At 43.9% G+C, this 72,089-nt stretch overlaps 1 protein-coding gene across 2 annotated transcripts; it reads right to left on the reverse strand.

Moving 5' to 3' along the window:
* Window positions 1–9,091: 9,091 nt before the first annotated feature.
* On the reverse strand, window positions 9,092–13,484 carry LOC125520298 (large ribosomal subunit protein eL28z). 2 transcript variants are annotated; one of them, XM_048685187.1, is made up of 7 exons: window positions 12,729–12,790; window positions 11,853–11,978; window positions 11,664–11,768; window positions 11,044–11,104; window positions 10,383–10,540; window positions 10,067–10,293; window positions 9,092–9,392 (listed from the first exon to the last, which is right to left on the reverse strand). In XM_048685187.1, the coding sequence occupies exons 2-6, from the start codon at window positions 11,863–11,865 to the stop codon at window positions 10,100–10,102; spliced, it is 531 nt and encodes a 176-aa protein (XP_048541144.1). In that variant the 5' UTR covers window positions 11,866–11,978; window positions 12,729–12,790; the 3' UTR covers window positions 9,092–9,392; window positions 10,067–10,099. The 2 variants fall into 2 exon arrangements, 1 of the variants encoding a protein (XP_048541144.1); XR_007288607.2 differs by lacking the exon at window positions 9,092–9,392 and adding an exon at window positions 12,915–13,484 and having other exon boundaries at window positions 10,070–10,293; window positions 12,729–12,785.
* Window positions 13,485–72,089: the final 58,605 nt, after the last annotated feature.

A 72,089-nucleotide genomic window follows, 5' to 3' on the forward strand; every position in this document is an offset into this window, starting at 1 on the left:
TTTATTGTATGAGATGATCATGTTTTGTAACCGAGTTATCGGCAACTGGCAGGAGCCATATGGTTGTCGCTTTATTGTATGCAATGCAATCGCGTTGTAATGCTTTACTTTATCACTAAGCGGTAGTGATAGTCGTGGAAGCATAAGATTGGCGAGATGACAACGATGCTATGATGGAGATCAAGGTGTCGCGCTGGTAACGATGGTGATCACGACGGTGCTTCGAAGATGGAGATCACAAGCACAAGATGATGATGGCCATATCATATCACTTATATTGATTGCATGTGATGTTTATCTTTTATGCATCTTATCTTGCTTTGATTGACGGTAGCATTATAAGATGATCTCTCACTAATTATCAAGAAGTGTTCTCCCTGAGTATGCACCGTTGCGAAAGTTCTTCGTGCTGAGACACCACGTGATGATCGGGTGTGATAGGCTCTACGTTCAAATACAACGGGTGCAAAACAGTTGCACACGCGGAATACTCAGGTTATACTTGACGAGCCAAGCATATACAGATATGGCCTCGGAACACGGAGACTGAAAGGTCGAGCATGAATCATATAGTAGATATGATCAACATAGTGATGTTCACCAATGAAACTACTCCATCTCACGTGATGATCGGACATGGTTTAGTTGATTTGGATCATGTAATCACTTAGAGGATTAGAGGGATGTCTATCTAAGTGGGAGTTCTTTAAGTAAATTAATTGAACCTAAATTTATCATGAAACTTAGTACCTGATAGTATCTTGCTTGTTTATGCTTGATTGTAGATAGATGGCTCGTGCTGTTGTTCCGTTGAATTTTAATGCATTCCTTGAGAAAGCAAAGTTGAAAGATGATGGTAGCAATTACACGGACTGGGTCCGTAACTTGAGGATTATCCTCATTGCTGCATAGAAGAATTACGTCCTGGAAGCACCGCTGGGTGCCAGGCCTTCTGTTGGAGCAACACCAGATGTTATGAACGTCTGGCAGAGCAAAGCTGATGACTACTCGATAGTTCAGTGTGCCATGCTTTACGGCTTAGAATCGGGACTTCAACGACGTTTTGAACGTCATGGAGCATATGAGATGTTCCAGGAGTTGAAGTTAATATTTCAAGCAAATGCCCGGATTGAGAGATATGAAGTCTCCAATAAATTCTATAGCTGCAAGATGGAGGAGAACAGTTCTGTCAGTGAGCATATACTCAAAATGTCTGGGTATAATAATCACTTGATTCAATTAGGAGTTAATCTTCCAGATGATTGCGTCATTGACAGAATTCTCCAATCACTGCCACCAAGCTACAAGAGCTTCGTGATGAACTATAATATGCAAGGGATGAATAAGACTATTCCCGAGCTCTTCGCAATGCTGAAAGCTGCGGAGGTAGAAATCAAAAAGGAGCATCAAGTGTTGATGGTCAACAAGACCACTAGTTCAAGAAAAAGGGCAAAGGGAAGAAGAAGGGGAACTTCAAAAAGAACGGCAAGCAAGTTGCTACTCAAGAGAAGAAACCCAAACCTGGACCTAAGCCTGAAACTGAGTGCTTCTACTGCAAGCAGACTGGTCACTGGAAGCGGAACTGCCCCAAGTATTTGGCGGATAAGAAGGATGGCAAGGTGAACAAAGGTATATGTGATATACATGTTATTGATGTGTACCTTACTAATGCTCGTAGTAGCACCTGGGTATTTGATACTGGTTCTGTTGCTAATATTTGCAACTTGAAACAGGGACTACGGATTAAGCGAAGATTGGCTAAGGACGAGGTGACGATGCGCGTGGGAAACGGTTCCAAAGTCGATGTGATCACAGTCGGCACGCTACCTCTACATCTACCCTCGGGATTAATATTAGACCTAAATAATTGTTATTTGGTGCCAGCGTTAAGCATGAACATTATATCTGGATCTTGTTTGATGCGAGACGGTTATTCATTTAAATCTGAGAATAATGGTTGTTCTATTTATATGAGTAATATCTTTTATGGTCATGCACCCTTAAAGAGTGGTCTATTTTTGTTGAATCTCGATAGTAGTGACACACATATTCATAGTGTTGAAGCCAAAAGATGCAGAGTTGATAATGATAGTGCAACTTATTTGTGGCACTGCCGTTTAGGTCATATCGGTGTAAAGCGCATGAAGAAACTCCATACTGATGGACTTTTGGAACCACTTGATTATGAATCACTTGGTACTTGCGAACCGTGCCTCATGGGCAAGATGACTAAAACACCGTTCTCCGGTACAATGGAGAGAGCAACAGATTTGTTGGAAATCATACATACAGATGTATGTGGTCCGATGAATATTGAGGCTCGTGGCGGATATCGTTATTTTCTCACCTTCACAGATGACTTAAGCAGATATGGGTATATCTACTTAATGAAACATAAGTCTGAAACATTTGAAAAGTTCAAAGAATTTCAGAGTGAAGTTGAAAATCATCGTAACAAGAAAATAAAGTTTCTATGATCTGATCGTGGAGGAGAATATTTGACTTACGAGTTTGGTGTACATTTGAAACAATGCGGAATAGTTTCGCAACTCACGCCACCCGGAACACCACAGCGTAATGGTGTGTCCGAACGTCGTAATCGTACTTTACTAGATATGGTGCGATCTATGATGTCTCTTACTGATTTACCGCTATCGTTTTGGGGATACGCTCTAGAGACGGCCGCATTCACGTTAAATAGGGCACCATCAAAATCCGTTGAGACGACGCCTTATGAACTGTGGTTTGGCAAGAAACCAAAGTTGTCGTTTCTGAAAGTTTGGGGCTGCGATGCTTATGTGAAAAAGCTTCAACCTGATAAGATCGAACCCAAATCGGAGAAGTGTGTCTTCATAGGATATCCAAAGGAGACTATTGGATACACCTTCTATCACAGATCCGAAGGCAAGACTTTTGTTGCTAAGTTCGGAAACTTTCTAGAGAAGGAGTTTCTCTCGAAAGAAGTGAGTGGGAGGAAAGTAGAACTTGACGAGGTAACTGTACCTGCTCCCTTATTGGAAAGTAGTGCATCACAGAAAACTGTTTCAGTGACACCTACACCAGTCAGTGAGGAAGCTAATGATGATGATCATGAAACTTCAGAACAAGATACTACTGAACCTCGTAGATTAACTAGAATGAGATCCGCGCCAGAGTGGTACGGTAATCCTGTTCTGGAAGTCATGCTACTAGATCATGATGAACCTACAAACTATGAAGAAGCGATGGTGAGCCCTGATTCCGCAAAATGGCTTGAAGCCATGAAATCTGAGATGGGATCCATGTATGAGAACAAAGTATGGACTTTGGTTGACTTGCCCGATGATCGGCAAGCAATTGAGAATAAATGGATCTTCAAGAAGAAGACTGAGTCTGACGGTAATATTACTATCTACAAAGCTCGACTTGTCGCAAAAGGTTTTCGACAAGTTCAAGGGATTGACTACGACGAGACCTTCTCACCCGTAGCGATGCTTAAGTCTGTCCGAATCATGTTAGCGATTGCCGCATTTTATGATTATGAAATTTGGCAGATGGATGTCAAAACTGCATTCCTGAATGGATTTCTGGAAGAAGAGTTGTATATGATGCAATCGGAAGGTTTTGTCGATCCAAAGGGAGCTAACAAAGTGTGCAAGCTCCAGCGATCCATTTATGGACTGGTGCAAGCCTCTCGGAGTTGGAATAAACGCTTTGATAGTGTGATCAAAGCATTTGGTTTTATACAGACTTTTGGAGAAGCCTGTATTTACAAGAAAGTGAGTGGGAGCTCTGTAGCATTTCTGATATTATATGTGGATGACATATTACTAATTGGAAATGATATAGAATTTCTGGATAGCATAAAGGGATACTTGAATAAGAGTTTTTCAATGAAAGACCTCGATGAAGCTGCTTACATATTAGGCATTAAGATCTATAGAGATAGATCAAGATGCTTAATTGGACTTTCACAGAGCACATACCTTGACAAAGTTTTGAAGAAGTTCAAAATGGATCAAGCAAAGAAAGGGTTCTTGCCTGTGTTGCAAGGTGTGAAGTTGAGTAAGACTCAATGCCCGACCACTGCAGAAGATAGAGAGAAAATGAAAGATGTTCCCTATGCTTCAGCCATAGGCTCTATCATGTATGCAATGCTGTGTACCAGACCTGATGTGTGCCTTTCTATAAGTCTAGCAGGGAGGTACCAAAGTGATCCAGGAGTGGATCACTGGACAGCGGTCAAGAACATCCTGAAATACCTGAAAAGGACTAGTCAAGAACATCCTGAAATACCTGAAAAGGACTAAGGATATGTTTCTCATATATGGAGGTGACAAAGAGCTCATTGTAAAAGGTTACGTTGATGCAAGCTTTGACACTGATCCGGACGATTCTAAATCGCAAACCGGATACGTGTTTACATTAAACGGTGGAGCTGTCAGTTGGTGCAGTTCTAAACAAAGCGTTGTAGCGGGATCTACATGTGAAGCGGAGTACATAGCTGCTTCGGAAGCAGCAAATGAAGGAGTCTGGATGAAGGAGTTCATATTCGATCTAGGTGTCATACCTAGTGCATCGGGTCCAATGAAAATCTTTTGTGACAATACTGGTGCAATTGCCTTGGCAAAGGAATCCAGATTTCACAAGAGAACCAAGCACATCAAGAGACGCTTCAATTCCATCCGGGATCTAGTCCAGGTGGGAGACATAGAGATTTGCAAGATACATACGGATCTGAATGTTGCAGACCCGTTGACTAAGCCTCTTCCACGAGCAAAACATGATCAGCACCAAGGCTCCATGGGTGTTAGAATCATTACTGTGTAATCTAGATTATTGACTCTAGTGCAAGTGGGAGACTGAAGGAAATATGCCCTAGAGGCAATAATAAAGTTATTATTTATTTCCTTATATCATGATAAATGTTTATTATTCATGCTAGAATTGTATTAACCGGAAACATAATACATGTGTGAATACATAGACAAACAGAGTGTCACTAGTATGCCTCTACTTGACTAGCTCGTTAATCAAAGATGGTTATGTTTCCTAACCATGAACAAAGAGTTGTTATTTGATTAACAGGATCACATCATTAGGTGAATGATCTGATTGACATGACCCATTCCATTAGCTTAGCACCCGATCGTTTAGTATGTTGCTATTGCTTTCTTCATGACTTATACATGTTCCTATGACTATGAGATTATGCAACTCCCGTTTGCCGGAGGAACACTTTGTGTGCTACCAAACGTCACAACGTAAATGGGTGATTATAAAGGTGCTCCACAGGTGTCTCCAAAGGTACATGTTGGGTTGGCGTATTTCGAGATTAGGATTTGTCACTCCGATTGTCGGAGAGGTATCTCTGGGCCCTCTCGGTAATGCACATCACATAAGCCTTGCAAGCATTGCAACTAATGAGTTAGTTGCGAGATGATGTATTACGGAACGAGTAAAGAGACTTGCCGGTAACGAGATTGAACTAGGTATTGAGATACTGACGATCGAATCTCGGGCAAGTAACATACCAATGACAAAGGGAACAACGTATGTTGTTATGCGGTCTGACCGATAAAGATCTTCGTAGAATATGTAGGAGCCAATATGAGCATCCAAGTTCCGCTATTGGTTATTGACCGAAGACGTGTCTCGGTCATGTCTACATTGTTCTCGAACCCGTAGGGTCCGCACGCTTAAGGTTTCGATGACAGTTATATTATGAGTTTATGAGTTTTGATGTACCGAAGTTAGTTCGGAGTCCCGGATGTGATCACGGACATGACGAGGAGTCTCGAAATGGTCGAGACATAAAGATTGATATATTGGACGGCTATATTCGGACACCGGAAGTGTTCCGGGTGATTTCGGAGAAAATCGGAGAGCCGGAGGGTTACCGGAACCCCCCGGGAGAAGTAATGGGCCATATGGGCCTTAGTGGAGAGAGAGAGGGGCAGCCAAAGGTGGGCCGCGCGCCTCCTCCCCCCCTGGTCCGAATTGGACTAGGAGAGGGGGGGCGGCGCCCCCCTTTCCCTCTCCCTCCCCACTTCTTTCCCCCTCCTAGTAGGAGTCCTACTCCTACTAGGAGGAGGACTCCTCCTTGGCGCGCCATAGAGGGCCGGCCGGCCTGCTCCCCTTGATCCTTTATATACGGGGGCAGGGGGCACCCCTTGACACACAAGTTGATCCACGTGATCATATTCTTAGCCGTGTGCGGTGCCCCCTTCCACCATATTCCTCGATAATATTGTAGCGGTGCTTAGGCGAAGCCCTGCGACGGTAGTGCATCAAGATCGTCACCACGCCGTCGTGCTGACGGAACTCTTCCCCGACACTTTGCTGGATCGGAGTCCGGGGATCGTCATCGAGCTGAACGTGTGCTAGAACTCGGAGGTGCCGTAGTTTCGGTGCTTGATCGGTCGGGCCGTGGAGACGTACGACTACATCAACCAAACGCTTCCGTTGTCGATCTACAAGGGTACGTAGATCACACTCTCCCCTCTCGTTGCTATGCATCACCATGATCTTGCGTGTGCGTAGGAAATTTTTTGAAATTACTACGTTCCCCAATAGTTTTGGTAATAGTTGACCATGCTATCTAAGGCTTCCTACAGTCAGGATGGCTCTGATACCAGCTCTGTGGGGACCCCGACTCATAAGTCATGATCACCGAATGCACGTGTACAGTGATCCAAGAGATCAATGCTCACTGAACACACAGAAGCTGAATAACAAGAGTCTTACATCCATACATATCGTCTTACACAAATTATGACCATTATGGTCAAGTCTTACATAGATAAATCCACAAGGGCTGAATACCAAATAAACTTTAGCAGCGGAAATCTTCGTCGATAAGTAGAACCCATGCCATCTGCCTTAACCCTACAGGCATTCTGACTGGGAAACGTCCTAGTTCGCATGTTCGTCTCCAAAGAACTCTTCTTCGAACTCCTGTTCTTCCATGCCTGGCCAATTAAATAACCAGTGGCCAGTCAATGAGTACTTTGAATGTACTCGCAAGCAACCCATGTTTTGGCTCAAGATACAGCAATGCATGACATAGGTAAAAAAATCGGAAAGCTAATTTTGTTGTGTTATGACATGTTCAACAACTGGGAAAACATGCATCATATGAATTCAAGTAACCTTAGGAACTGGTTACAGATATCAACATAAAGGGAGTGGGTTCCAACCCAACTCATCCATGTCAAGTCCTTTCACTTGACCCAAGTAGTTCTTCCCACACACACTGGTTTGTAAACAAGTGGACGTAGCCCAAGAGCGGTTACCCAACTGTCCTTGACCGTGGACACGGCTATTCGAATAGTTTTACACTCTGCAGAGGTTGCACACTTTACCCACAAGATCTGGGGAACTTCCGTGTCATCCACGACCCGCGGTACCTCAAGTACCCGGGGTAAGCAACCTTTCCCTAGACAACACTAACATAGAGTCCACTCGATTGTTAGCAACCCCCGTGCCCAACATTTCTCATCTTAAGAATTTGGAGCCACGCTCCCATATTCATCTCATACCACAAGCACGGGGTACCAACGGTGTGTCCGGTGCCCTGTAAAAACAGTCATGGCCGCCCTACCTGGCACGACCCTGTCCCGAGAGAGCGCAACAACAACTCTCTCGTCACTAGTAATGCGGGCTCCAAGCTAGTATCGGCCTAAGTAATCAATAATGCCCTTTTCCATATAAGGGTAGAGTGGTTGCGCATGTATGGTTGGAATAACGGTCGCAACTTAAACCAATCCGTTTTGAAAACAACACACACACTTGCCTCGGTACACCACTTCGTTATCAAGTGGTTACCCAACTCATTATCTCCCTCGGGCATAAGTGGCACCCAACGGGTTTTCGAAAAGTTTTTGAAAACAATCTTGCTTCCATCACCATGCATATACCCAACCCATTTGCGTAGCAGCTACTTAGCATCCTAACTACACCCACTCGCATAACCCTCATAGAAAGGTAGGGTCATGCATCATGCAAGTGTCAATGAGGAAAAGCCGCGGAGGCAAACCACCTCAAGTGGTCACCACATTATCATGACTTCGATGCAAACAATAAAAGTGCCATATGACATGCATAAAAAGGGTTTCTTGGATATGGTCAAAGGGCTGCTTGCCTGGTTCAGCAAAGTCTTCTGGGTCTTCAAAGTCTTCTGGTCCAACTCCTTTGTCAGCAACGCAATCTATCATCGCAAAATAATAACGAGAAAAATAAGGCAATAATAAAACAGGAAAACCAAAGTGCTCAGAAAAATGTCAACTCATTTTTGTTAAATACTAGGGTGAAAACTAAGAAGGGAAAAATTCCTAGTTTTGGTTTTGGAGTGGCAGAATAGGAGAAATGGATTTTCAGAGGGGTTTAAACATATTCAAATTTGAATTTGAATATGAATAGTACATAAAAGTTGTTTGGGCATGAGTAAAAATTATACCATTAAATAGGTGGGATTTTTAGAAAAATATGGGAGTTGGATGAATATTTAATCTTGTGGGTTTTTTGCAAAAGTGACAGAAGAGGAAAAGGAAAATGGCCGCTCACTACAAGAAATATGTCAACTTGTGACCCTCACTATTGGCCGTTGAAAGGTCATAGTTTTTCATTTGCGACCTTTTTGTGACCAAAAACAGAAGGTCAAAAGTTGGCGGTCGTAAACTGAAATTAACACCCTTCTCTCAGAAGGTCGTTGAACCCATGACCTTTTGTTTTGGTCACTGGTTGTCTGCCCAGGCCACGTCGGATCCGACGTGTCAATCTGACGTGGCAAAATTACGACCAATTGAAAAGGTCAAAAATTAGAATCGGCCATGTCCAATTGGGTGTTTATATGGGCCGAGCCTATTAATTCAGCCCATTTGTTGTTTTTTTCTTTCAATTTGGGTAAGCTACACGGGCCAGGCCCTATAATTCGGTCTTTTTATTTTTGGGTTGTGTCCCTTCTTTTTCCTTTTTCAAATGGGTTCCAATTGTCAGATTCTGACAAGCGGGTCCCAAATGTCCGTTTCTGGTTAGTGGGTCCTTGTTGTCATGGTCATGTTCCTTAGATTTCAATATGCCAATAATTAAACAACCAATATTTAAATCAAAATAGACAGAAAACAGGTGTAATACTTCAAATAACAAGAAGCAACAATCTGTTACATCAACACATACAAATGTTATCATAGTATAACAAGCTCAATAGGTGCACAATATGTCACATGAGCCGATGAGCATCAAGCTCTACAGTATAACAAGCCCTATATGTCACAGTTCATGCTTCAATTTGTTCCAATAGGGATCAGCATCAAGGGCTTCATTACTCCTTGAACTAGCTCCGATGAGCTTGAACTATGCTTCTTCCGACTTCTTCGTCTTGATGCTCGCGACGAAACATGAAACGCCAGCATCTGCACGTTATAGAACAAAATGGTTAGGTACAAAATGAAAGCAAATCTAACAGCATATATCTAACAGTAGATACAAAATAATGAAGGCCAATCCGTGTGCATATATACTAGCGTGCATATATACCAGCAGAACACATAAACCCATCCATCCATCCATCAAATATACCAGCAGAACACATAAAACTCATGCAGTACCAAATTCAAAGATTTTGTTGTAGCTAACAGAAGTATGGAACAATAGTTAACAACTCAAGTCAGAAAAGGTAGGAGTGTCTCTCTAAGAGACACAACTGATACTGATCAAAGATAATAACAGAGCACAAAATAAGGTAGGTACATTGACTTCTTTAAAGACAATAAGCAGGACCAACAGATTCACATGTTACATCAGCATGAAGTTACAATGGCAGATGCCAGGCTGTAGGAGGAATCAACAGCGGCAAGTAGCAGCATCTACGAGCAGTGCTTAGGAGCAGCAGCAGTGACTAACTAGCAGGAGTAGTAGCAAAACAACGAGCGGCGGCAGCGGAGTAGCAAGCAGGAGCAGCTACTGCATCTGATGGTTGGTAGTGCAACAACGGTGCATCATCAAGGACACAAGTCCACCAAAAAATCAAGCATGCCATGCCACAACTCTGAACTCAAGGAGGAAGTAGAGACAAGCCATGACTTACAGTTGTAGCTTAGAAGCCAAGCATAAGGGCAATTCAAGTACAAAACTCTGGAGTTAATACTTGGTTCTTGACAGACTTGGTCATCTTGCGGAACTCCTTGCGCATCAGAGTCTTGTGCTGGAGCTTGGCAGGGGTGTTCTGCTTCTTGGTCTTGGTCGTGGATAGGACAACAGCCTTGTCCTCTCCCGCTGATGGCTGGACCGCCACGGTCTTGCTGTTCGCCAAGCCTGAAACCACATCAGCCCCACAGCAAGTTAGCTCCTTGCAGAGACACTTGCAATCAAAAGGGTTAAAAACAGTGCAAACAGCTACGGACCCGAGAACTTGTAGGAGTGGACATTGTAGAGGTTGTTGGGCTCCTTGCTGAACTGCACCTTGGTGTTGCTGTTGCCGAACTGCTTGATCAAGAAGTAGTTGTTCTTCTTCACGAGCTCCCAGACCGGAGACCCTGGAATGGTAGTCATTTCCCCTGGCCTACATCTCCAAAACAACAACCAAAAGTCAGATCCTACAGCTAGCAACAAGCAACAGGATGCACTAATCCTACAGAATGTGGAAACATTTAACCATTTGACACAAAATTGTATGCTGATTGCAAGTAGAAACATGGGTTACAAAAAATATACAGCAGAAGCAGCAGTGAAGCTTGAGCGTCCCATCGACTACTGACAAGTACGAACAGATCTCACTGGCAAGAGGAAATCATAGTATGCAGCTCTAACGCGGGTTGGGATCTAGCCTAGGCCGAACCGCATACGTTTTACATGGGCACACAAATATCATAAACAAGTATGCACAGATTATGATTGAAATCTTGCTAGCGAGCAGTCAAGTATTACATCTTTGCATGGTAGAATACAAATATTATAAACCTTGCTTCACGGCCACTGATTACTTGCTCGTTGCGCGGAGATTTTAATCAGTGTGACAACTAGTCGCTAGATACAAAACAATTCATATAAACAGGGCATGTTGACCTGTGTGTAGAACCGGCACCGGCGACGCAGCTGATCTGGATATGGATCGGCGGTGGGATGCCTACATCAAGATTCAACAATTAAGGTTTCATCAGTAAATCATAAGAAAGAAAATCTCAAGTCAAGTTTTCCTGAATCAACTAGACTTCACTGTGTAGGTACTACCAAGTACAATCAACTTAAATAGCTAAGTACCACGCTTTAGTTCTACATCTCTACAGTTCTATATTTACCAACCCAATATGCCCAATTTCCCACAGACCGATTAAAAGTTATTATAGCTTATTACAGGTTAAGCCTAGGGAATCAAAGGAAATACACATCAGAAATGTTAGGTACATGTTGGGTCAGCACTACAATTTTCACACTTATTTTGAGGTTAATTTCATCTGTGCATATACAAGGATGACATTGTGAGGTACTAGCACACACAAAGCACTAGTTTACCAATCAGGCTATCGCTGCTCGAAATGAAGAGGCTTCGCTGCTAGAATTCACTGCCAAGGTACTAACAAAATAATAAATACCTAAGTGTCAAGCTACAACTCTACATTTCTACATGTTCTCAAGCAGAAAAAATGCTTTGTGTGTGCACTGCGTGCCTACTCCAGCTTCCTTACATTGCAGATCTGCTCCCCATGGAAACCACCAGCCGCCAGGAGGTTGTCTTTCACCGTCATGGTGCTGATCTTCACCCTGCACAAGGGCCGACCTCCCTGCATATCCTGCACAGTGTGGTCGCATAGTGGATTAGAGATTGACCGGCATTCCGATGAATTGGACTATCACATCGCTCTGTGGTAGATCACCTGATTTGGGCATGCCACGTTGAGCAATTCTTTTCCTCTCTGGAGTAAGGACCACCAGTGCCTCACAGAATAGTTCTGCATCACGTACACATCATGCTTGGAAGTAGCCCACAGGAGGTTCCTCGGCTGCACATGTAAAAGTATAGGTCAGTGCGTTCGTACCAGAATTCTTCTTAAAACTCTTCAGAAATACAATGATGCAAATGAGCGCCATTTTATTCAAGCACACCTCGGGTAATTACAACTATGTGATTCTACTGAGAATCTAGATCTCCTTCAGGTTTTTATTCATTTAATCAAACGATAGAATTCCAAGCCTGCATCCTTCTGTACTAAATGGAAATTATACATGATAAGAATAGACACCAGTAAAATAGAAGACAACAAATTTTTTTGCACAATTCATTTACACTTCAACGGTGTAGCATTCTAGAGTGCAGACTATGCCCATCAAGCCGAAAACAAATCCTATCACCATCATTTCACCACCACCGAGTTTTTGACAGCAAGGGATACTACAACATGTTCTAGTTTTTATGCAATTTTAGTTTAGATCTCATTTAAATTTATGTAGTAATATAGTTTATGCTACTAGTCTGAATCGAGTTCAAATCATGTTTGATGGACTAGTTTGAATCAAATTAGCATGAATTTGTGTTTAATTTTTTAAGGAGTTAAGTTTAAGGATTCAGCTAGGAACCACTAATTTGTAGAGGAGCAAATTTGAGGAGTTAAAGATAAGAGGCCATATAGGGATCGGTTAGAGATGCTTGAGCACGCGCGCAGCCATTTCAATAGTTGAGGATGCAGGTAGGGGCAAACGCGTGCTGACACAGACAAGGACCAAATAGAAGAGGTGAAGGGAGGAGGCCGTACCTTGGACGAGGAGGTTGGCCATGGACTCGACACGGCATCCGTCGGCAGCACCCCGGCCTAGGGTTTCGGATCGGAGAAACGACGACGCGGGAGAGGGGCCAGTCAAGTCAGTATCCACCACCATTTTTAGGAAGGAATCCACGCTGAGATGAGAGCACGAGGGGGGGGGGGGGGGGGGGGGGGTACCTTTGACCAGCGCTTCCTCGAATGAAGCGGCGGCTGTCCCCGCGGCGCGCCCCGGTGGAGGAAGAGGCGGGGCGGCGGCGGGGGCGGCGCGTCGGGGTCGGGGGCGGGGACCCAGACTTGGCTACCGTCAGGCCGGCCCCAGACCTGCCACCTTCTCGGCATCGCGGCGGGGGTCTCTCCCGGAATCTCGGCGGTGCTTGATGGGGAGGTGCCTGATGGGGAGGTGGGCGGTGCTGGATGGCGAGGGCTCGGCGCTCGGTGGGGTGGGAGACTGGCGTTGGAGGCATGGTGGCTGCACTGGACGGCCAATGAGGCGCTGGTCGATGGGGAGGGAGGCGGCGCTAGAGTGGCTGGACGATGAGGTATCGGCCCTCGATGAGGAGGGAGATGGCACTAGAGGAGTGGGGGCAGCAGCGGGTGTGGGGTGCGGCGGCGCCGGACGGGATTGGGAGGAGGGGCGGCGCGATGCAGATGTGAGATGGGGAGGACGATGACAGAAGACTGAAGCTGAGCGAGGGGATGGAAGGGGATCGATGGATGGATGTGGGAAAGAAAGGAGGCAGGGGGGTGGATGAAAAATGACCTGTTAGGGTTTCAGGGTTGGTGTGGAAGGGTTGAGGATGGCTGTTGGATCCGCGACGGTGTAGGATGCATGATCCGTGTGAGATGTCCACTGACCAATCAGGATGCAGTATGATGTTATTGATCATCTAAATAGGTCATAGTTGCCTAAAATTAACATGCTAAAATCAAGTCAACTATTTTATGACCTGAAAAATTCAAAAAGAAAATGCAAAACCTTCTCATTATGTCACCAAATGTGAACAAGTTTTCAGGAAAAATAACAAACAAAAAATAAGATAAATAACTTTTAAAAGGTGTCGTGAGAAATGAGTTTTTGAAAAAAAAAAATATTCCATTTTTTTGAGTGCCCAAAATGAGTTTTTTCGTGAAGGACCTACCATATATTTGTTGTAAAATTGGACCAAATCAATTTTCTAAAATATTAGGCCATGTTTAATACACAATTGATCAAATGGTTGGCTGTCAAAAGTTTCGATAAACCTCTGGTGAAAAAGACAAATTTCCGCCAATCCAGCTGGAAACGGGTCAAATTTGAACTGCAGCTGCCTTATAGTTTGCTATTTATTTTTTCCAAAAATCATTTCTAGGTACATAAGTATCTATTTAATCATAGAAACACCGAAAAAATTCCAAGATTCAACCACTAGCTAGGAACGGTCATTCCCGCCGTTTTGACCGCATTTTGAAACGGGCATAAAAAATTCAAAAAAAATCAAAAAAATGGGAAACCTTTGCATTGTGTCATTATATGTGGCCAAGTTCTCAGGAAAAATAACAAACTTGTAATACGGCAATTATTTTAAAAAAGTGTTCTCAGAAACGAGCTATCACGTGTGGAGATCAATGGCTTTCAAGCCAAATGATCAATCTTATGGCCACATTCATGGCATAGTTTGTTCAAATGATCTCATATTATGCACAATGGTGCATATTGGAATGGCAAACAATGTTGCCTAAGGAAGTTTTCATTTTCTTTGGATGAAAAAACCATTTTCCATTTTTCGAGTGCCCAAAAGAAGGTTTTTTGTGAAAGACCTCCCAAATAATTGTTGCAAAATTGGACCAAATCAATTTTCTAAAATACTAGGTCATATTTAATGCACAATTGACAAAATGGTTGTGTGTAAAAAGTTTTGATCCACCTCTCGTGAAAAAGACAAATTTCCGCCAATTTAGTTGGAAACGGGTGAAATTTGAACAGCAGCTGCCTCATAGTTTGCTATTTATTTTATCCAAAAATCATTTCTAGGTACATAAGTACCTATTTAATCAGAGAAACACCAAAAAATTTCAAGATTCAACCACTAGCTAGGAATGGGCATTCCCGCCGTTTTGACCGCATTTTGAAATGGGCATAAAAAATTCAAAAAAATCAAAAATTGGGAAACCTTTGCATTGTGTCATTATATGTGGCCAAGTTCCCAGGAAAAATAAAAAACTTGTAATACGGCAATTATTTTAAAAAAGTGTTCTAAAAAATGAGCTATCACCTGTGGAGATCAATGCCTTTCAAGCCAAATGATCAATCTTATGGCCACATTCATGGCATAGTTTGTTCAAATGATCTCATATTGTGCACAAGGGTCCATATTGGAATGGCAAACAATGTTGCCTAAGGAAGTTTTCATTTTCTTTGGACAAAAAAACCATTTTCTATTTTTCAAGTGCCCAAAAGGAGGGTTTTTTTGTGAAGGACCTCCCAAATAATTGTTGCAAAATTGGACCAAATCAATCTTCTAAAATATTAGGTCATATTTAATGCACAATTGACAAAATGGTTGGGTGTAGAAAGTTTTGATCCACCTCTCGTGAAAAAGACAAATTTCCGTCGATTCAGCTGGAAGCGGGTCAAATTTGAGCTGCAGCTGCATCATAGTTTGCTATTTATTTTTTCCAAAAATCATTTCTAGGTACATAAGTACCTATTTAATCATAAATACATGGTTTCGTGGCGATACGTCGAGGTTTGGGCGGTGGCCGAGGGCCCCAACTCTAGAGCGCGTAAACTCGCATGCCCGCCGCGTGGTCACCGCGTGACCGTGGCGTTGCCATGTGTTCTGGGCGGCCTAGGAATGTCTAGTGGGTTGGGCACTCCCCAGGTAGGTGCTAGGAAGAAAATTACAACATAAGATTCTCACGAGGAGACCGATCGATACTCAAACATGAATTAGCAGCCAAGTGTTTGATTAGCGGTACGGGAAATGTAGATGGCTAATGGGCGTGAGTTTTGGCTGAGGATGATCAGTTACTTAGAAGACCGTGTTCACAAATTTTCAGATCAAAAGGAGGAGCCTAGGTGGTACTTGCTTTGCAAAGTACAACACTGGACATAAATACGAATGTTGAAGCTGGGCTCAAAACAATGAATGGATTGAGCTGGCATTTGGTGGAGGATGGTTATTTGAGCATAGGAAAGCACTGTAGAAAATGGTTACTATTTGGACATGCCAAAGTGGTACTTCCTTCACAAAGTGCTGCTCTGAACAGAATAGGATAATGAATATTGTTGAATTATTTTTGAACTAGGCAAGGAAGGTTTTTGACATATTTGATGAAGATATGATCCAAACAATTTATGTGAATTTTTTGGGAATTTTTGGAATAACAGAAATATAGGTTGCTTCACACCCTAGGGCAAAAATTGACACATGGACATGACACATAGGCAAAACTGATGAGATGGCGCCTAGTCATCGCAACCCACCATAATTTACAAGGCTATGACCATCTATATTGGTCGTTAACAACAAGAAATAAGGCAGCGGACTAGCACTGTTTGCTTTATGACCATTTCATGTAAGGAAATTACGACTTTTCTGACCAAAATGGTCGCAATGGTTTAGGGTTTGGAGCCCCCCGAACATCTTTTGACCAATTGGTCTCAAATGGTCATAGATCTATGACCAATTCTTCAAGGGTCACTGCCAGAAGGTCACTAGTTGACATATTTCTTGTAGTGACTGTGCAACTGGGCCAGAACAGCCGTAGTGCACAGGCCCAGAGGTGATTCGGCCCAGGCGAGCCGAGCGGCACGTGCGCGCCAGGTTTGAACTTGACGGGCGGGGCCCAGGCGCCAGTGCGAGAGAGGGAGGCGAGGGAGAGGAGAGGCTGACAGGCGAGGCCCGCCTGTCATCCCTAACCCTGCGACAGAGGGCCGGCGAGCTCACCGGCGACGTTTTCGGGCACGGCGGGGTGAGCTGATGGCACCATTGGACTTCTCGTCGTGTCGCCGTTCGGGTGGTGCCCTAGTTGGCTGGAGGGGACCGGTGGTTCGCCGGTGACGAGGTTCGCGGCGGAGGAGCGTCGGGTGTCGATGGCTCCGGCCATTTATGACTGCAAAACGAGCGGAAAAGAGGGGGGAAACGGTCAGTGGGGTGCGGGGGTTCCAGATCGGGGCTTAGGAGCAGCGGGGAGAGCTTCTACCGTGCGGACGACGGCGAGCCGCCGTGGCGGAGCTCGAGCTCGATCTCGAGCTCGAGAGCTTCTGGAGAGGAGCGGGTGGTGTAGGCGGTGATTAGGGGAGTGAGAGAGCTAGTGGTGAGGAGAGTAGGGCACGGGGAGGCACTTAAATAGGCTAATGGCGGGGTGCCGTGGACCCATGCGCCGGCGGGCTCCCGCTCATCGCCACAGGGCTCGAGAGGAGCTGGCACCGTGTCTGGGGTGTTGCTGGGCGTGGACTACGCCGAGGGGAGCTAAGGGAAAGAGCGGGGTAAGGCCAGAGATGCCGCGCATGTGAGGCCGCTCATTGGAGCTCTCGAGCGGCCGGCGCACGTGTGAGCAGGGGCAGCAGGAGGGAGAAGGAGGAGAGGGACCAGGGCGTAGCGTGTTGCGGACGCCGAGGAGCATCGTCGGGCGCGCTGGGGAGGCCCGAGGTGGCCGGAGGTGCTTGGCAGGGGGCGGCTACAGTGCGGGAGCGCATTGTAGTGCACTCCGGAGCGCCCAAATGGCCGGCATGGCCATTTTCTATGCAATGTGGGCGCGGCCAAAGGAGTCTGGTAGCTCTAGGGGGAAGGAAAGAAGTGGGCTATGGCCTTGGATGCTTTGGGTGGCCAGTGGGTGAAGAGAGAGGAAGGAGAAGAGTGGAAATGGGGCTGTCCAGAATAGAAAATTGGTGGTTTCATCCCCTTGATCAATGGGCATTGACTTGTGCTAAATGCCAGAGGTAGAGGAAGGTTAGGAGGAGGTGTGGTAAACGGGAGAACTCATTTGGATTAGTGGAAGAGGCCCAAATAAGGTTTTTAGTTAAAATGCAGAAGGTGTTTGATATGGTTTTGGGGTACTTGCACTGATTTCCTTCTTGTGAAACGTGGAAGGGGTGTTTGTCATGACAAAATGACAGGGTAGAAGGAAGATGAGCTCATTTGGAAGAGTTTGCTAATGTAACCTTGGCAAACCCTAGAAATTAGCAGAAATGAACTTGTGTAGATCTAGTTGAGAAAATCACTTCCCCTTGATGCACCACTTGGTGTAGTAGCCTCATTTGGTCATGTGAATATTCTCACAAAAGTTGGGATCAAGGAGAGAAAGTTCGTAGTACAAAGTTGTTCAAATTTGATTCTGGTCAGAGAGGGTTTTGTGGCATTTTGGTGAGCCAAAATGACCTTAATTGATATGAGGCTTTGCAAGGTTATCACAATATGCATTTGTGACTTGCTGGATTTTTCCTAGATTTTTATGAAAATATTTCCTGTAGAAAAATTTCAAATCCTTGAAATTGGCATAAATGGTTTTGGGAGGTTTTGTCCAATATTTTGAACATGACCATGTGTTGAAACTCTTATATATGGAAAATGTATGTCCAGTGAGTTTCCCTGATTTTTGTCAAATATTTTTGAAACAACAAAATAATTTTTCCCTATTAAAGACCATTTCTGGCCTTAAGAAAAAGCTTTTAAATAAAATAGGAAAATAACATTTAAAATTATATTTTTTTGGTTTATGGGAGTCCTATATCTAATAGGATTCAAATATACCTTTTGAAAGATTTTTCACACCCCAAATCAAGTACCTGCAGTGCAAACCTCAATTCAGGGGGTTTTGGAAAACTAATTTTAGAAAATACTTTTTGGCCAAATTATTTTTGTAAGAAAATACTATATTGCTCTATACACATGGCATGATCATTGGGCAGAAGCTTGGGTCAAGGAGATGAGGTATAGAAGGTGGAGTTGTGTTGACTTTAAAGAGCACTTGAAAAACCACACAGAGAAAACCAACTCAAAAATAAAAGCCAAATAATGCAAAAGTTTTTGTCAAACCACACTTTATCATGATTTATTAGCTTAAGTGTTGTGGCATGAAAATCAAGGTGTGACAAAAAAATTGTGGTAGAAGCGAGGGCGGGGAAAATATCGGGGAGTTCCCGGTTACGGTGGGTGGTCGGGGTTGAGCGATGCAAAGAGGTTTGCGCGTTTCTCTCGTACATGTAGGCGCATGTGTGCGAGGCATTGGGCTCTAACTGAACCTGGGCGAGGCGTTCGCTTACTGAACCCGAGCGATTGCACTAACAATATTACTAAACTGGAGTAATCAATCCCTGGGTTGTTAACTGAATCCGGGTGATTCCTTAGCTACTACTGCTAACTAAAGCCTATCGAACCTTCTGCCTGTTGATGAACAATGTCCGTTGTTGGGGGTTGGATGAACATTTCCCGGTGGGGGTGGATGAACAGGACCCCATGATAGTAGTAGGCCGTTGCCGCTGGATGAACATGACCCCGGTCGAGGAGGCTGCCACACCCGAGCCGGTTGGGGTGGATGCACAGGACCCCGTGGAGGGCTAGTTGAACAGTAGCCGATGGAGGCTCGATCAACAGGACCCCATGGATGAACAATAGCTGGTGGAGGTAGGAGGAAGGTCGCGATGGATGAACAATAGCCCGTGGAGGCTGGAGCGAGGCAGTAGATGGTGGATGAACAGTAGCCCGTGGAGTCCCATTTTGCGGTGCCACACCGCTCATGATGAACATGACCCCGTTTTGACCGTAGGCGCTCCAACACAAGTCTGTTTCCTCTGTTTTGCAGTACGCCACACCCCTCCCGATCAACAGGACCCCGTTTCGACCATAGGCACTCGAATAGAAGACCATTTCTTCTGCTCTACAGTATGCCAGACACTTCTCGATGAATTTGGACCCCGTTTTGACTGTACGCGGTCGAACAGAAGGCCATTTCCTCTATTTTATGGTACGCCAGACCCCGTTCCAGCTGTTCCATCCAAGCCGGTTGGCTCCCAATGAACAGGACGTGTTCCGACCCAGTGGCTTCGCTCCCGATGAACAGGACGTGTTCTGACCCAGTCACTTGGCTCCCGGTGAACACGACGTTGTTTTCTCTGTTCCGACCCAGCCGGTTAGCTGCCGATGAACAGGACGACATCGCTGTCGTCCGTTGCCTCTCCATGTACACGAGCCCTGGCCGTACGTATGCGCGAGTACGCGTTCGAGACCCCTCCCATATGTACGTATGTAGCTGGATTTACTTTCTTGCAGCATGGATGTATGTACATGTACACGATATATCTAGACGGGACTCTGTGACATGCTACGTCCGCGCCTCTACAACGACACGTGCATCTCCTTACTCAGCCACAGTTCATCGCTGCAGAGAGACTGATCAACCAGTATGTACGTACACGTTCGGGACAAGACAGACAACCCTACGTACGGTTAGACCCGATGGGTCCCAGCTATCGGGGAGGATAAGGAGGCACTTCCTTGCGTCCGAAGATATAGCTGGTGGGTCCGAATTGTCAGGGGGAAGAATCATTTTTTTTGCCCGTAATATGGATGCACTTCCTTGCATGCGAAGATGTAGGGGGGGGGATGTTTTTTCCGCAAAATATGATGGCCCTTCTGGTGGGTCCCTCCTATCAGGTGGAGGAATCATTATTTTGCGCGTAATAAGGAGGCACTTCCTTGATGCGGCCATGAACCCAGCTATCAGCCTCTCCATGTACAGTCCTCTTCCGATGGAAGCCATTCCTTGACCACATTGACCACGCCGTGCCGAGAGCACCAAGGCGGTGGATGATGGCGAGGCCTAGGAAGGGAATGACCTGAAGTCGGGGAAGACTCGGCAGTTGTTTCCCACGTGAACATGAGTACGAGGGTTTACTGGTTCGGCTGCAGTGTGAGGCCGCCGTCACTGGAGAATAACGGGAGATCTGGGGGAGTACAGGGATGGCTAGCCAAGAGATTGGGAGTAGGGTGGGGCGGTGAGGCCTGCGCGGCAGCACAGCTGGCCACAGGATGCAGGAGCAGGCGAGACGGCCAGCGATGGTTTGGGCGGCTGGAGCAAGAAGACCAGAGGTTGAAGAAACACGACGGCCGTTGGATGGACATCGTACGGTCACTGCAGCTAGAATCGTATATATTGACTAAGTTGACAAATCCTGTGTCCGCATCAACTTAGTAGGCCCACAATTCAGCCTCCAAATATGGTGGGTACCAGCTAGCAAGGGGAGTATTCATTTTTCTGTCTGTAATAAGGAGGCACTTCCTTGTGTGCGAAGATATAGCTGGTGGGTCCGAGCTGTCAGTAGGAGGAACTTTTTCGCAAAATGCAGAGGCCCTTCCGGTGGGTCCCTACTATCAAGTGGAGGAATCATTATTTTGCGTGTAATAAGGAGGCACTTCCTTGCTTGCAGTCGTGGACCCAGCTGTCATCCTCTCCATGTACAGTCCTCTACCGATGGATGTCGTTTGTTGACCATGCCGCGCCGAGAGCACCAGGGCGGTGGACGACGTCGAGGCCTAGGAAGGGAACGAACCGAAGCCGAAGAAGACTCGGTCGTTGTTTCCCACATGGAGGGGAGTATGAGGCTTACTGGTTTGTCTGTTGTCGCTGGAGAATAACAGGAACTATGGGTGCGTAGAGGGATGGCTAGGCCAGCGATGGGAGTAGTGTGGGGCTGTTAGGCCTGCGCGGCAGCACAGCCGGCCACAGGAGGCTGGAGCAAGACGACCAGAGGTTGAAGAAGCAACACAGTCGTTGGCTTAACATCCAACGATCACTGCTGCTAGAATCGTTTGTGGACTAAGTTGGCAGGCCTTTCGTACACATCAACCTACTAGACCCACAAGCCAGCCTCCAAATCTGTCCCAAACAACATACAACTCGAAATATCTAGCCATATTCAAATTAATTTAAAAATAAATGTACCTTAATTTAAAATCTAATGAAATTTTACCCGCACAAAAACAATGAAATTTAAAATATCAAAATCCCAAAGAAAAAAGTAATTTGGAACTAATTGCCTGTTTGCTGTATTTTTCATTTTACAACCCTTTTCTTATTACTCACAGCCCATTTTCTGGGCAAGCCGAATGCATCCCTCCTCGTCTTGAAAGATTTCCACCCCAGCAGGGCGTAGAAACGCAAGTAGGCCTCCATTGATTATTCTGCAGAAAAAAAGTTGGGCTAGCCATTTTCAGAAAGAAAATACAAAACTAGGTTGATCATGTGGTAAACATATGAAATAAAAGCACGGGTAGATGGGCCACAGCTCCCGCACAACCCAGTTGATACCCCGCTCCATCCCAAAAACAAAAAAATACTAAGCAAGCTGCTGGGTCCCGGGTGTCAGCCGCTCCTTGTGCAGTTATCTCACTTATTGACTATGTTGATAGTGTGCGACCCAGATGTTAGGAAACCATCAGGAGGAACCATTTTTTCTTGTAATAAAGGAGGCACTTGCATGTGTACTGCCATGATCCTGGTGGGTCCCTACTATCATCCTCGCCATGTACACTAATCTCCTTATTCCTCTCCGTTGTTGACCATGTTGACAACACCGGAGGGCGGCGCCACGGCGAGAGAACCAAGGCAGAGGACGATGGTGAGGCCTCGGACGGGGACGAATAGGAGCCAGGGAAGATGCATGGAGTTTTATGGTGCGATGTGGCCATGATGCATGCACAACAGCACAACCAGCTGTGGGAGGCGGGAGCAGACGGTTCCGCCGGCGCTGGTATTTCTTTGGCAACTGGAGGAAGAAGAGATTGAAGAAACACGATAGACATTGAATGTCAATCCAACAGTCAGGGTTGGCACAATCGTTTGTTGACTAAACCGACACCACGTAGAATACTTTTTTATAGGAAGAAAGGAAAAACTGGGCTCGTTTGCCAAATAACATTCCCGAAACTACCACTGTTTGATCTTGCGTTGCAACTAAAACTGCCAAAAAAAGAGACGCGCTCCTATAGTTGGTTCGAATCCAAACATAGACTTTGACTATATATAGTGCTATGCTACTCTGCAAGTAATGAAACTGACATATCCAATGTTTGTTTCTCCTCTTCTCTAGTTACTCTGCCTAGCATCAGAAGCTCCGGCCACAGCAACCATGTCCGCTGGCGGCTCGTCCACCTGCTCTTCTACAGGAAACAACCAGATATGCGCCAAGTCGCCACCTGTACCATCTCCTGCTGGTTTCATCACACCCCCGCCGGCACACTCACCGCAGTCGGTTGCTCCTCACAACCCGCTGTCGTTGGTGTGGTGCCGCTGCAGCAAATCACGTGGAGTCATCCGTCGCATCTCAACTACATTCCTCAACCCTGGCCGAGTCTCCTACAGATGCCTGAATCATGGGGTAATAATATGTTTAAGTGTTGTTCACCTGCTTTTAGTTGCTGATTTTTTAATGGTTTGGTTGATGTTCTTCCAATTTGATTCGTGCAGAAAAGGGAAGATTCATGTGATTTGTAATTCTAGGAAGTTGCTGATGTGGGGGAATGGAGGTATGTTGATTATTTGGTTGGCTGGCGAATCCGAATACCAGCAGGTTGGGGTGCTAGACAAGTAATTGATGGAATGGAAGAAGAGGAAGATGCAAAGCAGAAGGTTAAAGATGCAGTTCATCTGATCATGGCCAAGCAAAGCTGTTGAACAGCCTTGACAACAATGAGGAGATGAAAGAGCTTGTGAAGATAATGGGCAAGATTGTTGTGCTCTGTAGGATGATTGTCTCTTTATTTGCAGTGTATGTAGCACTTGTGATGTAGTCAGTGGCTATGACATGAGCACTTTGCTGAAACTAGTAATGAATGAAACCTATTGAGCAGGTTGAGCGTAGTGTTGTGAACATCTAATGATTTCTATTAACGGAAATCGGGGGTATCCCCTTTTGCTCATAAATAAATAAATAGTAGAGGCCCTTTCACTAATAAATAAATATATTAGCAGAGTCCCTGTCGGGTCAGTTTTGTTCCCATTCGGAGACGTAGAGCAAATTGCAGTCCAACAGCAAACTATGTCATCAAATACAAGTTTCACAGCCAAATATGAGTACAACTACACAACAATGTCATCATGTTTTAGTCATCATACAATCACCAAACAGAAATCAACATACATAATAAGTGATGTTATCACAGCAAAATACTAAACAACAAGTTCATCAAGTTTCAGTTGTCATGGCAAACACAATTTCACATAGTAGATAAAAATGTGTCTTCTGACAGGAAAAAATGGCAAAAGCAATCTAATCATCATCCGCACCACCAGCAGCAGCGTCAACATCTTCGCCATGTGTATCAGTCTGAATCTTATTCCCCTAAGTGTCATATTCTTCTTCATTGTCAATGTCCTCAAACATTGGTGTCTTATTGATCAACTCTGGTATGTCCACAGCCCGACAGACAATATATTCGCCAGCGTCATTGACGTGATGGTTCTCAAAGATACTAGGAACATCTGTGGAATCTTCTACATCAGGAGCACTGTAAGCATCATCTTACTGTGCAACTTCATTACATGAATTCCTCTGCTCAAACCTTTGCAATACTCACCAGTCATTGCTACATGCATATGTGTCTTCCAAGAAAAAATATATGTTGCTTGATTTGCCAAAATAAAAGGTCATCGGTGTGGTACGCCGCCTTGACATTGATGGATTTGAAATAATCATCAGCTCTGGGTTTTGTGATCCTGGAAAATAGGTTGTACCAACGACAACACAACATAACCACACACCAATGAACCTTGAAACTGGAGATATACTACAACTGAACAAGGTCTGTTATGTTAGCATATATTTCAGTTGTCTCTCCGCCATACGTATTCGTGCTCATGATGGCACTGTTTTGTGTCTTCCTGCTTCCGTTGCGTGTAAGGGTGTTGTAGCGCACATCTCTAAAAACGCAAGATTCATAATGTCTTACCTGAGTATCAGGGCCCATTGCTAGAGCATAAAGGGCATCATTAACTGCCTACCCATCCTCCTACATCTTCTTAACCTATGGTTAGAAAATAGACAAGCTGATCATCTTATGTACTCAATATATTAAAAAAACTGATAGTGCAATTCAAAAGCTTACACAGCTCTTGAACCATTTCGCAAATCCTGCCATAACAGGTTTGTTAATGTTTCTTGGATTTTGCGGTAGTAACTCATTTTTGTAGATGCTGCACAACATAGTGATCGCGTCAAACATCTAAATATACAAGAATGTGCTAAAAGTTTAGTAGATTACGATGTATGAGCTTCAGTACTTAGCACTTACTCGATATAAGGTAGAATCTCAGGATAGTTATTCAACACATACCAAACCATTGTCCAAATCTTTAGGTTTGTCATCTTGTTGACTCTTCCCTGTAACTCGAACAGAACAATTGAAAACATTGAGCTCGGGATTGTCTTCACCTACCTTTTCGCTAAGCTGATCAGTTGTTTCAATGTATATTGAGAAAAATGTCAATGCTTCTATAGCAATGTAGGCCTCTGCAATGGAACCCTCGGGTCTAGCTGTGTTCCTAACATAGCCCTTGAAAGTGCCTAGCTGCCTTTCAATAGGGTACATCCAGCCATACTGTACTGGACCTCTAAGTAGTGCCTCATCAGGTAGATGAACAGCCAAATGCACCGTCACATCAAAGAAGGCTAGAGGATATATCTTCTCAAGGTGACATAGGATAGTTGGTATCTTGTCTCTAAGACGCTCCAAAGCATCTATCCTGATATTTCTACTGCAGATTTCCCTGAAGAATTGTCCCAACTCTGCAACTGCTCTATATAAGTCAGGGTGGCCCAATCCTCTAAGGATAACAGGTAAAACCCTTTGAAGTAGGATGTGGCAGTCATGAGTTTTCAACCCTTGTACCTTGTTTCCATCTGCACTGACTCTCCTTTCAGGTTTGGAAGAAAATCCATGTGGGAATCTCACATGTGACAGGACCTGCAGAATTCTTTTCTTTTTACCTTGCCCAAGACGTACACAGCTGGTGCCATATCCCATGATGCACCATAATCTTTCGCCTTCAAATCAGTTCTGATACCCAGGTGTGTCAAATCAATCCTAGATTTTAAGGTAACTTTCGTCTTGCCTTCAATACTAAGAAGTGTGCCGATAGTGCTGTCATATATATTTTTCTTGATGTGCATCACAACAAGATTATGCCGCAGATCCAAATCTTTCTAGTACTCCAAGTCCCACAAAGTGGACCTGCGGGTAAAAAATAATCTCTCTTCTGCCCTGCCATGCTTCCTTTTCCCGCTATCATTATCAGGATGGTTTCCTGGTGTAATATGCCTGACCTTCTCTAATTCCTCTTGCAACTCATCCTTGCTGAGCCTCTTTGGCGCATCACGGTTTTCATAATTTGCATTGAACACATGTCTTCGGTATTTTGTAGGACACGACTTGTCCTTGCCAAGGAAATGGTGGTGGCCAATGTAACAGATCTTGCTAAGTATTGCACATGACAACGAATTCTTGTCACGGCGAACACATGCATTGTAACCATGTGTCATTCGCCTGACATAGTGCACAAAGCTGGATAATCATGGATGCACCAAATTATAACAACACGTAGAAAGAAATCAGCTAGTGGGTTGCTATATTGGTCTCAAGTGAGAACACCCCTCCATAGCTGTTGAAGTTCCTCCACACGAGGCTCCATGAATAAGTCAAAATCCTTTCCAAGACTTTTTGGATCTGATATGAGCAAGGCCATCATGTAGTTTGATTCTTTGGTGTAGACATTTGGTGGCATGTTGTAAGGGATAACAGGCACTAGCCACATGCTATATGTGGCACTCTGGTGGCCAAATGGGTTGAATCCATCTATATCTAAGCCACGTCTAATGTTTCTCAGCTCAGCAGCTAACTTAGTGTGTTTCTAATTGAAGCTTTTCGTGAGATTCGTTTCTAATCGAAGCTATATGGGTCTTGAGTGAGAACACCCCTCCATAGTTGTTGAAGTTCCTTCACACGAGGCTCAACAGCAAACTTTTTGTGCTTCTAATTGAAGCTTTTGTGTTTCCTTCATCCATCGTAAGATAACCCAAAACTTGAAAACTTCAATCACACAAAACTCAACAAAAGCATTCGCGAGATTCGTTAGTATAAGAAAACAAATCACTACTATAAGTGTTGTAGTAAACCAATTCATATTTTTTTGCTTGCATTATTTCTACTGTATTCCAACTTTTGTATGGCAAAAACTCATCAAAGAAAACCATAGAGCCATCAAAACAAGCACACAACGCAAAGAAAACAGAATCTGTCAAAAACAGAATAGTCTGTAGCAATCTGGATGATTCGAATACTTCTGTAACTACAAAAACTCCAAAAAATTAGGAAGACCTGGGAAATTTATGTATTAATCTACTGCAAAAGGAATTGGTATTATCGCCCTCTGGACAAAAATCAAAATTATTTTCGCGAGCACAACAGTTTCTGTTTTTTCAGCAAGATCAAACAACTATCACCCAAGAAGATCCTAAAGGCTTTACTTGGCACAAACACTAATTAAAACACAAAAAACAGAATCATAACAATAGAATAATTGTGAAAACACTCAAGAACAGAAAGCAAAAGGCAAAAATAAATTTTATTCATTGGGTTGCCTCCCAATAAGCGCTATAGTTTCACGCCCTTAGCTAGGCATAAAGCAAGGATCTAAGTTTTGTCATCATTGTTTCGAGATCCATAAGATGACCGTCATGAATGATTCATATGGTGGCCTAATTATTGTTCTAGGGAAGTGTTCCATACCCTTCCTCAATGGAAATTGGAACTTAATATTTCCTTCCTTCATATCAACCACGACACCAATAGTGCATAAAAATGGTCTACCAAGAATAATTGGACAAGACGGATTGTAATCAATATCAAGAACAATAAAATCTATGGGCACATAATTCCTATTTGCAACAATAAGAACATCATTAATTCTTCCCATAGGCTTCTTAATAGTAGAATCCGCCAAGTGCAAATTTAAAGAGCATTCTTCAATATCGGTAAGACCAAGCACATCTCATAAAGGCTTCGGAATTATAGAAACACTAGCACCCAAGTCACACAAAGCAGAACACTCATAATTTTTAATATTTACTTTGATAGTAGGTTCCCACTCATCATGCAATTATCTAGGAATTGAAACTTCTAATTCCAACTTTTCTTCTAAAGCTTTCGACATAGCATCAACAATATGTTTAGTAAAAGCTTTATTTTCTCATAAGCATGGGGTGAATTTATCATGGATTGCAACAAAGAAATACAATCAATCAAAGAGAAACTATCATAATTAAAGTCTTTGTAATCCAAAAGAGTGGGCACATCACTAGTTAAAGTTTTGACCTCTTCAAACCCACTTTTATCAATTTTCTCAACAAGATTTTCACCCCCCGAATTATCGGGATGCCTTCTAACTAAAGGTGACTCTTATCCAGTCCTTTTTTCATAAATCTTAACTTTACTAAACAAGGAATCAATAGAATAAGCACCAATCATTTTAAGATCTTCATCACTTTTGTGAAAGTAATCACTAGAAAATACTTTTTCTAAAAAATCTCTTTTAGCTCTAAGCATAGCAGTTCTTTTCTTACCTTCATCCATAGAAACATAAAGAACTTTAATTGATTCTTCTACCTTAGGCACAAAAAATTTCGTCTTGAGACTGTCCACATCATGAGAAATTCTATCAACACTTCTAGACAAATCATCAATCTTATTCAACTTTTCTTCTATGGTAGTGTTGAAAACTTTTTGCGTGTTAATAAATTCTTTAATATTATTCTCAAGATCAGAGGTGTTCCTATTATTATTAGATTGATTTTCATAGGAATTTCCATAATTATTAGAGGAATTACTAGGAGAAGGCCTAGGATTAAAATTACCTCTATAAGCATTATTATTGAAATTATTTCGAGAGATAAAATTCACATCTACGGCATCACTAGATTGCTCAATCAAAGTAGACAAAGGCATATCATTAAAATCAATAGGATCACTTTTACTAGCTATCAATTTCATAAGAGCATCAACTTTTTCACTCAAAGAAGAAATTTCTTGAACCAAATTAACTTTTTTACTAGTAGGAGATCTTTCGGTATGCCATTGTGAATAATTTGCCATAATATTATCAAGAAATTTAGTGGCTTCACCCAAAGTAATTTCCATAAAAGTACCACCCATGACAGAATCTAAAAGATTACGAGAAACAAAATTCAATCCCACATAAAAAATTTGTATGACCATCCAAATATTTAACCCACGAGTTGGGCAATTCCTTAGCATCATTTTCATCCTTTCCCAAGACTGTGCAACATGCTCATGTTCAAGTTGCTTGAAATTCATGATCTGGGTTCTAAGGGAAATAATTTTTGCGGGTAGAAAATACTTACTGATAAAAGCATCTTTGCACTTATTCCAAGAATCGATACTATTGTGAGGCAAAGAAGAGAACCTATTTTTGCAGAATCACGCAAAGAAAACGGAAATAATTTCATCTTCACAACATCATTGTCCACATCTTTTTTCTTTTGCATATCGCATAATTCCACGAAGGTGTTAAGATGGGACGCGACATCCTCATTAGGAGTACCGGAAAATAGATCTTTCATAGCAAGATTTAGCAAAGCAGTATTAATATCACCAGACTCTGCACTAGTGGCGGGAGGAGCAAGCGGAGTGCCAATAAAATCATTGTTGTTGGTATTTGATAAATCACACAATTTGGTGTTCTCTTGAGTCATGATGACTATGCAACAAGATTGCACTCAAAAACAGATCCGGCAAGAAAACAACAAACGAAAAAGAGGGGCAAGTAAAACGGCAAATTTTTGTTAAGTGGGAGAGAGGAAAACGAGAGGCAAATGGCAAATAATGTAAATTGTGAGGAGATGAGATTTGTGATTAGGAACCTGGTATATGTTGGAGGTCCTCCCCGGCAATGGCGCTAGAAATTCCTTTTGATGTCGCTTGAAGCTACGTCGGTATTTCCCCAAAGAGGAAGGGATGATGCAGCACAACGGCGGTAGGTATTTCCCTCTGATATGAAACCAAGGTTATCGAACCAGCAGGAGAACCAAGCAACACAACGTAAACAACACCTGCACACAAATAACAAATACTGGCAACCCGACGTTTAAAAGGGGTTGTCAATCCCTTTCGGGTAGCAGCGCCAGAAATTGGCACGTGGACGGGAGAAAGTTGTAAATATTGATAGATCGAATACCAAATAAAATAAATTGCAGCAAGGTATTTTTGTATTTTTGGTTTAATAGATCTGAAATTAAAAGCAAAGGAAAAGTAGACCGCAAAGGCAAATAATATGAGAAAGAGACCCGGGGGGCGTAGGTTTCACTAGTGGCTTCTCTCAAGAAAAATAGCAAACGGTGTGGTAAACAAATTTCTGTTGGGCAATTGATAGAACTTCAAATAATCATGACGATATCCAGGCAATGATCATTATATAGGCATCACATCCAAGATTAGTAGACCGACTCCTGCCTGCATCTACTACTATTACTCCACACATCAACCGCTATCCAGCATGCATGTAGTGTATTAAGTTCATGGAGAAATGGAGTAATGCAATAAGAACGATGACATGATGTAGACAAGATCTATCTATGTAGAGATAGACCGCATCATGTTATCCTTAGTAGCAATGATACATATGTGTCGGTTCCCCTTCTGTCACTTGGATCAAGCACCGTAAGACCGAACCCACTACAAAGCACCTCTTCCCATTGCAAGATAATTAGATCAAGTTGGCCAAACAAAACCCAAATATCGGAGAAGAAATGCGAGGCTATAAGCAGTCATGCATATAAGAGATCAAAGAAACTCAAATAACTTCCATGGATATAAAAAGATAGATCTGATCATAAACTCAAAGTTCATCATATCCCAACAAACACACCGCAAAAAGAGTTACATCATATGGACCTCCCAGAGACCATTGTATTGAGAATCAAATGAGAGAGAGGAAGCCATCTAGCTACTAACTATGGATCCGAAGGTCTACAAAGAACTACTCACGCATCATCGGAGAGGCACCAATGGAAGTGGTGAACCCCTCCGTGATGGTGTCTAGATTGGATCTGGTGGTTATGGACTCTGCGGTGACAGGAATTGATTTTCGTCGACTCCCGTAGGGTTTCTGGAATATTGGGGTATTTATAGAGCAAAGAGGTGGTCCGGTGGGCACCCGAGGTGGGCACAACCCACCAGGGCGAACCTGGGCCTCCAGGCGCGCCCTGGTGGGTTGTGCTCCCCTCGGAGCACCCCCAGGCGTTGCCTTGGCCCATTAGGTGTCTTTTGGTCCATAAAAAATCTTCATAAAGTTTCGCTGAATTTGGACTCCGTTTGGTATTGATTCTCTGTGATGTAAAAAACATGCAAAAACAGCGACTTGCACTTGGCACTATGTCAATAGGTTAGTGCCCAAAAATGATACAAAATGACTATAAAATGATTATAAAACATCCAAGATTGATAATATAACAACATGGAACAATAAAAAATTATAGATTCGTTGGAGACGTATTTGTCATCTTCTCAGATGTCTTCACCTGAAGAAAGGTGACCATAGCTGAAAATACTGACAGCTTATTTCCTAGGGTGACTGCGATGTTGCATTGTTCCAACATGCGGCCCCACCGTTTTGCTTCTGCATGTTAAAGTTGAAGAAATGCGCGAGCATTTCGTAGCATTATTTCAATGTTGCTCAAACTCACTGGCTCCGCCGCAACCACCTCTTCCTCCTCTTCCACCTGAGCATCAGGCAGATCTAGATGGTGATCTACTACTTCCACATAGTCAGTAACATTGACGATCATAGCTTCACCATGATGAACCCACCTAGTATATGTGACCGACATCCCATACAAGTGTAGATGATTTTGCATAGTTGACTAGGTGTTTTAACTGAATTCATACAACTGCTACATGGGCAGAGCACATCTGATTTCAGACCACTGTACTCATCTGTAATAAAGTTCATGAAGTTTTCAACCCCCTCGACATATGTAGCGGAGAATCTTCAAGCAAAAGTTATTCAAGTCCTATCCATTTGTTAGACATACAAATTAATTCTTCTACTAGATATTACAGGAAAAACATATATGCTTTTTTGTCGATGTCTAAAGCTATGGCAAGATATTTGGACAAGCAGATCTAAGTAACAAAATATATGTAAAGCTAATTCAGCTAATAGATTTGAGTGCTAAATTATGGCAGCCTATTTCAGTAGTCAATGAGGCTGAACACACAGCCATCGAAGGCCATCTCAGCAACAAAGATTGAGTATAAAATGGTGTCGAGCTATTTCACCTAACAGATTGGCTACCAGACCATGGCAAACTACTTGACAATAAATATATGGCAGGATATTTTAGCAACTTATCGGGTGTGGAATGCCATCTCAACAAAGCAGATTGAGTGCAGAACAGGGCAAGCAAGCTTCTTAAGTAGAGCATGTTGACTGTAAACCATTTCAGCAAACAGTGTGATTAACAACATCTATCAGCTAACATTCAGCGCTACTTCGACATGCACGGGGCCTCAGTCTAGAATGTGCTTACCGTGGGAGAAGTTGACCGCCATGCATCTCCACAAGAACGTCGCCAGCGGTGGCAGCACGGCTGGAGGATGGCAGTCTATGAGAGCGTACTGTGGGAGCGAGAGGATCGTCGTGCGTCCCCTCGACGAACCGCGGCGCCGACGCACCAGCGCGGCGGGGAGGGAAGCTTTGGTAGAGCAAATGGAGTGGAGGGTCTGAGGGAGGGTAGTTTGGGGAATATTATTGTCTAGTTGGCCGAAGGGCAGTTGAATTTGGGATTTGGGAGATATTTTGGGAGGGAATTTTCGCGCGGTGGGCAGGGGAGTTTGGGGCATGGTTGGTTTCTCCAAATGCGGTCCCACATGTCAGTGAAGAGGCATGCCGAAGTGCATTCTGTTTGGGTGAGCCGTGTGCAGGACCGACCATGTGAGAGGTGCAATGGGACCGCGACAAGCGTGCTATGAGTGTACCACCTTTTCCCTTTTAAACTTGGTGATTCGCACGATCCATCGATACTACTAGTAATCCGGTAATCCCGACTAAGACGGTGCGGCCGGGTCTTTTCCCACGCGATATGCTGGGAGGTTGGCTTAGTTGTTTTTTTAGGACAAGGCTTAGTTGGTTGACAAACAGAGCGAGAGAAAGATGTGAAATGCGTGAGTGTGTAGTGGATGTACTATTGGAGTGCCTAAGATAAATTGTGTATGCAGACATATGTGTTTATTTACTTCGCATGTCAGCTTTGTCTCGGGTCAAACCTTCTAAACTTAGACCAAGTTTATACACACAAAAATGAATCATCATTCAATATTGTTTCATACAATATATCTTACTATTATTGTGAAAGTTCATATACACCGAACGAGATTCATGCAAACTTGGCCGATTTTCATTACATTTCGAACTATAGGACAGAAAAAGAAAAGAAACCCGACGCTAAACCTATTCTACAGCGGTGACCAACGTCCAATTCCCTTTGTACTTCCGCATCGGCGACGATGTCCTCCATCTGTCATCTCCATGAACGGCGTCAGGGTTCAAGACCCATGAAGTGAAGGTGTGGTCTCCGGCGAGGAAGAGTAGAACACAAGAGATGGACAGGCTAGTTCGCACACCACGCCCTACCGCCTCCCATGCCCTACTCATCCTCGGAGGAGTCCCTGACCTCGGTGGTGCCGGTGGACATGAGGTTGATGATGATGGAGGCAGACGGTCCGTCGCTTCACCTGCCACATGCGCCACCGAACGTTGGACGGCGACAAGTAGAACGTGTGGCTGGCGATGCTCCTGTCATCGGCCGCAGTGTGGCCACCGCTTGTGAGGTCGCGTCCGTGTCCGACTACGCCAATATTGCGTTGCGAGCGGCAAGTTGAGTGAGGGCGGTGACGTCAATCTTCTTCCCTGAAGACAAGCTCCCCCGCAGAGCATTCCAACTCGCGATCATGGTGGATGTGGTGCCAGGTAGGAGGATGCGCTATGGTGTGGAGTTTAGGTGGGCATTGCCGCTTTAAGTAGCGCATTCCGGTAAGGCCAAGCATCCGGGTGCATCAATAAGTCGCCGGAGTTGGTCCCTCGGGCAGCGAGCCTACTTAATGACAGCATACAAACGGACGATGTGAATAGGGGCAGCTGGCGCCGACTGGGAACGCACACGCACGACAGCTCGAGGGACGAGGGTTTTTTGTGTGCCAGGGTAGCCAGCTACGGGCGTGGCGATGTTGGAGATGCCCTTTGCTCACATGTGATCCCACATGTCATTGAAAGACGACCCGACATGGTCTCAGGTCTTGGGGATGCAGTTGGCTGCACTAGAACACTCCACAAATGCATCACGGCGCATGCGCACTTCGGCATCCCGTGCATCCTCGACGAGCCGGGTGTTGATCTGCTGGTCGTGCCACTACGATAGCGCCACCCTCGGCACCCTGAAGCCGAGCATGTCCAGTGATGATGTGTGTGTTGCTCACTGTAGTCATCGTGTCCAGAGGCGGTGCGGGAGCTATGCCACGTTGCTGGCCCCCACGACCCACATGAACGGTTGGCAGTGGTGAGGAGGTCATGGGCCAGCTCCTCCTTTGGACTAGTCTAGGCCACGTCATCCCGACAGGTGTGCCTCGCATGTCGGTTCCCCTGTTTTCCCAGCCAAATTTGAGCGTCAGTGCTGCACGTTATGCATTAGACACAGAGCAGGTGGTTTTTGTGCCCTGGTTCAAATGTGGTACTGTACCAAGTTGATACCCTAGCCCCAAGTGTTGTGGTTTTGGGTACAGTACCATCCTTTTCCTTTTCAACTCGTGAAGCATAATACTTGATTAAGTAGCCGGATGGTGTGCTAATTTAGGTGTCCAACTATTTGAAGGAATAATTGAGGTGTTCCTGGTCCGTGCCCGCATTTAGGGGTCCAACTTACTATGTTCCGGCAGTAGTAACTATACTAGTCCCTGCGTATCTTACTCCGTGACCAAGACGGGAGGGAAAACGAGACAACTTAATGTTTATTTGAGCCATCCATGTATAATCATGTGCGTTGCTTATTTCTCATTCCTCTCAAACCCTCTTCTCCATCGATCATGCCACCCTCCGGTCGAGTCCATCCTCCCGCGTGCCTCATTTGAACACTCCGCCGAGTGTCATTCGCATGTGGGCCTAGACCATGCTTGTAATTCCAATGTTGTAGTTTGTCCGACATGCATATAGACAAACGGTTTGTTTAAAGTTTCGCGTTGCATCCACTACGTGTCGCTTCCCATATTAGTTTTGACATCCCATTAGGTTCATGCCCCGACACATCTTGACGAGATCGATAGATGTTTTGAGATCGAGTGTGTGTCATGCAAGGAGATAAAGGTTTGGTGTGTTCCTATGATAGAAATGAAGGAAATATGCCCTAGAGGCAATAATAAAGTTATTGTTTATTTCCTTATATCATGATAAATGTTTATTATTCATGCTAGAATTGTATTAACCGGAAACATAATACATGTGTGAATACATAGACAAACAGAGTGTCACTAGTATGCCTCTACTTGACTAGCTCATTAATTAAAGATGGTTATGTTTCCTAACCATAGACAAAGAGTTGTTATTTGATTAATGGGATCACATCATTAGATGAATGATCTGATTGACATGACCCATTCCATTAGCTTAGCACCCGATCGTTTAGTATGTTGCTATTGCTTTCTTCATGACTTATACATGTTCCTATGACTATGAGATTATGCAACTCCTGTTTGCCGGAGGAACACTTTGTGTGCTACCAAACGTCACAACGTAACTGGGTGATTATAAAGGTGCTCTACAGGTGTCTCCAAAGGTACATGTTGGGTTGGCGTATTTCGAGATTAGGATTTGTCACTCCGATTGTCGGAGAGGTATCTCTGGGCCCTCTCGGCAATACACATCACATAAGCCTTGCAAGCATTGCAACTAATGAGTTAGTTGTGAGATGATGTATTACGGAACGAGTAAAGAGACTTGCCGGTAATGAGATTGAACTAGGTATGGGATACCGACGATCGAATCTCGGACAAGTAACATACCGATGACAAAGGGAACAACGTATGTTGTTATGCGGTCTGACCGATAAAAGATCTTCGTAGAATATGTAGGAGCCAATATGAGCATCCAGGTTCCGCTATTGGTTATTGATCGGAGACGTGTCCCGGTCATGTCTACATTGTTCTCGAACCCGTAGGGTCCGCACGCTTAAGGTTTCGATGACAGTTATATTATGAGTTTATGAGTTTTGATGTACCGAAGTTAGTTCGGAGTCCCGGATGTGATCACGGACATGACGAGGAGTCTCGAAATGGTCGAGACATAAAGATTAATATATTGGACGGCTATATTCGGACACCGGAAGTGTTCCGGGGAAGTTTCGGATAAAACCGGAGCACCGGGGGGTTACCGGAACCCCCCGGGGGGTTAATGGGCCTCATGGGCCTAAAGTGGAGAAGAGGAGGGGCTGCCAGGGCAGGCCGCGCACCCCCTCTCCCCCTAGTCCGAATTGGACAAGGAGGGAGGGGCGCCCCCCCTTTTCCCTTCTCTCCTTCCCCCTCTCCTACTTGGACAAGGAAAGGGAGGGGAGTCCTACTCCCGGTAGGAGTAGGACTCCTCCTGCGCGCCTCCTACTAGGGCCGGCCGCACCCCCCCTTGGATCCTTTATATACGGAGGCAAGGGGCACCCCTAGACACACAAGTTGATCCACGTGATCATATTCTTAGCCGTGTGCGGTGCCCCCTTCCACCATAGTCCTCGATAATATTGTAGTGGTGCTTAGGCGAAGCCCTGTGACGGTAGTACATCAAGATCGTCACCACGCCGTCGTGCTGATGGAACTCTTCCCTGACACTTTGCTGGATCGGAGTCCGGGGATCGTCATCGAGCTGAACGTGTGCTAGAACTCGGAGGTGCCGTAGTTTCGGTGCTTGATCGGTCGTGCCGTGAAGACGTATGACTACATCAACCAAGTTAACGCTTCCGTTGTCGATCTACAAGGGTACGTAGATCATACTCTCCCCTCTCGTTGCTATGCATCACCATGATCTTGCGTGTGCGTAGGAATTTTTTTGAAATTACTACGTTCCCCAACAGTGGCATCCGAGCCTAGGTTTTATATGTTGATGTTATATGCACGAGTAGAACACAAGTGAGTTGTGGGCGATATAAGTCATACTGCTTACCAGCATGTCATACTTTGGTTCGGCGGTATTGTTGGACGAAGCGGCCCGGACCGACATTACGCGTACGCTTACGCGAGACCGGTTCTCCCGACGTGCTTTGCACATAGGTGGCTTGCGGGTGACAGTTTCTCCAACTTTAGTTGAACCGAGTGTGGCTACGCCCGGTCCTTGCGAAGGTTAAAATAGCACCAACTTGACAAACTATCGTTGTGGTTTTGATGCATAGGTAAGATTGGTTCTTGCTTAAGCCCGTAGCAGCCACGTAAAACTTGCAACAAACAAAGTAGAGGACGTCTAAGTTGTTTTTGCAGGGCATGTTGTGATGTGATATGGTTAAGGCATGATGCTAAATTTTATTGTATGAGATGATCATGTTTTGTAACCGAGTTATCGGCAACTGGCAGGAGCCATATGGTTGTCGCTTTATTGTATGCAATGCAATCGCCCTGTAATGCTTTACTTTATCACTAAGCGGTAGCGATAGTCGTAGAAGCATAAGATTGGCGAGACGACAACGATGCTACGATGGAGATCAAGGTGTCGCGCCGGTGACGATGGTGATCATGACGGTGCTTCGGAGATGGAGATCACAAGCACAAGATGATGATGGCCATATCATATCACTTATATTGATTGCATGTGATGTTTATCTTTTATGCATCTTATCTTGCTTTGATTGACGGTAGCATTATAAGATGATCTCTCACTAATTATCAAGAAGTGTTCTCCCTGAGTATGCACCGTTGCGAAAGTTCTTCGTGCTGAGACACCACGTGATGATCGGGTGTGATAGGCTCTACGTTCAAATACAACGGGTGCAAAACAGTTGCACACGCGGAATACTCAGGTTATACTTGACGAGCCAAGCATATACAGATATGGCCTCGGAACACTGAGACCGAAAGGTCGAGCGTGAATCATATAGTAGATATGATCAACATAGCGATGTTCACCATTGAAAACTACTCCATTTCACGTGATGATCGGTTATGGTTTAGTTGATTTGGATCACGTGATCACTTAGATGATTAGAGGGATGTCTATCTAAGTGGGAGTTCTTAAAGTACTATGATTAATTGAACTTTAATTTATCATGAACTTAGTCCTGGTAGTATTTTGCAAATTATGTTGTAGATCAATAGCTCGTGTTGTTGTTTTCATATGTTTATTTTGATATGTTCCTAGAGAAAACTGTGTTGAAAAATGTTAGTAGCAATGATGCGGATTGGATCCGTGATCTGAGGTTTATCCTCATTGCTGCACAGAATAATTATGTCCTTGATGCACCGCTAGGTGACAGACCTATTACAGGAGCAGATGCAGACGTTATGAACGTTTGGCTAGCTCAATATGATGACTACTTGATAGTTTAGTGCACCATGCTTAACGGCTTAGAATCAGGACTTCAAAGACATTTTGAACGTCATGGACCATACGAGATGTTCCAGGAGTTGAAGTTAATATTTCAAGCAAATACCCGAGTTGAGAGATATGAAATCTCCAACAAGTTCTATAGCTAAAAGATGGAGGAGAATCGCTCAACTAGTGATCATGTGCTCAGATTGTCTGGGTACTACAATCGCTTGAATCAAGTGGGAGTTAATCTTCCAGATAAGATAGTGATTGACAGAATTCTCTAGTCACCATCACCAAGTTAGTAGAACTTCGTGATGAACTATGATATGCAAGGGATAACGGAATCGATTCCCAAGCTCTTCGTAATGCTGAAATTGACGAAGGTAGAAATCGAGAAAAACATCAAGTGTTGATGGTTGACAAGATCACTAGTTTCAAGAAAAGGGCAAAGGGAAAAAGGGGAACTTCAAAAAGGAACAGCAAGCAAGTTGCTGCTCAAGTGAAGAAGCCCAAGTCTGGTCCTAAGCCTGAGACTAAGTGCTTCTACTGCAAAGGGACTGGTCACTGGAAGCGGAACTACCCCAAGTGATTGGCGGATAAGAAGGATGGCAAAGTCAACATAAGTATATTTGATATACATGTTATTGATGTGTACTTTACTAATGTTTATAGCAACCCCTCAGTATTTGATACTAGTTCAGTTGCTAAGATTAGTAACTCGAAACGGGAGTTGCAGAATAAACAGAGACTAGTTAAGGGTGAAGTGACGATGTGTGTTGGAAGTGGTTCCAAGTTTGATATGATCATCATCGCACACTCCCTATACTTTCGGGATTAGTGTGGAACCTAAATAAGTGTTATTTGGTGTTGAGCATAAATATGACTTGATCATGTTTACTGCAATATGGTTATTCATTTAAATTAGAGAATAATTGTTGTTCTGTTTACATGAATAAAACCATCTATGGTCATACACCCAATGAAAATGGTCTATTGGATCTCGATCATAGTGATACACATATTCATAATATTGAAGCCAAAAGATGCAAAGTTAATAATGATAGTGCAACTTATTTGTGGCACTGCCGTTTAGGTCATATTGGTGTAAAGCGCATGAAGAAACTCCATATTGATGGGCTTTTGGAATCACTTGATTATGAATCACTTGATGCTTGCGAACCATGCCTCATGGGCAAGATGACTAAGACTCCGTTCTCCGGAACAATGGAACGAGCAACTGACTTATTGGAAATAATACATACTGATGTATGCAATCCGATGAGTGTTAAAGCTCGCGGTAGGTATCGTTATTTTCTGACTTTCACAGATGATTTGAGCAGATATGGGTATATCTACTTGATGAAACATAAGTCTGAAACATTTGAAAAGTTCAAAGAAATTCAGAGTGAAGTGGAAAATCATCGTAACAAGAAAATAAAGTTTCTACGATCTGATCGTGGAGAAGAGTATTTGAGTTACGAGTTTGGTCTTCAGTTAAAACAATGTGAAATAGTTTCACTACTTACGCCACGTGGAACACCACATCATAATGGTGTGTCCGAACGTCATAACCGTACTTTATTGGATATAGTACAAACTATGATGTTTCTTACCGATTTACCACTATCGTTTTTGGGGTTATGCATTAAAGACAGCTGCATTCACGTTAAAAATGGCACCATCTAAGTCCGTTGAAACGACACAATCTGAACTGTGGTTTGGCAAGAAACCAAAGTTGTCGTTTCTTAAAAGTTTGGGGTTGCGATGCTTATATGAAAAAGTTTCATCCTGATAAGCTCAAACCCAAATCGGAGAAATGTGTCTTCATAGGATACCCAAAGGAGACAGTTGGGTACACCTTCTATCACAGATCCGAAGGCAAGACATTCATTGGTAAGAATGGATCCTTTCTAGAGAAGGAGTTTCTCTCGAAAGAAGTGAGTGGGAGGAAAGTAGAACTTGATGAGGTAACTGTACCTGCTCCCTTATTGGAAAGTAGTTCATCACAGTAACCTGTTCCTGTGACTACTACACCAATTAGTGAGGAAGCTAATGATGATGATCATGTAACTTCAGATCAAGTTACTACCGAACCTCGTAGGTAAACCAGAGTGAGATCTGCACCAGAGTGGTAGGGTAATCCTATTCTGGAAGTCATGCTACTAGATCATGATGAACCTATGAACTATGAGGAAGCGATGATGAGCCTAGATTCCGCAAAATGGTTTGAGGCCATGAAATCTGAGATGGGATCCATGTATGAGAACAAAGTGTAGACTTTGGTTGACTTGCCTGATGATCGGCAAGCCATAGAAAATAACCGGATCTTCAAGAGGAAGACGGACGCTGATAGTAGTGTTACTATCTACAAAGCTAGAATTGTCGCAAAAGGTTTTTCGACAAGTTCAAGGTGTTGACTACGATGAGAGTTTCTCACTCGTATCTATGCTTAAGTCTGTCCGAATCATGTTAGCAATTGCCGCATTTTATGAAATCTGGCAAATGGATAAACAAAACTGCATTCCTTAAATGGATTTATTAAAGAAGAGTTGTATATGATGCAACCAGAAGGTTTTGTCAATCCTAAAGGTGTTAACAAAATATGCAAGCTCCAATGATCCATCTATGGACTGGTGCAAGCATCTCGGAGTTGGAATACACGCTTTGATAAGTTGATCAAAGCATATAGTTTTATACAGACTTGTGGTGAAGCCTGTATTTACAAGAAAGTGAGTGGGAGCACTACAGCATTTCTGATAAGTATATGTGAATGACATATTATTGATCGGAAATAATGTAGAATTATTCTGCAAAGCATAAAGGAGTGTTTGAAAGGAGTTTTTCAAAGAAAGACCTCGGTGAAGCTGCTTACATATTGAGCATCAAGATCTATAGAGATAGATCAAAACGCTTGATAAGTTTTTTCAGTGAGTACATACCTTGACAAGATTTTGAAGTAGTTCAAAATGGAACAGTCAAAGAAAGAGTTCTTGCCTGTGTTACAAGGTGTGAAATTGAGTAAGACTCAAAACCCGACCACGACAGAAGATAGAAAGAGAATGAAAGTCATTCCCTATGCCTTGGCCATAGGTTCTATAAAGTAAGCCATGCTGTGTACCCGATCTATTATATACCCTACACTGTGTTTAGCAAGGGAGTACAATAGTGATCTAGGAGTAGATCACTGGACAGCGGTCAAAATTATCCTTAGTGGAATAAGGATGTGTTTCTCGATTATGGAGGTGACAATAAGGTTCGTCGTAAAGAGTTACGTCGATGCAAGTTTTGACACTAATCCAGATGACTCTAAGTCTCAATCTGGATACATATTGAAAGTGGGAGCAATTAGCTAGAGTAGCTCCATGCAGAGTATTGTTGACATAGAAATTTGCAAAATACATACGGATCTAAATGTGGCAGACCCGTTGACTAAACTTCTCTCACAAGCAAAACATGATTACACCTTAGTACACTTTGGGTGTTAATAACATAGCGATGTGAACTAGATTATTGACTCTAGTAAGCCCTTTGAGTGTTGGTCACATAACGATGTGAACTATGGGTGTTAATCACATGATGATGTGAACTATTGGTGTTAAATCACATGGTGATGTGAACTAGATTATTGACTCTAGTGCAAGTGGGAGACTGAAGGAAATATGCCCTAGAGGCAATAATAAAGTTATTATTTATTTCCTTATATCATGATAAATGTTTATTATTCATGCTAGAATTGTATTAACCGGAAACATAATACATGTGTGAATACATAGACAAACAGAGTGTCACTAGTATGCCTCTACTTGACTAGCTCGTTAATCAAAGATGGTTATGTTTCCTAACCATGAACAAAGAGTTGTTATTTGATTAACAGGATCACATCATTAGGTGAATGATCTGATTGTCATGACCCATTCCATTAGCTTAGCACCCGATCGTTTAGTATGTTGCTATTGCTTTCTTCATGACTTATACATGTTCCTATGACTATGAGATTATGCAACTCCCGTTTGCCGGAGGAACACTTTGTGTGCTACCAAACGTCACAACTTAAATGGGTGATTATAAAGGTGCTCCACAGGTGTCTCCAAAGGTACATGTTGGGTTGGCGTATTTCGAGATTAGGATTTGTCACTCCGATTGTCGGAGAGGTATCTCTGGGCCCTCTCGGTAATGCACATCACATAAGCCTTGCAAGCATTGCAACTAATGAGTTAGTTGCGAGATGATGTATTATGGAACGAGTAAAGAGACTTGCCGGTAACGAGATTGAACTAGGTATTGAGATACCGACGATCGAATCTCGGGCAAGTAACATACCGATGACAAAGGGAACAACGTATGTTGTTATGCGGTCTGACCGATAAAAGATCTTCGTAGAATATGTAGGAGCCAATATGAGCATCCAGGTTCCGCTATTGGTTATTAACCGGAGACGTGTCTCGGTCATGTCTATATTGTTCTCGAACCCGTAGGGTCCGCACGCTTAAGGTTTCGATGATAGTTATATTATGAGTTTATGAGTTTTGATATACCGAAGTTAGTTCGGAGTCTCGGATGTGATCACGGACATGACGAGGAGTCTCGAAATGATCGAGACATAAAGATTGATATATTGGACGGCTATATTCGGACACCGGAAGTGTTCCGGGGAAGTTTCGGATAAAACCGGAGCACCGGGGGGGTACGGAACCCCCCGGGGGGTTAATGGGCCTCATGGGCCTAAAGTGGAGAAGAGGAGGGGCTGCCAGGGTAGGCCGCGCGCCCCCTCTCCCCCTAGTCCGAATTGGACAAGGAGGGAGGGGCGGCGCCCCCCCTTTTCCTTCTCTCCTTCCCCCTCTCCTACTTGGACAAGGAAAGGGAGGGGAGTCCTACTCCCGGTAGGAGTAGGACTCCTCCTGCGCGCCTCCTACTAGGGCCGGCCGCACCCCCCCTTGGATCCTTTATTTACGGAGGCAAGGGGCACCCCTAGACACACAAGTTGATCCACGTGATCATATTCTTAGCCGTGTGCGGTGCCCCCTTCCACCATAGTCCTCGATAATATTGTAGCGGTGCTTAGGCGAAGCCCTGTGACGGTAGTACATCAGGATCGTCACCACGCCGTCGTGCTGATGGAACTCTTCCCCGACACTTTTCTGGATCGGAGTCCGGGGATCGTCATCGAGCTGAACGTGTGCTAGAACTCGGAAGTGCCGTAGTTTCGGTGCTTGATCGGTCGGGCCGTGAAGACGTACGACTACATCAACTAAGTTAACGCTCCCGTTGTCGATCTACAAGGGTACGTAGATCATACTCTCCCCTCTCGTTGCTATGCATCACCATGATCTTGCGTGTGCGTAGGAATTTTTTTGAAATTATTACGTTCCCCAACAAGAAATGACTGTGTGGGGTGGAGAGAAGGGCGGGGGGGGGGGGGGGGTCTGTGTGTGCGTGTCGGTCGTGTACCATCTAGCTAGATTGATTGAAAGAGGACTAGGGTGGGTCCAGAGATCGACCGATCTAGAGAGGGGCGGAGAGAAAGATGAATGTATGCTTAAAAATATAGATGAAATGCTTGGTTACAATTAATGCGTGGTAGAGTGACCTAGGCGTGTGTCGAAGAGCGACCTGACGACGAGCGAGATACAATCCCGATACCTCAGGAGATCAGTTAGGTTTGACACGCACAAATAGGAAGAGAGGTGGTATGTGAGAGAGAGAGAGGTGGGAGGGACAGACCCTGAGATGAAACCGGGAGAGAACGAGTGGGTGCATGTGTGATACATGCAAGGGATTAAATTTTTTGAACAGGTGATCATAGCATCAGCAAATCATATATAAAGGGTATTCAGTTTTCATTTCACTTTTGAATGTACAATATACTTCCTCCGATCCTTTTTAGTTTACATATAAGTTTTGTGTGTAGTCAAAATATCTCTACTTTGATCAAACTTACAGAAAAAAGTATCAACATTCAACAATGCCCAATCAATAATGTTAGATCCATACGTACTCCTATATTTGTATTCAAACGGAAATTGTTTCCAATTGTATTCAAACACGTGAATGCTTGTTCTCACACATCCTCTTCCTACTAGGATTTCGCCACCTATAGCCAGTCCAGTAGTAACTTTGTTTACGCTCCCTGTCCAGGAGTAGTAGGAGTAGTAGGAGTAGTGGAGTACTGACAACATCTACAGTAGAGTATGTAGTGCTCCTAGTACTAGTAGTATACTTAGTACTAGTAGTATACTAGTACTAGTAACACTCGGCCGACCTCTCTCTTTTCTAGTAGTAAATGACGCGTGCGGGGGAGGGGATAGATGTCGGTTTGCTCTCAAATGCGATCCCACAAGCGAGCGAAAATGCAAGATGAAGCGCATTCCATTCAGTGAGCGACGTGCCGGAGTGCAATGCGAACGCGACAAGAGTGATGTACACCGTTTGTTCCTTATGAATTTTCATACTTCGAGTACTCCTTTTTTGAACACAGTACAGATGCAAGCGCTCATACATGTGCACATACACTCACCCTATGAACGCACACACGCACACCCTAACCTATGATCACCTTCGAGAGACTGGGCCGTCATATATCTATCTCTACTCTTATATCTACTCTCAGTGATGATGGTGTGCCTGCCATCTTGCAATATAGTCCGCCCGATCTATATCTGATGGATAGAAGGCAAACAACGACAATTTTGTGAAAGGATACCGCACCTCTCTTGTTCATCCTTATCTCCCGCTACTTCATTGTTGAGTAATTAAAAAAGGAAGCCTCTAGAACAATATGGCATGGTGGCCGCTGCCGGTGTCGTCCATGCCCATGCCTCCGCTAAGTCCGGCCACCAATCACCACCGCGCCCCACTCCTCCTCACATTATCTCTCATCTTTCTGGAGATATCATTTTTCGATGAAATTCTTGAGATACCATTTTTTGATGAAATTCTCGAGATATCATTAGTTTTTACACATGGGATTACTCCTGCGTGGGTCAATCACAACACGTGTTTTGTAAAAAATTACATCCGAACACGCCTACTTTCTAGAAACCGTGCGGGTTGTTTGAGTTCATCGCCCACGGTGCTGTCTGAGTAACCGTTTGCAATAGAAAACCCCAATAAGCAGGGTAATTAGCTTATTATTGATAATCCATGTACTAATCAAACTGATATTTCTTATAAAACATGCCAGATATTTCATATCCGTATAAAAGCAACCACGATTTCATAATCGAATTACATCAGATAGCTTCGGCACTCAGTTACGCCATTACACAATAGCACCAAGTTTCACATGCAGCATCAAAAACCTTTGGAAAGTAGCATCATACATGGCAAATAGACAGATGAATCTCATCCGGGAAACTGCACAAGCGGAAGGCAAATATTGAGGCTTCAGTGATGTTGAATGTCCTTGCAACTTTAGGCCGGTGGCTATGATAATTGCCCGCCCAACCTTCGTCCTCTTCACCAAGACTTCAATATTGTACCGTGGGTGTTGACTGAATACCTTCCTCGCCTCTTGACCATGCAGGTGGTTTGAGAGGTAATCATCGGTGAATTGCTTTGATAAGTACTGAAAACAAAGCTATGCATAAATCGCCATTGTAAATTTTCAAATGGCGCAAGGGGTAAAAACAAGGTAAAAGAGTTGGTACCATCCTATAGTTGACTGATGTCTTCTTCATTGTGCAAACAAAGATCTTGTTGTTATTCTTCACAAGTTTCTTCATCCTAACAATCTTTCTGAGTTTCTTGACTTGACTAATATTCATGGACATCTCATTTCCCCATATGCAAAATGGGCCGAACAGTGGGTCTAAGCCTCTAACAGCAGGACCTACATGTGCAAGACCAAATTGTAATAAACCTAAATATTAGAATGATTCCTGCAACAGAACAATAATGTGATATTAGCCAAAAGGACCCTACTTGAACAAACCTCGATGGTAAACCACAGTGTCTCCCATTGTTTCCCTGCAACACACATAAGGAAGATCTTGATCAGGTTAACTGAGAGTTGCCATACTATCAGTAGAGTATGTATTGAGTACAACCAAATTCGATTGGTGTCACATGCATAACAATACAAATTTGTACCCATAGCAAATGAAAATCAAATTGCAGAACTGAACCAAACAGTTAAATGGACAGTAGACCAAATGAACCAAAATAGTTAACTGAGCACGACATTGTAGAATAGAAACATGTAGTAGAAGATGAGACAGTTAACAAAACAAAGAATGCTTGAGAATAGTACTACGAAATGTAGCAATTATTGGACCAAAGTGTTAACCTAACATTACATTTCAAAGGACCAAACTGTTAACTGAACATCAGATTGCATATTAACATTACAGAGAACAAATCACTAGAAGGCACTGGCGGTGGCCTCAAGAAAACATCACGAACTGTATTTTAAAGTAGACAACCGCGCAGCGGTGTCGACTGTGGCCTCGAAGATGAGGTGCTCCTCCAAGATCTGGCGGTCGACACGCATGTAATCCACAACGACCTTGTTCGCATGTGCAGCCGCATACTACTCAGCTCCATGTTATACTACGTGCAAAATGGCTGTGCGCGGCGCTTAATTGGAGGAGGGGGGCAGTGATTTCGGTGGAAGGTGTCTCTCCGTCAGTCGGGGCATGTGGGATGGGAAAGGAGGAGGATGGTGTGGGTGGGGTGTGGATTACCTGACCATATCGACGAGGCCACGCAGCAAGAAGAAGGGTTGGCAGTGAGGAGGCCGTGCAGCAAGAAGAAGGGTCACCGGCGAGGAGGCGGCGCTGCAAGAAGAAGGGTAGCCGGCGAGGAGGCGGTGCTGCAAGAAGAACGGTCGCTGGTGAGGAGGCTGAGCTGCCAGTAAGCAGCAGTGAAGGTTTGAACTTGGAAAGCAAGGAGGAATAGTGGAAATGTTGCTTTTAGTAGGAGGGAGGGGGCGAGGAGATAGATATTTCCGCGGTGGCAAAAAAATTTCACTCGGTGCCGCGAGAAACTGGCGCGCAAGTGTGGTTCAAGCGGGGGCGATGGACTGTAGATGATGAAGCTTCCTGCGTAATCCAGACAAGACGGTGCGCCAAGGTATTTTATATCGCATCCCACACGATTCTTTCTAGTAAACTGTTTGTGGTATACCTGATTTTTTTCGTTATGTTTTGAAAGACAAAATGGTGTTACGGAGGGAAAGGATGGTGTTTGAATTGGTAGAACATTTACGTACAGTGAACATGCAACTAGTACATGAGTGTCATGTTTAAATTTGGAATTTTTTCGGGGTTAGTTTGGCATTTTTATTCATTAATTGAGTTTCTGGGCATTTAATGTGCATAATTCAAATTTGAACTACAAGCACATGCTCCAATGCACCAAAGTTTGCTGAAAAATCACATGTGTGTCTTTGGGTGAATTTATAGATTCCATGCAAGAAATGGGAATGAAAATCAAACATCTGGGTGTCGTGGCTCGGCTGGAAGGATTGAGAAACTTGGGTTTTTAATACCTGTAAATCCAAAACATGGCTGAAAATCATGAAACTTGGCATGGTGTCATGACATGGCACCAACATGCTGCAGTAGTTCTTTGGCCGAATTGGAAAAAGCTCTGGTGTAAGCTTCTTGCAAACCGGAGCTTCCCTCAAGAAGGCTCCTAGTTCCGAGAGGGAACGTGTCACCTCCGTGTGCGAAACGACATACGTACACTGCCTTCTTCCGCCTTAATTTTTGTACACTGACAGATTAGACCAAATAGAAGTATCCTGCTAAATTTTGGAATTATTCCGTGTTCGTTTGGCCTTTTTTATACATTAATTGAGTTTCTAGACATTTAATGTGCATAATTCAAATTTGAACTACAAGCACATACTACAGTGCACCAAAGTTGTTTGAATAATCACATCTGTGTCCTTGGGTGAATTTCTAGGTCCCATGCAAGAGATGGGAATGAAATTCAAACATCTGGGCGTCGTGGCTCGGCCCGAAAGATTGAGAAACTTGGTTTTTAAATTCCTGTAAATCCAAAACATGCCTGAAAATCATGAAACTGGCATGGTCTCATGATATGGCACCAAGATGCTGTGGTAATTTCTTTGGCTGAATTGGGACAAGCTTTGGTGTAGGCTTATTGCAAATCGGAGCTTCCCTCAAGAAGGCTCCTGGTTCCGAGAGAGAACGTGTCACCCCCGTGTGCGAAACGACATACGTACACTGCCTTCTCCCGCCATAATTTTTTTACACAGGTAGATTAGACTAAATAGAAGTATCGTGCTAAATTTTGGAATTACTCCATGTTCGTTTGGCCTTTTTTATACATTAATTGAGTTTCTGCGCATTTAATGTGTATAATTCAAATTTGAACTACAAGCACGTGCTCATGTGCACCAAAGTTGTTTGAAAAATCACATGTGTGTCCTTGGGTGAATTTCTAGGTCCCATGCAAGAGATGGGAGTGAAATTCAAACATCTGGGCGTCGTGGCTCGACCGGAAAGATTGAGAAACTTGGTTTTTTAATTCCTGTAATTCCAAAACACGCCTGAAAATCATGAAACTTGGCATGGTCCCATGACATGGCACCAACATGCTGCGGTAATTTTTTTGGCCAAATTGGGACAAGCTTTGGTGTAAGCTTCTTGCAAACTAGAACTTCCCTCAAGAAGGCTCGTGGTTCCGAGAGGGAACGTGTCACCTCCGTGTGCGAAACGACATACGTACACTGCCTTCTCCCGCCTTAATTTTTTACACATCCAGATTAGACCAAATAGAAGTACCGTGCTAAATTTTGGAATTATTCCGGGTTGGTTTGGCCTTTTTTATACATTAACTGAGTTTCTGGTCATTTAATGTGCATAATTCAAATTTGAACTACAAGCACAGGCTCAAGTGCACCAAAGTCGTTTGAAAAATCACATGTGTGTCCTTGGGCGAATTTCTAGGTCCCATGCAAGAGATGGGAGTGAAATTCAAACATCTGGGCGTCGTGGCTCGGCCAGAAAGATTGAGAAACATGGTTTTTTAATTCTTCTAATTCCAAAACACGCCTGAAAATCATGAAACTTTGCATGGTCTCATGACATGGCACCAACATGGTGCGGTGATTTTTTTTGGCCGAATTGGGACAAGCTTTGGTGTAAACTTCTTGCAAACCGAAGGTTCCCTCAAGAAGGCTCGTGGTTCCAAGAGGGAACGTGTCACCTCCATGTGCGAAACGACATACGTATACTGCCTTCTCCCACCTTAATTTTTTACACATCCAAATTAGACCAAATAGAAGTACCGTGCTAAATTTTGGAATTATTCCGGGTTAGTTTGGCCTTTTTTATACATTAATTGAGTTTCTGGGCATTTAATGTGCATAATTCAAATTTAAACTACAAGCACAGGCTCCAGTGCACCAAAGTTGTTTGAAAAATCACATGTGTATCCTTGGGTGAATTTCTAGGTCCCACGCAAGAGATGGGAGTGAAATTCAAATATCTGGGCGTCGTGGCTCGACCAGAAAGATTGTGAAACTTGGTTTTTAATTCCTGTAATTTCAAAACACGCCTGAAAATCATGAAACTTGCCATGGTCTCATGACATGGCACCGACATGCTGCAGTAATTTTTTTTGGCCGAATTGGGACAAGCTTTGGTGTAAGCTTCTTGCAAACCGGAGCTTCCCTCAAGAAGGCTCGTGGTTCCGAGAGGGAACGTGTCACCTCCGTGTGCGAAACGACATATGTACACTACCTTCTCCTGCCTTAATTTTTTTACACAACCAGATTAGAACAAATAGAAGTACTGTGGTAAATTTTGCAGTTATTCCGGGTTATTTTCGCCTTTTTTACACATTAATTGAGTTTCTGGGCATTTAATGTGCATAACTCAAATTTGAACTACAAGCACATGCTCCAGTGCACCAAAGTGCTAAAAATCACATGTGTGTCTTTGGGTGAATTTATAGGTCCCATGCAAGAAATGGGAATAAAATTCGAACATCTGGGTGTCGTGGCTCGGCCGGAATGATTGAGAAACTTGGTTTTTTAATTCCTATAAATCCAAAACACGGCTGAAAATCATGAAACTTGGCATGGTCTCATGACATGGCACCAACATGCTGCAGTTAATTTTTTGGCCGAATTGGGACAAGCTTTGATGTAAGCTTCTTGCAAACAGGAGCTTCCCTCAAGAAGGCTCCTGGTTTCGAGAGGGAACATGTCACGTCCGTGTGCGAAACGACATACGTACACTGCCTTCTCCCGCCTTAATTTTTTTACATGGCTAGATTAGACCAAATAGAAGTACGGTGCTAAATTTTGGAATTATTCCGGATTCGTTTGGCCTTTTTTATACATTAATCGAGTTTCTGGGCATTTAATGTGCATAATTCAAATTTGAACTACAAGCACACGCTCCAATGCACCAAAGTTGTTTGAAAAATCACATGTGTGGCCTTGGGTGACTTTCTAGGTCCCATGCAAGAGATGGGAGTGAAATTCAAACATCTGGGCGTCGTGGCTCGGCCAAAAAGATTGAGAAACTTGGTTTTTTAATTCCTGTAATTCCAAACACGCCTGAAAATCATGAAACTTGGCATGGTCTCATGACATGGCACCAACATGTTGTGGTAATTTTTTTGTCCGATTTGCAAAAGCGCACAAATTAACAATCAACAAAGTCATTTTGGAACAAGTGCTGTCACGTTACAAATCGGAAACACAAGTATTATTGAAACCGTGGGCGTTCGACTTACCAATTACGTGCGGCCATGCGTCCCCTTTTTTATTTGCTAGGTGGTGCCGTGCGCGCTAGGTATTTGAGTACGGGAGGCGTGCATTCAGACCCCTGCGCATGCTCATCGGGAGGAGATCCCTTTTGACCTCTACCCGCCGCACACCTCCCTCCCAATGTCTCCATTAATGGCACCCGAGCACCTGTTCTATAGGGTGGCTATATGTCTCACTGGACTGAGATTTAAGAGAGAAAAATGAAAATCTGAAAAGAAAGTTTTGCATGGATCTTGATGTAAGATCCAACCGACCTATATAGCATCGACTGCGACTTATAGCAAGCATGATGAATATAAGGACGATGACATTGGATAATAATTGTCTTACATATTTATAAACATAATTAAAAAAAGCCACATGCGGCAATGCCCGATATACACAAGGGCAAAAGAAGAAGGAAGACAACGATCTGGCTCGCTGATCTCTACTTTCTTGATGCATTGCTGCAGGCCGCGGGAACTAGTCTCCACGGCGGGCGGTGACGAGCTCTTTCTTATCCTCAAGATGCTTGTTGAGAGCATCCACGGATTCCTCCACCAGCCTTCTGCGCTCGATGCACAGCATGGCATTCTCGTCCATAAGTTTCTCGACGATGAAGTCGGTCCTCTTCAACAAGGTAGTGGTCTGCTCCTGCTGCTCCACACTTCCGACGATCTTCGCCCTCAGCAGGTCGCGCTCAGCCTGGAGCTTTGCATTGCTCTCATTTAGTTGCCGGATGACGTCGATAGACTGTTCAAACGAGGCTTTCAGGTCATCCTGCAACCTTGCCCACCTGGAGATCTGATCCATCTGCCTAAGGATAAGGGCACGCATGCGCCTGTAAGAGTCCTCGCCTACCCGCGAGGCATTTTCCTAGGCCACCGCGGCGCGGGAGGACATCTCTGCTGCATTCGTGATGTGGCGGGACATCTCTTCTGCTTCTGCGGGGTGGTCGGACCAGTCTGCTGCATCGACGGCGCAGCGGGTCCTCCGTGCTGCTTCGACGGCGCGACGGGACCTCTCTGCTACTATGACTGTGTAGCTGGACATGTTGGCTACTTTTGCGGTGAGGTGGTACATCTCTCGTGCTCCCGCTTCCAGGCTCGCCTCTCCCTAGTGGCAATTTCTCGACCCAGAACTCACGCTGGCCATGGCGGACGCAAGGGAACGATGATGAATGACTTGTTTGTTTTTGAATTTTTGTGGATGAGGAGTTGAGGAGGAATGTGCAGTCATCTTGGAGTAGTAGTATTTATAACCGCGTAGTAATATGCTCCTAAGTGGGGAACCGTTTAGGTTTTGATCGGTGTGAACAGGTTTGCAATTTGGAATGTGACGGGACGCATGCTCAAAATTCACTGACGGTTATAAGTGCGACACTATTCCCGGAAGGCGTAACATGGGCACGTACGCCTTCTCGGCCGCGTACGTGGCGTTTGCACCATAGGGTGCACCGCAATAGGCAATGTCAGCACACGTCTTGTTCCAACAACCGTGCGCACTCGTTATTACCATCGTACACGCTTCTTTTAATTAGAATGGGTGTGCCCGTCTAGTGCGCACACGTTGATCTATCTAATTGTTTCAATTTTTTGTGGCTAATCGCAAACAGTTCATCCATGTGAAGTGTATGCCATCAATCACACACACTTTGATCTGGCTTACCCGTTTCTGTTCTGTTGCCTAATCACAAACAGTTAATCCTTCTAAAGCGTATGCCCTCAATCACACACACCTTGATCTGGCTGACCGTTTCTTTTGTGTTGCCTAATTACAAATAGTTCATCCGAGTGAACCATATGCTGTATATCGCACACACCTTCATCTGGCCGCCCGTTTCTTTTGTGTTGCCTAATCACAAACTGTTCATCCGAGTGAACCATGTGCTCTATATCGCACACGCCTTCATCAGGCTGCCTGTTTCTTTTGTTCCGCCTCATCGCAAACAGTTCATTGGACTGAACCGTATGCCCTAGATCGCACACACAACTAAAATCGAAACTGTGTTTGATGCATCCTCCATTGCAAACGTTTTGCACCTTTTTGACGCCTTTTTTACATCCCCGTTTGTGATTAATGCATCACACACAGTTTCATGAAAGTGTCTCTGATCGTAGTGTCGCGCTAGCAGCATCCTGCAGTAGTGACTGCTTGTAAACTCCTGCACTGGGGCAATGTTAGTGAACCTCGCAAATCTGAATATAAAGACTTTCTTAGTATTATCACTATGGGGGAATCTAGGGAAATCACACAAGCTCCCATAGGGAGCATTCATTTCCCTTCCATACATTATTTTGCTCTCTTCATTGGTAGATGCATTAACGGTAAAGATGAGGCTTGTCACATGTGTGTTCTAGATCTTAGTGTCCTCAAGAGTGCGGTATTAGGTGATAAACAATATAACTTGGGGGCCATTGTTGCACGAAGGTTGCATCTTAACGGTATAAGTGGAGATTTGTTTGGTGGAATTTAGGCAACTCGTGTAGCTAATTATCTTAATATACCCATACATGCAAATGATATGGAGTTGCCTCCTACTTATCTGGATTATGATGCTATGGTTCGCCATCAGTTTCTTGAGAGGAGCGAACAGTTCCTCCAATACCGACTAATCTTTGACAGACGACGCACTGTCCATGTTGCCCTCCCTGCTCCTACTTTATTTGACTTTCAGGCAAAAAGGAGATATGTTATAACCAGGGAGGAAGCGAACAAATATGAGAGGAGGACGGAGGCAGCTCGCCTCCAAGCTGCAGCTCGTCAAGCAGTAGTTGCTGCATCTCAGTACGACCCCAGCTACAACTTTGGATATCCACCAGGCCAGTAGTGGCCATAGACTAACTTAGGACAAAAGCCTAAGCTTGGGGGAGTACGTATTTCACACCGACATTACATTCATGTTCACACACTCATTATAGTTGTCGGTGCTCATACTTTTTCATTGTACTATCCATGCTAGTTTATTTTCCTTTTTAAGCCTTCTCCTTGTGTGTTTGAAAAACCATAAGAAAAAAATTAGTTGTAGCTTTTAGCTAGCTTACTTTCCATGCCTGTAGTAGTAGTAATTAAAAGGAAACCCAAAAAGATTTCTCGTTCTTCTTTTGCTTGTTGGGAGCTTTCCCGAGTAAAGAGTTTTAATTCTTTTCTTTGGGGGTTGAGAGGAGAACACCATGATGAATATGTTGAGTGGCTCTCCGATGCCTTATTGTTGATCTAACCAAGAGCCCATGTTACCTTGTCTTTTCCCTTGTATTAAATGCTTGCAGATTCCAGATTAGTCCAATGCACATGCACTATTATTATTATCCACACCATTCGGTCGCTCAAGTGAAAGGCAATAATGACGATATATGATGGACCAATTGAGATGAGAGAAGCTGGTATGAACTCAACCTATCTTGTTTTTTGTAAATATGATTAGTTCATCGTTCCTGATTCAGCCTATTATGAATGGAACATGTTTGCAATGGCAATTAGAGATTATAGTTGCTCATGCCATGATTAATTGGCTAGGAGTTTATAATGGTTTACCTTGCATGCCAACATGCTATTAAAATAGTTGTGATGTGGTATGATAGGGTGGTATCCTCCTATGAACGATTCGAGTGGCTTGACTTGGCACATGTTCATGCATGTAGCTGAAACAAAATCAACAAAGCCTCCACGATATTTATGTTCATGGTGAATTATATCCTACTCATGCTTGCACTCAGTGTTGATTAATTTTAATGCATGTTCATGACTGTTGTCGCTCTCTAGTTGGTCGCTTCCCAGTCTCTTTCTAGCCTTCACTTGTACTAAGCCGGAATATTGCTTGTGCATCCACTTCCATAAACCCCAAAGTTATTCCATATGAGTCCACCATACCTTCCTATATGTGGTATCTACTTGCCGTTCCAAGTAAATTTGTATGTGCCAAACTCTAAACCTTCAAATGAAATTCTGGTTTGTATGCTCGAATAGCTCATGTATCAACTAAGGCTATCTATATCTTCCATGCTAGGTGGGTTATTCTCAAGATGAGTGGACTCCACTCATCATTCATGACAAAATGGCTGGTAACCCGGATGCCCAGTCCCATGCTCAAATCAAAATAATTGCAAACAAAACTCCCCCAGGATTGTTGTTAGTTGGAGGCACCCGTTGTTTCAGACAAGCCATGGATTGATGTTTGTTGGTGGTGGGGGAGTATAAACTTTACCATTCTGTTTGGGAACTGCCTATAATGTGTGTAGCATGGAAGATATCGAGATCTCTTGGCTGTTATGTTGACAATGAAAGTATGCAACTCAAAATATTATTCATCTCTATTTCAAAACTCGAGCTCTGGCACCTCTACAAATCCCTGCTTCCCTCTGCGAAGGGCCTATCTATTTACTTTTATGTTGAGTCATCATCCTCTTATTAAAAAGCACCAGTTGGAGAGCACTGCTGTCATTTGCATGCATTGCTATTAATTTACATTGAGTGTGACTATGACTGGATCTCTTTTACCATGAATTACAATTTCCAGTCAGTCCTTGATCTTCAGGGGTGCTCTGCATTTATGTTTCGCGGTCTCGGAAAGGGCTATCGAGATACCATCTTGTTATATCATATTATGATTGTTTTGAGAAAGTGTTGTCATCCGAGATTGATTATTATTGCTCGCTAGTTTATTATGCCATTGATATGAGTAAACATGAGACCTATATGTTATTGTGAATATGGTTAGTTCATAATCTTTGCTGAAAACTTGAACGTTGGCTTTACATATTTGCAACAACAAGATCAAACAGAGTTTGTAAAAGTTTTTCTTTATCACTTTCAGTTTGTCAACTAAATTGCTTGAGGACAAGCAAAGGTTTAAGCTTGGCGGAGTTGATACATCTCCAACGTATCTACTTTTCCAAACACTTTCGACCTTGTTTTGGACTCTAACTTGCATGGTTTGAATGGAACTAACCCGGATTGACGCTGTCTTCAGCAGAATTGCCATGGTGTTATTTTTGTGCAGAAATAAAAGTTCTCGGAATGACCTGGAAATCAACGGAGAGACGTTTTGGAATTTAAAAAAACTACCAGCGAAAGAATCAGCGTAAGGGGGCCCACACCCTGTCCACGAGGGTGCAGGGTGTGCCCCTCTAGGGGCACACGCCCCTGCCTCATGGGCCCCCTGAGGCTCCACCGACGTCAACTCCAACTCTATATATTCATGTTCGGGGAGAAAAAATCAGAGAGAAGGATTCATCATGTTTTACGATACGGAGCCGCCGCCAAGTCCTAATCTCTCTCGGGATGGCTGATCTGGAGTCCGTTCGGGGCTCCAGAGAGGGGAATCCGTCGCCATCATCATCATCATCAACCTTCCTCCATCACCAATTTCATGATGTTCACCGATGTGCGTGAGTAATCCCATCGTAGGCTTGCTGGACGGTGATGGGTTGGATGAGATTTACCATGTAATCGAGTTAGTTATGCTAGGGTTTGATCCCTAGTATCCATTATGTTCTAAGATTGATGTTGCTATGACTTTGCTATGCTTAATGCTTGTCTCTAGGGCCCGACTGCCATGATTTCAGAGTTGAACCTATTATGTTTTCATGAATATATGTGAGTTCTTGATCCTAACGTGCAAGTCAATAGTCACCTACTATGTGTTATGATCCGGTAACCCCGAAGTGACAATAATCGAGACCACTCCCGGTGATGACCGTAGTTTGAGGAGTTCATGTATTCACTAAGTGTTAATGCTTTGGTCCGGTACTCTATTAAAAGGAGGCCTTAATATCCCTTAGTTTCCAATAGGACCCCGCTGCCACGGGAGGGTAGGACAAAATATGTCATGCAACTTCTTTTCCATAAGCATGTATGACTATATTCGGAATACATGCCTACATTACATTGATGAACTGGAGCTAGTTCTGTGTCACCCTATGTTATAACTGTTGCACGAGGAATTGCATCCGACATAATTATCCATCACTGATCCATTGCTTACGAGCTTTTCACATATTGATCTTTGCTTAGATACTTTTCCGTTGCCACTGTTACGATTGCTACAAAAACTACTACTGTTACTTTTGCCACCGTTACCGTTACTTCCATACTACTTTGCTACTAAATACTTTGCTACAGATATTAAGTCTTTCAGGTGCGGTTGAATTGATAAATCAAATGTTAATACTTGAGAATATTCTTTGGCTCCCCTTGTGTCGAATCAATAAATTTGGTTTGAATACTCTACCCTCAAAAACTGTTGCGATCCCCTATACTTGTGGGTCATCAACCCATCTCACGAAGTTCCGTTAAGTTTTGTGTGATTGAAGTTTTCAAGTTTTGGGTGAGATATCGATACGAGGAGAATAAGGAGTGGAAAGACCCTAAGCTTGGGGATTCCCAAGGCACCCCAAGATAATATTCAAGGAAGACTTAAGTGCCTAAGCTTAGGGATGCTCCGGAAGGCATCCCCTCTTTTGTCTGCAAAACCATCGGTATACCTTACTCGAAGCTATATTTTTATTTGTCACATGATATATGCTTTGCTTGGAGGGTATTTTCATTTTACTTATTGTTTGAATAAAATGATTGGATCTGAAATCTTGAATGAGAGGGTCCTCCCATGGCTAGTTAATTACTTGACTACTCATTGTTCTTCACTCATATCTTTTTGGAGTAGTTTGTCATTTACTCACGTGCTCCACTTATATCCTATGAGTAAATGGTTGAATGAATTGAATATCATAAATCTGTATTTATATATGTTTTGTATGCTTATACCTTGCGGAGTAATGACTTCACATATAATAAGTATAGGTGGTAAATTTATTGAAAGTTAGCAAACATAGTATTGGTCACTTGAACAATTCATGAAAGAATATTGAAGGAAGAGAGATTTCACATATAAACATAATATGTTGGACATATTTTGTAATTGTGCGCACTCATTAAAATATGAAATGCTAAAAAGCTGAGGTTGGGCAAGGAAGATAACATAATGGGTTATGTTTTCTTATATCTGAATAGAAGTTATATTTTCATGGATCCTCCAACATGTTGAGCTTGCCTTTCCCTCTCATGCTAGCCAAAATCTTTGCACCAAGTAGAGATACTACTTGTGCTTCCAAACATCCCTTAAACCAGTTTTGCCATGAGAGTCCACCATACCTACCTATAGATTGAGTAAAATCCTTCAAGTAAGTTGTCATTGGTGCAAGCAAATTGCTCTCTAAATATGTATGATCTATTAGTGTGAAGAAAGTTAGATTTATACGAACTTGTGATATGGAAGAAATAAAAGCGATGGACTGCATAATAAAGGTCTTTATCACAAGCGGCAATATAAAGTGACGTTCTTTTGCATTAAGATTTTGTGCATCCAACCATAAAAGCGCATGACAACCTCTGCTTCCCTCGGTGAAGGGCCTATCTTTTACTTTATCTTCTACCCCTATACAAGAGTCATGGTGATCATCAGCTTTCCTTTTTTTTACACTTTTTCCTTTGGCAAGCACTATGTTTTGGAGAAATCCGGATATATATATATCCACTCGGATGTAGGTTTTCATAAAGTATTATTGTTGACATTACCCTCGAGGTAAAAGGTTGGGAGGCAAAACTATAAGCCCCTATCTTTCTCTGTGTCTGATTAAAACTTTGAACCCATAAACATCATGTGCGTGTTAGCAATTGTGAAAGATTAATTGATAGTTGAGTATGTGGAATTTTCTAAATCAAAGATCATACATAGACCCTTCCTGAAAATAAGATGAATTGCAATTGTTTGATGACTGAGAACATAGTTTGTTAGTTTTCAAGAAAGTTTATGGTCTATACCTTAATTTGTGAATAGCTTGTTACTTGATCATGAGAAGTTTTATGAGTTGAGCTACTGTTTATGATAAACAATAATGCTAGAAAAAGTGCTTGGAACTTTAATTGATCAAACTTGTGCACTTGGTAGCATTCACACTTCATAAATTATTTCTTTTATCATTTACCTACTCGAGGACAAGTAGGAATTAAGCTTGGGGATGCTGATATGTCTCCGACGTATCTATAATTTATGAAGTATTCATGCCATGTTTACAACAATTCCATATGATTTTGGTATGATTTGATTAGAACTAACTCGGACCGACGCTGTTTTCAACAGAACTACCATGGTGTTGTTTTTGTGTAGAAATAAAAGTTCTCGAAACGAGCTGAAAATTAACGGAGAATTTTTTTGGAAAATATAAAAAATACTGGAAGGAAAAGATACCAAAGAGGAGTCCCGGGCCCACCACAAGGGTGGGGCGCGCGCCCTCCGTCCTTGTCGTCGCCTCCTGGGGCCCCTAACGTGAAACCGATGCCAACCCCTCCTATAAATCCTAAAAACCCCAGAATAAAAGAGAGATCGGGAGTTCCACCGCCGTAAGCTGCTTTTGTCGATGGAGCAGCTCGGGTGAGGTGGACGACGTCGTGGCAGAAGTAGGACAAACCACACAAAGTTTTCTTCGACGCCTACCTGTAACTGAAGTGATTCTGTAAGGGCTCATTTGGCTTGTATGATTCTAAAAAAGAAGGGATAGGAGGAAGAACACCGGAGTAGGATAGGAATGCACATGGGAAACAGAGCATTTATGAACACTTGATTTTTTCAACTTGGGTGTTTGGTTCACAGGAATTGCAGGAGCAGAGGAATGCAAAGAAAACATGGCCAAAATAAAATGAAACCATATGAAAGCGTGTAGAGTTAGAATGTTATTCTGTCACTAATGCACTTGGTCTTGTTTTCATGCATAGGATTTTGAAAAGTAGGTCCATGTGGATGTTTTGCTCCATTCCTTTCAACAAAATGCATGAATAATTGAATAGTAGAGTGCCATAGGAAAATTTCCTATTGCTATGTTTTTCTGTTGAACCAAAATAGCCCTAATGGATCGACATGAATGTAGAGTAATAAGTGATGTGACAAGTGTACAACCTCTTTGCCGTAGCCGTGTCGACCTTAGCATCATTAGGTTGGTCGCTGAAGAAGTTGAGGCAGAGGTAGCTGTCGGAGGTGTGGAGGAAGATCTGAGGAATCTGTAGATGGCGTCCAGGGCACTGCTCTATTGTGATGGATCTTTCCATCGTTGGAGCAGCTCAGGTGAGCCATAAGATGTTGAGGCTGAAGCAGCACAAGACAGACATCGTTAATCTCAAGTGGGATTCTAATAGCATCTCCTATAGATGATGTAAAATACATTACCAAAAAGTGATAGATGTAGATTTTACATCACCAAAACCACCTGACTGCAACAGATGAGGTAAAAACTGTCCACTCTGAACTTAACTGTCGAAACTGAAATTTACTGTGGAATCTGAATGTTACTGTTGAAACTGAACGCAATGGTAGCAGAGAGGCACTTCACATGTAGTTTAGGGAGGGCCTGCCATTCATCTTCAACCTGCACCAACCTAAGCTGCTAGCCACCACCGGCCGAACCCCCGCCCCCCGCCCCCCGCGCCGCCTCGCCGCCCCGAAACAACTCCTCACCGCCGGTCCGCCGCCTCCTCCCCGCCCTGAAACAACTCCCCACCGCTGGTCTGCCGCCGCCCCGGCTAGCCCTCTAGCCCCCCCGCGCCGAGCTTTTTCTCTGGCGAACCCCATGCCACCGCGCCCCCAACGCCGGCGACCACCGCCCCCACCCTGAACCCTAAGATAGATAGTGGGGTACCTCTCCGGCGAGCCCCCCTCCCCGCTGTGGGTGGTTCTTCCTTAACTCCAGTGAGCCCCGCCCCCCCCCCCCCCCCGCACCCTGAAAATTGACTGACCCAGAAGTTGATTCAGTCGACTGAAGTGTAGCTAAATCGGAGCAGAGCAGCAGCACAAGCGAGGGGGAGAGTAGCAGCTGTAGCGCGAGTGAGTGAGCGAGCAGCAGCACCGCGAGCAAGCGAGCGAGAGCCGGAGCAGCAGCAGATCCAGCTGGTATGGCCGCCGCCGCCAAATGGCCCTCGCATTGGGGGAGAGCCGCCATGGAGATGTCGCCCACAGCGCCGCCTTTGAGGTAGCCGCTCCATGGGGGTGAGGGATGGAGCAGCGCCAGCGCCGGGAGGTCGAGTTAAGGAGAAGGTGCGATGCGATGAGCATACAACCTCTTTGGTGGCGCCGAGTAGGCCTCGGCTTCATCCGAGGAGTCGGTGAGGATGTTGTGGTTTTGGTGGAGCAGGTAAAGGCAGCGTTGTGGGGATGGAGCACCCGCGATAGATGAGGCGATCGTCGGAGCAGCTCCTTGGAGGTGGAGGACGGGGCGGCTGAACCGGCGGGACGACAAGATGGACGACGGATCCTCATCCGAGGAGGTGGGTGAGGGACGTCGAGATGTTGTGGTGGACGACGTTGTCGGGGAAGAGGCTCCGGCTGGGCAGCGGTGAGGTGGCGGATGGAGGAGGGTGGGGTTTCGCGGCTGGAGCGGAGAGGTTATGGCGTCCTGGGATTTCGAATGGCAAAAAGGAGGCAATGGGAGGGGAACCATGACTTAGGGATGCGCTTGTCCAAAATGTAGGGTGTGTTACAAAGGTACCCCCACCGATTTGAACTAGCGACCCTTTCGGCTCAGGGTTAGAACAGGTATTTCATGTGTCGGGATTTGGCAGCTGGAGGGAGTTTTCGCGCGCGTTGTAATTTCGGGATAGCAAGGCGCGGGTTGTGAAGGTGCCAGTTTTGGGAGAACGATATCTGAATTTTCGGGATATAACAATGCGCAGGTTAAATTTTAGGGACAATCCTAATGTGTAATATTGTACTTGTACGTACCAAATCAATTCACACTTCCCTCAACGAAAAAAACGAAAAAATAAAACTATTCACACCACACAAAGAGAGAGTCTTGTCCCGTTTTACTATACAAATGATATTCAAAGCTATGAATCCATGTTATGTCCAATTAATTTTTTTCACTGGTCGTATAATGCATGTAACCTACTCATACCAACATTTTAGTGCGTTCCAAATGTCTATACTACCGCTGCAATTCGAACTAAAGTTGAATTTGTTTCTCTATTTCAATAAGAATCTACAATCATGATTGTTGCCAACTTCAACCATCATTCGTGTATTACCTTAACAACACACCACATGATTACCACAGAGATAGATATGAACTATGTGTACTATATGAACTCGAATTCAATTTTTTGAATAAACTTGATGTTGATTCCAAATAATAGTACATTTGATGTACTAACTAGTTGTTCCTTACGTACACCGTGTTTATCACACAAAGTATAGTAACCCGCCACCTACATTATGATAAGTATTTAGCCCTGAGCTGCAAAAGCCACACATTAGCCCAAATTATAATCAATGTTCTAGATTATGATATCTTCTTCAAGTATCCGTATCCACTTTTTTATAATGAATTATGATCTATGTTCGTCTTTTACACCTTCACGGTCCTCTTCTCTTTGTAGCTAGCTAGCGCTAACTTTCTTCCGTGCATGCACACGCCCGCCCCCCTCTCACCCTCCCACATCGTCCCCTCCATCGCGCACGTTCGTTATTTCTCTTTAGGCCGTTCACCCGCGGTGTGTGTAGGCCCCCCGACTCCTTCTTTCCGGCACACACCGGTCGATATACCTCTCTAGCCAAGTGTGCCTACCACAAACACATACTTCCCCTCTTCTCTTCTCACCGTCCATGCCCCCCTATGTCCAATACGGTTCCATGCAGGTCCACACTCCCCGCCCCTCTTTTCATCGATCTCATACTCGCACACTCCTCCCCCCTCGACATAGTAAGCCTCTCGCACCACCTCCTAGCCACACCCCTCTCCCCCTGTCTGTCTCTCCGGACCTTATTTGCTTCTAACACATGCATGCATGTATACATACCGATCTCCCTACATATAGCTAGGTCGACTATAATTCTTTTTCCCCACACACCGATAGACTTACCTTACTAGTTATGTCTCTCCCTTTCTCGGACACATGACGGCTGATCTTCCTATGTAGTTACGTATGCTTACCACAACCATATCGTCTCCCCTCATCGTCCTGGCATACCTCCCGACCCGTCTCTCACACGCACGTGCATAGACAGACAGACATCCCCGACCCTCTCTTATTGATATTGCACTTGTACCCTCCGTTTGTCTAGCAGGCCTCTCCCGCCATTTGTGAGACGTCACTCCACCACCAGCCCTCTGACACTCTACCTTTGTCTTTCTCCCAGTCTTATTCCTCTGCTACACATATGCATGGATGCCGATTGATCTCCCTCAATACATAGCTAGGTCTTTCTCCTTCTCCACACATATACTAGTCGATCTACCTCTCTATAGTTAGGTCTTCCCCCCCCCCACACACCGATATTCGAACGTTGTAGGTAGGTATCCATGCCATAGAGAAAAACTGCACCTCTGCCCTGTCAAATTCCAGTAGGCCAGCCGCCCTGTATCTTTGACGTGGGCAAGCACAAATTCGATGGCACTCTTTATCGATCGCGCAGCCACACACTTCATCCCTGTTTTCAATTCTATCGATATCTCATGCCGATGATCCCTCCACTCTCCTCTCGTGGATCGCTCCCTCTATATATGATATATCCATGACTCTGTTTCACACACATTGCATATGTTACATTTTTTTTGTTTGAGATATCATCGACACATTGCCTCTATTTCTCACAAACCATCTCTCCCACACCCACCCACGTACGTACCTGCACCTAAAGAAGAGGTGCACGTAGGACGCACATACTCACTTCCCGTTCTCGGCCACACCTACGCGGGTAGACGGTGGAGTTCCTTTCTGTACGAAAAGGCAGCCCACGTGATAATTTGATGCGTGTAGCATTTGCTTACTCGAAGGAGGGTCATGTACCACGCGTAGATGGAACAAATTTTGACTTGACGCGTTAGTATAAAATAAAGTTATATGTTCCTCAATGGCACGTACAGAATATAAAAACAATTGTCGTGGGGAAAATGGAAAAATCCTCTCCACTATATACAACGGAGCGTGCCTGCCGAGGTTTCTCACTCGTCACACCATCTCACACAAGGCAGCGGTGGCCTCTCTCTCTCACCATTGGTCAGTGATCCGGCCGCATCCCATCCGCCAGGAGAAAGGGAGGATGTGCATCGTTTCTCCGTTCGATGGCGGTGGAGCAGCACGTCCTGATCTGCCATACCCGCCGTTCTCTCTGACCAAGCTCCAGCGACGGAGGGCCTTCGCCACTTGCTCGCTGCCGCAGTATGGGCAGATCCTGGCCGCCGGCGCCCTCCTAGTTTCATCCCGACGACCCTCAGGTACAGCGTCCGCCGGCCTTGCTCCACTGCCCATCTTCCCACGTTGCTGCATGTGGATCTTCTTTAGTTGTTTTCTTAAAACGTATCTCAGCCGGTGTACTTTCCATCTTGCAATCTCGTACTCAAACCATTTTTGATAAACCACCATCCTGATATCTTTCCCTTATTACATGGAATATGCTTCTTTTTTGTCGGTGTATGTGTCTTCAACTCATGTTATTGGGAAGTAATTATTTCCTTTCTACCTCCTTTTGCAAATAGGGCTGTCCATTTCACCTTGTTGCTATTGCGACCTTTTGGTGAACTGCACAAATCACTTTTTTCTTAAGAGTGTTTTGTGCAGTTCCTCCAAAATGTCACACGGGCAACGTTTTTACATTTTTGTGGGACTGCAGAAAGGGAGATTGGTTTTTCTATCCTCCTCATCCAACTCCGTGCCTAATCTTCTCCAACAAGTAGTTAGTCCTAAAGAGAGATCGCAGAGGTGATCGGCATCTATGTGTGCGTGTTATGTTTCATCATCTAGTTCCACTATTATTGTAATCACACTGACTGAATATCTTTGCAAACAGGGATGGTCAGCTCAATTTTAGTGGAGCCGCACAAAATGATCTGATTGTTGTGTCCTCCATACACCTCGTTTTTGGCTACAGAGCCTGGTGAAACTAGCTGCCAACCAATGAACACTATGCCCAGGAAATGGAGCCATGCCTACGAACAACATCGATCAATTATATGTTTTTCTTTATTTGTACACCTTCTCACAACTTTGTCTTTAGTTGTCATGTGAATATTGGCGTTGATCTGCGAACCATTGAGATGCATTAGCAGCCATGGTAGTTTCATTTGTATTTGATGGAATGTTGTAATGAGATAATCTTGAGGCAAGAGGACACATGAATCCTAAGTTGAAACCTTCTTTTCCTATGGGAACCAAAGTTGAAACCTTCATAGCATCACAGTACAATTTCATTAAAATTATGCGTACATATAAACAAATCCTGAAGGATTGATAGCAATGCCAAAAACAATTCAACTTCGTTCCGCCGACATGTGGGACATCCTTCATCTGGCTCCACCTGCCATGCAGCAATATTGAGTGCACAACTGCAGGGACATATTCGCCCCGGTCGTTGCGTTGCAGTAGTAATGACTAGTGAGCAGTCAAATAACAGAGCCCCACCTTCGACACAGTAAGTTGCTCGGATGAAGCAACCATCATTTCTCTATTCGTTGAATCTGCTGGTACTCCCATATTCCTAGAGTAATAAGTTGCTCGGGTGAAGCAACCATCACTTCACCTTTCCCACAGTAAGTACTAGTACCTCCTTTTTTACTCTAGAAACAACCACACGCGAATATTGGACGGTAGCAGCATAGCAACTGAATCAAAAATTGAAACCATCCAATGAACTACTACTAATGGTGAGCATTTGCTAGTATCATGTACTCCGTCTGTCCATGTATATAGGGCTTAATGTGTTTTCCGAGACTAACTTTGGCCCTGTTTGGATCCATGGGTTAGAGTTAGTTTGAGCTAGTTGGGGCTCAAATAGCCCTAAAGTATCCAAGCATGAGGGTTAAATTGGAGCAAGTTGCACCGAACCCACCAAAAAAACTATCCCACCCAAGAGGTGCTAATTGGAGATAGTTCTCATTGGGCCCACTAAAAAATCACTTTTCTCTCTCCATCAAGTGCATTTATTGTCAATCTAACCCTGTCACCCAAACACCTCTTTGGCTACAGTTAGTTCAGGGTTAGTCATGAGTTAGTCTAACCTCTAGCTAAGTTAGAGTATCCAAACAGGAGCAGTATAGGACATGCAAGTTGCTCAAAGCATACAGTCAAATTCGTACATGAAAGGATCTTTAAAGAAAACAGAACATGAAAGGATCTTCGAATGATATAATTTTCAAATTATATAAAATATTATCAATAGTCAGAGGCATCCTCGAAGAATACATTAGGCCCTATATAAAATCTTATCAATAGTCAAACCAAGTGTTACTACTACACCAAACAAGTTCAAAACGAGAAACTGGACCCACTCACGGCACGACACGCCTGTCTCGTTTCGTCCATCGGTCAAAGCGCTTCCTCTTCTTGGCATAACAATAGAGTACAATAAATTTTTTAGAATGTACTTGGCATGTCGCTAACATGTGATGAGTTAACCGACCTCAATAGACGGCAAAAACGCCAGCCCGCTGCACTTTGAGAGAGACGAGGAGCGAGAAGCGATACGGGCTGCTGGATTACTAGAGCTAGGTGTCACACAGAGGCCAAGAAATATGGTGATAGCATGGGTTGGCCATGTACAGTATGATGTAACTACACTGGGCTGCCGTGTTTCGTACTCTTCCGGTCTACTGTGGAGATGATTGGTTGATTTTATATCACTGAATATATAAAATATTATGAGTGCAGACGCTCCACCATGAGGTTCCTTGCTCCTTCTCGGTCGTCGGGCGTGCATGTAATGCTATTAATTAGCAAATAAGCATTCTTGTTTCTTGACATATCAACCAATAAGTGTAGCGACCAGACCTCAAACGGTCCAATCTCTGTGCTCCGGTGTCATCCCTGGATCAGTAATGCTGACACCACACAGTACTTGAAGGATTTATAACAGAGTAGCAATCACACACTTATTACATCGAGTGTCTCAAAAGAGAACTTATTACAATAAATATGGCATAAGGCCATCTAATAACGATAACAACGGAAGGCTTGGAAGATAAGTGAGTCCATTAACTCCAACGACATCACTGAGTATAGAACCACGACCTAAGGCACCTTACTCATCGTCTGAAAAGTCTGCAACATGAACGTTGCAGCCCGAAAACGAGTCAGCACATGGAATATGCTGGCAATGTAACACATAGAGAGCAATGAAAGAATAAGGCTATACTATATGCATATTTGGCTGGTGGAAAGCTCTATGGTTACAGTTTTGCGTAAAGCCAATTTTCCCTACTGCAAAGGAATAAATTTTTATTTAACTATCATGGTAGTTGTTAACATTGAGAGTGTAGACACCCTCTCAATCCCAATTAAGCATCATCATTAAAAACCCAACAAAATTAATTAGAGTAACATGATGAGATTCACATGATAATCCAAGTACTAGATACTCAAGATGTCCATAACCGGGGACATGGCTAACCATGATTAGTTTATACACTATGCAGAGGTTTGCGCACTTTTCCCCACAAGACTCGATCTCCTCCGTTGGGATTCTCGCACTACATGATGTTTGAGAAACGGATGACCGAGACATAGTCTTTCAGAAGTGCTCACACCTTACGAACGGGTAGACCGTTACACCTACTTTCCCCTACATCTGCTAGTCTACCACTGTAAGAGTTCGCACGACTTAATCAACTATGCTAGAGCTCATAGTAGCTTGTGGCTGCACACGGAAGTTTCTAGTATGAATAATCTCATGATCCCTTTGAGCCTGGGTGGCAGTCCAAAAGAAAAACAGGCAATCGCTGGAATACCCAGGTGCCTCAATCCACCCAGATGTGTGTTTAAGTTGCCACCTTAGATAAACCATTAATTTAACAAACTCACATATGTCATGGATACACTCACCCAATCCACGTCTACTACCATAGCATGGCAATATAAGCAAACGTAGAAGTAACTCCCAAAGGTTTGATAATAAAACAGATAATAGGTACTACCTCATCTACTTCCCAAACCCACAATTTAATTAGATCCTAATCATGCAATGTGTGAGGATTGATCTAATGCAATAAAAACTGGGTAATAGGAAGTATTATCAAAGTGTTACTTGCCTTGCTGATGATCCGCAAAACCTAGCGATTCGAAGTAGCAAGCGGCGCACTCCGGATACTCTATCGCAAACAAACAAGCATACAATAAGTACTCAATTAATGCACAGATAAAACTCAAATAAGAGATCTAACCAGAAAGTTCAACTTAAGAACTCCGGTTGGCAAAAAGAACCAAATCGAATGAAGCAACGAAAGACAAACGGCAAAAGAAACAGTCTTCGCTTACTATTCTGGATCTAGGTCAAATTTTACAGAGGCAAAAACTTGTTTGAGTTGGTTAAACGGAAAGAGGGTTTCAAGACGAAACTCCAGGCGCTTGAATCGCCTGATTCCGATAAACGAGCGAAAAGTTATACTAGAACGAACATCGGATCAGAAATCGTGATAAAAAAATCACGGAATAAATCCGAGAAAAATAAAAACGACGAACAGATTAACAAATGAACGTTCGTTATTTGGATCTAAACGAAGAACGCGTTCGTTAAAATGAACGAACGAGTGAATGATCGCTAATTAACCTAAACCAGAAAAAACCGATCTACTAAAAAAATGGAAACAAAAAAACCGAAAATAAACCAGACGGTTTTTTCCAGGAAAACCGGTGGCGGCAGAGTCGACCTCGTCGGCAGCGGCGGGTTCCGACGGCGGCGCGGGCGGCTTAGGGTTAGGGTTTGGGCGCGGGTGGCGGCTTGGGCTGTTTCGGCCTGGGTGACGCGCTATATAAAGGCCACCGGCCGGTGGAGTCCTGGCCGGAAACGGCCCAAGGTCGGTTCAGACTTTTTTTTTAAATAATGACGCTCAGAAAAAAACAAAAGAAATACTAAACGGACTCCTAAAATCCCGAAATAAATTTTCCCCGGCTTCTAAAATCAAGCCGCACAGGATGAACATTTATTTGGGGCCTAAATGCAATTTTTAAAAACGCGCATTTTTCCTAAATTCAAATAAAATAGCAAATAAATCCAAAATAAAATCTTATTTGATTTTATTATTAAATCCTCAATATTTCTTTATTTTGGGGAAAGTCATTTTATTCCCTCTCTCATATTTTTATAATAGAAATAATTGGAGATAAAATAAATAAAATCAAATGATCCTATTTTCAAATTTTGAGAAAACTCAAATATGAAAATAACGAAATCCCCAACACTCTCCGAGGGTCCTTGAGTTGCGTAAAATTTCTAGGATCAACCCAAAATGCAATAAAATATGATATGCAGTGATGATCTATAGTATAACATTCCTGAAAATTTGGGATGTTACAATAAGAGATGTGGGCATGCATGTTTTCAATGACTCGATACTACCAAACATGACATGGAGTGGTTAGTTCATTGCATGCAATGCTATTAATTAGCAAATAAACATTAAGTTCTCTTGTTTTTTCCTCCTTCTTGGTCACGGTGCACAACCAAAGATGACTTATTCACCTGGACGGAGGGAGTAATATAAAATATTATGAGTGCAGACGCTCTACCGCGAGGTTCCTTACTCCTCAGTCGTCGGGAATCTATGAGAATATAATCTATGAGGTGAGTGTTTGGTTCAAGCCACACCTTAGTCAAGCCACACTTGGACCCCACATGGCATACAAACAAAAAATAAGGCAAGATTCCCTTAGGCTTGCCAACTTGTGGCTCTCATTTTGATGAACTAACCTTAGGCAAGCTTGGCAAAAATGTGTGGCAAAGTGTGGCAATGCTAGGCCTAGAACCAAACATCCCCTTTGCCATAACTAACCTTAGGCAAAGTGTGGCTACCACAAAAAGTGTGGCTATGGCCACCACAAGTGTGGCAAGATTTGGCAAAAAATTGAGCCTATGACATGTGGACCATATTACTAGAGAAGTGTGGCAAGTTACAAGTGTGGCAATGAACCAAACACATGTCTAAGATGTTGTGGCATGACTAAGGTTAGACGTGGCAACCTTAGGATGGGAACCAAACAGGCTCTATGTTCTTCCACTTTTTTACGTGAGCTTTGTTCATCCTTTTCGCAACACGCGGGACATCTAGCATGATGGTGCATGTGTCATGCAAGAAAATGGAGATAAGCAGTGTGTAAGTGAGTCGTGCACTTCGATGGCACCTAGTACGTACTACGCAATATTTTTTTCTCCTCGATGGCACGTGAATAGTGCACATACTCAATGAGGGAGCACATGATGGTAGCCATTGTTGGAAATATGCCCTAGAGGCAATAATAAAATGGTTATTATTATATTTCTTTGTTCATGATAATTGTCTATTATTCATGCTATAATTGTGTTATCCGGAAATCGTAATACATGTGTGAATACATAGACCACACACGTCCCTAGTGAGCCTAGTTGACTAGCTCGTTGATCAAAAGATAGTCATGGTTTCCTGAGTATGGACATTGGATGTCATTGATAACGGGATCACCTCATTAGGAGAATGATGTGATGGAGAAGACCCAATCCTAAGCATAGCTCAAAGATTGTGTAGTTCGTTTGCTATAGCTTTTCCGAATGTCAAGTATCATTTCCTTAGACCATGAGATTGTGAAACTCCCGGATACCGTAGAAGTGCTTTGGGTGTACCAAACGTCACAACGTAACTGGGTGACTATAAAGGTACACTACGGGTATCTCCGAAAGTGTCTGTTGGGTTGGCACGAATCGAGACTGGGATTTGTCACTCCGTATGACGGAGAGGTATCTCTAGGCCCACTCGGTAATGCATCATCATAATGAGCTCAATGTGACCAAGTGGTTGATCACGGGATCATGCATTACGGTACGAGTAAAGTGATTGCCGGAAACGAGATTGAACGAGGTATTGGGATACCGACGATCGAGTCTCGGGCAAGTAACGTACCGATTAACAAAGGGAATTGTATACGAGATTGATTGAATCCTCGACATCGTGGTTCATCCAATGAGATCATCGAGGAGCATGTGGGAGCCAACATGGGTATCCAGATCCCGCTGTTGGTTATTGACCGCAGAGTCGTCTCGGTCATGTCTGCATGTCTCCCGAACCCGTAGGGTCTACACACTTAAGGTTCGGTGACGCTAGGGTTGTTGAGATATTAGTATACGGTAACCCGAAAGTTGTTCGGAGTCCCGGATGAGATCCCGGACGTCACGAGGAGTTCCGGAATGGTCCGTAGGTGAAGATTTATTTATAGGAAGTCGAGTTTCCGCCATCGGGAAAGTTTCGGGGGTAATCTGTATTGTACCGGGACCACCAGAAGGGTCCCGGGGGTCCACCGGGTGGGGCCACCTATCCCGGAGGGCCCCATGGGCTGAAGTGGGAGGGGAACCAGCCCCTAGTGGGCTGGTGCGCCCCCCTTGGGCCTCCCCCCGCGCCTAGGGTTGGAAACCCTAGGGGTGGGGGCGCCCCACTTGCCTTTGGGGGCACTCCACCCCCCTTGGCCGCCGCCCCCCCTTGGAGATTCAATCTCCTAGGGCCGGCGCCCCCTAGGGGTCCTATATATAATGGGGGGGAGGGAGCGCAGCCGCACCCTAGCCCCTGGCACCTCCCTCTCCCGCCCGTGACACTCCTCCCTCTCCCTGAGCTTGGCGAAGCCCTGCCGAGATCACCGTTGCTTCCACCACCACGCTGTCGTGCTGCTGGATCTTCATCAACTTCTCCTTCCCCCTTGCTGGATCAAGTCGGAGGAGACGTCTTCCCAACCGTACGTGTGTTGAACGCAGAGGTGCCGTCCGTTCGGCGCTAGGTCATCGATGATTTGGATCACGACGAGTACGACTCCATCAACCCCGTTCTCTTGAACGCTTCTGCGCGCGATCTACAAGGCTATGTAGATGCACTCCCCTCTCCCTCGTTGCTAGATGACTCCATAGATTGATCTTGGTGATGCGTAGAAAATTTTAAAATTCTGCTACGTTCCCCAACAGTGGCATCATGAGCTAGGTCTATGCGTAGTTTCTATGCACGAGTAGAACACAAAGCAGTTGTGGGCGTGGATAT

The sequence above is a fragment of the Triticum urartu genome, chromosome 7A (genome assembly GCF_056163025.1).
Source record: "Triticum urartu cultivar PI428250 chromosome 7A, HENAU_Tu73, whole genome shotgun sequence".
In the NCBI taxonomy this organism is placed as follows: Eukaryota; Viridiplantae; Streptophyta; class Magnoliopsida; order Poales; family Poaceae; genus Triticum; species Triticum urartu.

What these genes read in the sequence shown, in the direction of transcription:
- LOC125520298 (XM_048685187.1), bottom strand. An exon ending in GGTGCCGGTTCTACACACAG is followed by an intron (nt 10,541 to 11,043) that starts GTCAACATGCCC and finishes TTGGAGATGTAG; the next exon opens with GCCAGGGGAAATGACTACCA. An exon ending in CCACTCCTACAAGTTCTCGG is followed by an intron (nt 10,294 to 10,382) that starts GTCCGTAGCTGT and finishes ATGTGGTTTCAG; the next exon opens with GCTTGGCGAACAGCAAGACC.